Here is a 72,089-nt window from a genome sequence, read left to right as displayed (position 1 = left end):
CAAAGTGCATTACCTCGGGTTCCAAACAGGGGTGCACTGGGTCCCCCAGGAGGACGCTAACCTTAACTCCCAAAGGGCGCCAAAAAATAAAACACACACACACAAAGGCGCAGAGGTTTGAAGGAACGGGGGGGGGGAGGCGAACAGCTTCGAGGAGGAATATAAAATAAAATGAAAAAAAAACGAACCACCCGAATGCACAAAGGCTCGAGGATGCGAAAAAAAGAGGGCGGTAAAGAAAAACCTAAGGCGCTCAGGTTTCGGGGGGGGGGGGGAATTAAAAAATAGAAAATAAACGAAATCGCAGTTTTGAGGGCACAAAAAAATGGTACACAGGTGTGAAGACACAAAAGACCAAAGGCGTGAAAAAAAAGCAGGTTCGAGGGCGCAAAAAAAAAAAAAACAGAGGGTGCACGGGTTTGAGGGCGCAAGAATAACAAGGGAACATTTTCATATTTTAATTGAGGGTACAAATTTACTGCAAAAAATGAAAATGTAGGGGAGACTAGGGATACTTCATCCCTAGAGATACATGATCCCACAGCCAAAAATTGACCAAAATCATTAAGTAGAGATTTGAAACCTAACAATTATATTACAGTTATATTTGTACATAAAAACTGGCAACACTTTTTCTTTTTTTTCAGTCATTTTGTTTTAGCTCAAGAAATGATTGTCTGAATGTGCCAAGGGTTTCTTTTTTTTTTAGGAAAGCATCCTGAAGTTTACATTATCCGTTATATACAACTTAAAACAAAAACCGAAGTGCAATGTTAAAGTATAGACTATTTTTAATAATTGAGACATTTTTAGCAAATTGCCACTGATTGTTAATATTAGAACAAATATGTTTGTAAAAATTGCATATTAGGGATACTTAATTCCTTCGTTTACAGGGATACATGATCCCAGGGATCAAGTATCAATATGGCAATATATACACAATGAAAACAATATAATTGTTGTTTACTTAGTTGATCTTTAAACATCCAAAACTATGTAAAAAAATTTATCATTGTATGAGTGATAGATTTAAACAATCACTGCAGTAACTATGCTAAAGAATTAAAATATCAGTTCGTACTTGTAAAATACATAACTACTCAAAAATCTAAACATAAGCTAACTTCTACTGATAAATTATGTTCTGATCTGCCGAATGAGCTTGAACAAGTTGAAATAGATTTCAAATCTTTGTTTGAATGAAAAAAATGATTTTACTATCATTAGATTTACAACACAAAACCCATCATATAGACCCATTAGCGGATAGAATGCAAAGTTGGATTTCTAAAGTTTGAAATAAAGTTTGAAATAAGTTTTCTAAAGCGAAAAGGTAATATGCTTAATCAATCTATTTTTCCCGAAAAATTGACAAAATGTGTTAACTGCTCACATCCAGTTGGGTTGAGCGAAACTTTAAGAACTAGAACAAATGAATTGCTTGCATTTGACTTTTCAGGTTTTGAAAATATATGCTAGGTTTTCTTTTCTATTTTATAAGTACACTGATAAATTGATAAAACTCTTAATTTTATTATAGCAAGACAAGAAGCAAATAATTTGATTTTTGTGCTTGTAATCCTATTTTTTTTTATTTGTTGTAATTTTAGCTTCATTACGCTACTTAAAAAAAATGTTAGTTTTATTTATAAAATATTATGTTCATAACTGAAGAATAAGTAAACTGGAGAATAAGTAACTGATCAAAAGTATCATAAGTTCATTTAAGTTGTGTACTTTTTTTTTACAAATGTCCTAGTGGATTTTAAATCAATGTTATTTTGTGTTCACATTATTATAATTAAATAAAGAAAATTAGAAATAGTTTTTTAGAAACATTGTGTAGAAAACATTTATCCATAAATAAATTAGTGATCTAATGAAAAGTCTATGCATTTTCTCAGTGGGATCAAGTATCCCCCATGAAAGGATCATGTATCCCTTGTGATGTGGGAATACATGATCCCATTATGAAATTATTGAAAAAAAACTATTTTACAAAACTATCTGTTTAATTTCAACTAAAAAAATACCGTCAAATAGAGGAAAAAATTACCTTTGTTCACGTACTATAAAAAAAAAAACTGATAATTTGCAGCTGAGAAAAAAAAATTGAAAACTAAAGTGGGGATCAAGTATCCCCAGTCTCCTCTGAATTTCAGAACCAGTTCTATTATAAAGCTTTCTTTATTCTCTTTGTGTACTGTAATTTTCAGGATAAATTTCCGATTTGTGATTTTAAAAAATGCAATTTATCTTAATAATTTCACTTTTCCCTCACCCCACTACTTACTGAATAAATCATTTTCGAACTTATTTTTGTCATTCTTAATTCCTTTTGTTTTTTCCTTATTTTTTATTCATTTATTTTTTGTTCATTTAAGAGAAAGAAGGCTAAAAAGAAGTGCCCAAACCAAACAAAATCGGAAACTACTTAAGATTGATAACCATGAAATTTAATACTCACGCTTTAGAAAAAAAATGACAACTTATAGCTAGTGTGGTAAAGTGAGGCCATTGTTTAGTTCAAGCAATAATTTCAAATTAAGTCTCTCTTTGATGAAAGAAAATTGATGCATTCTCGCGGAAAAGTTTCAAACGAGATGACCTTTCATATTTCATCATTTTAAGTAGTTTTCCAACATAATTGACGGTAATCAAAAACTTATGGTGAAAAATATAAGTGAATTGTGTTTGGCATGGTATTCAGAGGACATCTATCTAGCTATAGGGTTCGAATAAAAATATATGAGTACTTCATAACGCACACTTAAAAATATGAAATAAAAACTGCCCAGCATTTTTTTAACCCTGATCAATACTCATAAACACGTTACCCTCCTTTGCGTTTCGCACACGCAGTCGGGTAAAAATACAAAATTGAGGTAATGACTGATTTTTTAACCGACTTCAAAAAGGAGGCGGTTATCAGTTCATACCGTATGTATGTTTTTTTTTTTTTTGTTTGTCCACTCATAGCGTCTCACCTAGTGAACCGATTTTGATGATTCTTTTTTTAATGGATAGGGGATGGCTCAACTTAGGTCCCATTACTTTGTTTGACCATATTTGTTCTTTAGAAAAAAAGTTATGGGCAAAAAACAGTACATTTTATGCAATTTCCCTATTAAATGATTAAAATGATATTGTAGCGAAGTTCGCACTTTTCATCCGTGGATAACGGTGGCTCAGTGGTAGAATTCTCGCCTCCCACACGATCGACCCGGGTTCAAATCCCGACTAGGACAAAGTGAATTTTACTAAAATTTCGTTTCTACTGTTTCCCGTATTTTCTCGAATGTTCTATTAATTTCTGTATCTTTCCAAGTCTGGAAAGTTCCAGCACTTTCTCAAGTTGTATATAAGGAGATGTAACGTTCATTCGTGGTTCTGAATAAAGATCTCGAGTTGAGACTAACGAGTATTCGTTTCATTTGGCTTTCGCTATCTTCATCTACGCGACAATATGAAATTCATTGTTATAAAAGTTTGGTGCCATATAACATTAATAGTAATTGTAATGATAATTTTGAATAAAGGCTTTTCTAAAGCAATACAGTGATATAGAGCCGAACTTCTTACTAGGTAACTTCTTACTTTTACTGAAATATCTACATTTACACTAAAAAGAATGAAATAAAAAAATTTTGAAAAAAAAATAGAACCAACTTCAAAATTGCTCTAAAAAGTGAAAAATAATTTTATTCTTTAAACACCATCGATAATGCTTTTAAACATAATTTTTGAAATTGGTGCAAAAACGATAGATCAAATCATTCACAGTCATAACTCAACTACAACTATAAATTTAACCAGGCCCAGTTTCTTCACTATCACATAATTTATGCATTGATGACAACATATTTGAATAACGATATAAATGTTTCGTTCGTAACTTTGGATGCTTTTCTGAAAAAAATATGAACGAAGCATGGTTACACTGGATTTTACGTTTAGTTTTTGCGTCAACTTCAAAAATTATGTTTAAAAGCATTATCGATGGTGTTTAAAGAATAAAATTATTTTTCACTTTTTAGAGCAATTTTGAAGTCGGTTCTATTTTTTTTTCCAAAATTTTTTATTTGTCAGCCTCATTCCTTTTACGGAAGTGTAGTTGGTGTCACCTCAAAAAAAAAATCAGATTCTATTATTTTAGAACTTTGAAAATTGACGTTCAGTACATAAAAGAACATATCCGTACATGTGTCCTAAACAAGGAAAAAAACTCCACTTCAGCCATTGGGCAGCTGTAGTTTGGTCATGTGATTGTGACTCGTACAATGCACATGGATTCAATGTTAACTATAGCATGAAGATATGGTTACTTTGTGGGTGGAAACAGATGATGTAGGCCACAGTAAAAATGAGGAGTTTTCTAGGGAATGGGAATCCCTGTTGGATAAAGCAACCAGCTTTTCGACGAATGTCCAAGTGGTTGGTTTGCTTCCCTGGTATGGAGTGTATAAGAGCTGGCTAAATCAACGTGCGAGGTGTATGAACTTGCAACTGAAGTCAATTTGCGAAAAGCGCAGTATCAGGTTCATTGATGTATGGAGTCATTGTAAACGGGATTGGATTGCTAGGGATGGCCTGCATCTGAGCTCTACAGGGGTCAAAATGGTTAGTGGATTAATTTTAGGGGCTTCGGAGTTAAAAAACTAAGTTGGAATGGGGGGTATAGTTCAAGCATCAGGTATCGAGAGAATGAAATTTTTTTGGGTATTGCTAGAAATGGAAATAAAGTGACGAACAAGAGTAGTAATGTTAACAATTGTAATTTAGGAAATTTCAGGGTGTTAAATAAAAGCAACTTAGGCATGCTTAAAGTTTTCTATACCAATGCTCGCAGTATTAGGAACAAGATGGATGAATTGAAAAGCATAGTTATGGATGAGAAGTTGGGTGTTATTGGAATTACAGAGACATGGGCTACCGATTCTGATGCAGAGTTATTACATATTGCTGGGTATAATTTGTTCAGACAGGATAGAGTAGGTAAAAGAGGTGGTGGGGTTTTATTTTATGTTAGAGACAATTTTATTTGCAATGAATTGGTCATAAATGATAAGCCTACTGATATTGATATGGTTTGGCTGGAGTTGATGAGCAGTAAGGGCAAAAAGCTACGCTTTGGAAACATTTATAGACCACCTAATTCAAACCAGGGACAAGATGAACAGATGTACCGTATTATTAGTGACATGTCCAGTATGGGATCCGTTATCATAATGGGGGATTTCAATTTTCCGGGTATTGATTGGAATAATTTTTATCCTGGTAATGGCAAAGAAGAGGAATTTTTAAAAGTAATTGGTGACTGTTTCTTAGATCAAGTTGTAACTCAGGGAACTCGAGAGGAGGCGATTTTGGATCTAGTTTTTTGTGACATAGGTAGTTTTGTTCAGGGGTTGTGTATAGGGGAGCATATTGGAGATAGTGATCATAACAGCATTAGGTTCCGGGTTAAATTTGAAGTGTGCAAAGATGATAATTTTAGGTTTGTGCCCAATTTCAGAAACACTGATTTTGTTGCACTTAGGCAGAGCTTGAAAGAGGTTTTTTCGTCAGGATTGGAAAATAGCGACGTAGATCAGCAGTGGACGGAATTTAAAGATAAACTTGCTAAAACGGTTGGGGACTATGTTCCATTTAGGAGAAAAGGTGTTAGTACCAAAATTTGGCCCATGTGGGTCTCCAGGGAGACTAAAGAAGCTCTTAATTATAAGCAAGCCACTTTTTGCCAGTTTAAAGAAACTGGTCAGAGTGCGGAGAGGCTCCAGTATGGTAAAGCAAGGCGAAATTTTAAGTATTTGGTACGGATTCAGAAAAGGGAATTGGAGCAAAGGCTGGCAGATGACATTGATGGGAACCCTAAGAGGTTTTTTGCATACGCTAATTCTGGGAAAGCTCGAAACAGTCAAATTGGGCCTTTGGTTGATGAGTATGGAAATTTAATCCAAAACGATAGGGATATTGCAAATGTTCTAAATAACTTTTTTTTCAGTGTGTTTAATGATAACTGTATCTCAACAGTTGACACTAACAAGACACAAGCTATTATACAGCTTGAGGATTTTTTATTTTCCAGGGAGGAGGTTTTATTTCATTTGAAAAAGATTAAAGCAACTAAAGCTCCGGGTCCGGATAATATTTATCCAAAAATTTTAGTTGAATTTGCAGAGGAATTAGTGGATGTTATTTTGAATATTTTCAATGCTTCTTATAACTCGGGGACGGTGCCAGAGGACTGGAAGCTGGCTAACATAACGCCACTCTTCAAGAAGGGGTCTAAAGGTATTGCTGGGAATTATAGACCTGTAAGTTTGACTTCGGTGATTTGTAAGATTTTCGAAACTTTGATCAAAATTAAGATCATGAAGTTCTTAGAGACTAATAGTCTGTTGACTAGTTTGCAGTATGGTTTCAGGAAAGGTAAATCCTGTACTACTAATTTATTGCATTTCTACGAAAAGGTTACCTCAGCTTTAGGTAACAAAACATGTGTGGATGTTGTTTATATTGATTTTCAAAAAGCTTTTGACAAGGTACCGCATGTTGCTCTTCTCAGCAAGTTAGCTGACATAGGAATAGGAGGAAAAACTTTACTTTGGGTTAGAAATTGGCTTACTGGTAGGAAGCGAAGAGTAGTTGTGAGAGGAAATCATTCTAATTGGAGTGATGTTTCAAGTGGAGTTCCTCAGGGATCAGTTTTAGGGCCTCTTTTGTTTATTATATTTATGAATGACATCAATGAAAATATTTCTGGAAGCATGAATTGTTTTGCGGACGATGTAAAAGTTATGGGGATTGTCGAAAATGAAGAACAAGTAAAACAGCTGCAAGAGGATTTAGATCATATTACTAAGTGGGCAGATAAATGGGGTATGGCAGTTAATGTAGGGAAATGTCAAGTGCTACACTTAGGTCATGGAAATAAACGTATGAGATATCGTTTACAGGGTTCAGTCATAAATCAGGCAGAAAATGTTATGGATCTGGGTATCTTTATTAATCAGGACTTCAAGTTTAGTCAACAGTGCAGTATTGCTAGTAACAAAGGCAACAAAATGCTTGGGTTTATCAATGGATCTATTTCAAACAAATCTAAGAAAGTTCTTCTGCCTTTATATAGGAGTTTAGTAAGACCTATTTTAGTAGGTCGTGGGCACTTGGAATAGCTTACCGGAAGAGGCGGTAATGAGCAAGGGAATGGATAGCTTTAAGAGGGCCATTGATCTTCATTGGGGACTAATTAATTGACTAGGACCAGCCTAGCTGGGCCCAGAGCCTGTTGCTGGTCGTCACATTTGTATTTGCATTTGTATTTTCAACAGTAACGGAAAAATAATTCCACACAGTGTTTCTTTTTTACCTTACTCAATTGAAACCCCAACAAGGTTAAGTAATATAGCTAAAAAGTTAATTATAAATCAAAGTCTATAGGATAATCGTGGTGGTGATCGAACTAGTAGAAAATCTGTGTGGGGGGGGGGGGAATTATGTTCGAGAGTTTTTGAAAAAGCTGGAATGATGAGGAAGTCATTATAATCGCAAAAAGCCGAAAGGAATTTATTTGTATTCTGATTTTAATATTACAAAACTTTTCAAGTTATATAACAACTCCTGTTAAATGGATATAACATTGCAAGTAAGAAAGTCTATGATTTGTAGAATATTTTGCGAGTTTAACATCGGTTTTAAGTCACCAGCTAGTGATATTTACAACTATTGCAACAGATTGGATTTGAAATTGAGACTACCAGGCTGCATATCATTTTGTATTTTTTTTGGGGGGGGGGGGTTGCAAAATAAATTCAGAAAACAAATTGTCCAGGCAAAAGGGAACATACTAGTTCATGCAAAAAGACACATATCCATCACCTAAATCAATCAAAAAAAGAACATATCCAATATTTAACGTTAAATAATTAAATAATTAGCATATTTCCTTCAAAACATGTAAAATGTTAACACATGTACAATGGCGACAAAACTTGGCGGCCAAAAGACTGGCGATATATCGCCAAGTGTCCGCCGAATTGTAACACCACTTGAGTTTACATCGAAATTAAGGGCAAAAAAACCCCCTTAGAAACACCCGATTGCAACCAAAAGGTGAGGTGCACAACTAGACTCCACTAGGAGTCTACGTACCAAATTTCAACTTTCTAGGACATACCATTCTTGAGTTATGCGACATACATACGCACATACGTACATACAGACGTCACGAGAAAACTCGTTCTAACTAACTCGGGAATCGCCAAAATGGATATTTCGCGTGTGTATACGTTAACGATTAACGTATACACACGCGATATAGGCCATGTTTATTGACGTTAGGTTAAGGGAGGGAGCTCAGAGACTGTTTCCGATCGATTATTTTTTTAAAATAGATTGAAATCAATTCCATCTCCCCCTGCAAGTTTTCGAAATTGAATTTCCAAAAACGAAACTTTAGACAAACTTTGAAGATTTTATGATGGATAGGAGGGTCTTGAGCATTTTTCCAGGAAAATTGTTCAAAATTATGGTCCAAATAATTTAAGCAATCTTTTACATTCAGGGGCTGTTCCGCTTAAATTTTTTGTAAGTGTCGTTTAAAAAACCCAGTGCTTGTAATATTAAAGAAAGGCGGCATGGGGGCCCTTGCACGAATATTTTCTTATACTCAAATCTTAAAACGGAATTTGTAAGGCCATATAATATTAGAGCCAGTGATTTTTCGAAATTAGAGCTCCAAAAACGAAATTCTGCGCGATTTACGATGTTGCTTGCTGAGTATTTGTGGGCTTCTCCCTAAAACTTACAAATATTTGATGCAAAAGAATAACATCTTTGTTTTTAACATATATGAAAACTGGTATTAAGTTGGTACAAGTAAAACCAAAAAACTCTTGAAAAGAATCATTGGATGAGTCCAGATCGAAATTAAATTTTGGATGTAGTTTATTTCGATAAATACATTTTCCATTTATAATCAGCAAATTATTTATTCGTGTTCTTAGTTTGATCAATATGAAAAACCAATTCAGTTTTAATTGTTTTTTGTCTAGCGGAATAACATTTTACTAGATAAATATTTGGATTTTTAATATTTCCATTTTTCGAAAAGTTTTTGGCGCATTAATGTTTCACATATATTAGAAACAGATTCAGTGCTTATGTGTTAGTTTGTATTATGCATAGCCCTCTGATTTTTCGGTTCATTAATACGTAAAAAATTCAAATATGACGCGTTCACGCATATTATTAAATGATGTTATAATTAACTTGATTTTTTTTGTGCGTAAAGGGGGTAAGGGGCGCCAGGAAACTTTCGCCCCTGGAGCTGTCAACTCTTCGGACGGCCCTGCAGGGGTGCACAGTAGGGTGTCCCCCCCCCCCCTCAAAAAAAGGTCGATGTTTCAAGTCGCACACCCTTTTATATTTTTCCTTCTATGACAAAATAATTTAGGAGTTTACTTTTAAAACGGATTCTATCCACTTTTGGAAAAACATGTTTTTTTTTTTTTTTCGTTTTCAGAATCTTAAACATAAGCCCTATCGACCCATGAATTTCTTTCTTCTCGAAGCGGTTTATATCTATTGTTAAAAAATGTGTTAAACATTGGTTTTACCACCGGAACGATGTACAGTCGACTCCCGCTACAACGCGATTCAGCTTACGCGAAATGGCTATAACGCGAATTTTTCACGAGTAACGAATTTTAGAGCTGATGCGAATTAATTGTTCACAACACGAATTTTTTCAGAAGAAAGTATCGACTTCGTTATTTACAATTAAATATTGATTTCGTGAATGTTATTACATCCCTTTAGCATCACTGACAAAAAGTTCCCACATCAAACTAGTCTACGGATAGCATCGTTAATGCATGAAATAACAGCTCAGCATCTTTCATTTGTTTTTGTTTCTTTCTAAACATTAAAGTTGATAAAATATAATGGCACCTTTGTGCGCTGTTTCATCTAAAGTATGAAGATGGGGAAAAAAAGAAAGTTTGACAAAAAAAAAAGGTTAAGATTCTCGATATGCTTCAACATCTACAAAATGTCGACGGTAGCAACGCAATGAGTGTGATTGACTCTTCTATACGACATACAATGGGGTGGTTTCCGTCACTCAAAAGTAGTGAAGCACCGTTTATACGTTTTTGAAGGGACTATATGAAAAAAGCTTACAAACGAAAAAACGTATAATAGGTACAGGTTAATGTGCATTAGAGTTTTTAGGGACCAATTTTAAAAACGTATAATTGATAAAAACGTATAAAAGAGAAACGTATAAACGGTGCTTCAGTACTACTTTTAGTCATTGAAGTGGATAGAATGAGCAAAAAAAAAAAAATATTAATAACAAGGAGCCAGAAAATACTTTCATTTCCCCAACAGTTTTTTGTTTTAATTAATTTTTTTAAATGTCCGACTTTTCAAACAAGGATCGTGGTCTTGATGAAGTGCATCACAAATGATGCACTTTGACGCATCTTTCTACCACGTTTCCACGTTATGATAATCAAGAAGCAAATTAAATATTGCGCTCTACGCTTGCTATTAACCATATCGTTGCCAATACACGAGATTAAAGATGCGAATTAAATATTTTGCACTGTGAATGGCAACACTGAATGGCATTTCATCACTTGTGATGTCATCGGCAGAAGCTGTAAACAGTGAAAGCGTTCCGATTTAAGTATTTTTTTTTTAATATTAAACTTAAATAAATAAATTATTTAAAAAATGGTCAGATCCTATGTTTTTAAGCATGCTTTTTCAGAGAAAGATACTTTTAAAATTTTGGAAACGATCCCATTAAAAGGCAAAACAAAAAGATATCCGTAAAAGTTCACAACTTAGTTTCAATATTAAAGCGTGCAGAGTCTAAGCAAAGTAAGTACTACTATAAAAATGGAAGCAGATCTTGCACTGTGGTTTAAAGAGATCAGGAAGAGGGGCAGTTGCCCCATAAATGGAAACGTTATAAAAGACAAGGCGAAGCAACCGTATTTTAAACTATACTAGATAAGAATAACACTCTGATCATGGAGCATAAATCATCATCTTCTATTTTTAACTAGCAGTATTTTATTATTACTACATACTGTGCGTACCGTGTTGTTTTATTTTATGTCTTTCCCTCTCATCGATCATTTATTTTGTGCATCTCAAAGTATTTTATGTTGAACAAAACAGCTTTTTTTTTTGCGCAATCACGATTGCTTATTGTTCTCATTTGACTGTTTTTGGCAACTTTCGATTTTTCCCACCGTCACCCTCCGCACCATCACCATCGACGGGCTCCTCACGATGCTGCTCCTATAGCGAAAGCCGTCTCCAGGTTACATCAATGTCCTACACACACGCGCATACATACACAACTACACACACACATACACCTACACACAAACACATACACACACAAAAACATACACACACATACACACACACATACAAACACATACACGCGCATACATACCCAACTACACACGCACACAAACACATGCACACATACAGACATCCACACATATACACACAAAATCTTACACACACATACACACAACTACTCACACATTCATGCCTGCACACAGACACAAACATATATGCCTACACACACATGCACATACCCCCCCCCCACACACACACATTCATACACACAACTACCCACACACTTATGCCAGCACACAGACACAAATACACATGCCTACACACACATACACATAACTCCTACACACAAACACATACCCCCACACACAAACACACACGCCTACATACACACACTCGTGATTGCGAAAAACAGAATTTGAATTCAAGACGTCAAAATTCAATTTTTTTTTTTTTTTTTTGATTTTAATACAGCAACAGTTCAATTCTTAGTGTAAGAAACTGTAATGTATAGTTGATGCATGCATTAAAGCAGTTTCGGGGGTGTTTACAAATGTCTAAAAGGATTTAGTATGTTTCTAAATGAATTATATACATTTTTCGACAACGCGAAATTTCGACTAACGCGAGGAGTCTTGGAACGCACCCCTCGCGTAAGTCGGTACTCGACTGTATATCCATCCCTTTATTTCTCGCCAGGTCTTTTACAGCAAAGTGGAACTTATTCCTTATTTGCCGGTTCCCACACATTCACTTTCATATCAAAAGGGCACAGAACCAAATTTGAATTTGCCTCTTCCTAATTCAAAAGTAGTTCACAACTAAAATAGCGGAGCGAAGCACTGGGTGAGCATTTCCAATCAAGCGTGATACCTGTCCGCATTAAGAGATCGCAGCACCTTGCGCAAGTCTGTTATCAGTTAGGCAAGTGAGCCCTCAAATTGTCATCACTAAATTAATATTACTATAAAATTGTGGTTAAATAATGATTAAATTGTGATTAGTTGCGATAAAAATGTTGATTATATAATTGTGATAAAAATTGTGATCTATTAATATTAATACCTACAACGTTGTTATTTGAATCGGCTTGTGTGGTTTCATTGTTCATACTTAATTGGATCGAAGGTCCTTTTTTTTCAAATGTTTAATGAATAGAAACAACGAAAGTAGGAAGGAAGGAATAAAGTAGAGTAAAAAAAAAAGAAAAGAAAACATTAAAACATGTTGAATATTTTGTTTCAATCTAATAAAGTTTATTTCTTTAGAAAATGCGTGTTATTTTGCAAAAATGATGATATCCACTGTTTTACACCAATTATTCAAAATAAAATTGCAATTTAGGTCTGGTAAAATTGGAGAAAAATTCCTCGACTGATGCCAAGAGTCACTTGTTAGAAATTCGAAATTCTAACAGTTAGCGTTTGTGCGTGAAACTTTTTTTTTTTTTTTACATTTTTTTTTTTTTTTTGGCAAAACGAAAACTAGATATAATTCGTTTTGAAAGTAAACTGAGAAATTGTGAAAAAAAGTTTCATACAATTTGAACAACGGCAACCCGTGCCGATTTGCTCGAATTGAAAGTGTAATGAAAAAAAATTCCTATATCCCAAAGACCTTAGCAAAAATGTGACATCTCACTACACTTCCTTAGCAAAAATGTGACATTTCACTACACTTCCTTAGCAAAAATGTGACATTTCACTACACTTCCTTAGCAAAAATGTGACATCTCACTGTACTGCGCAGTCGGTAGGATTCGAACCTACGCGGGAAGATCCCAATGGATTTCTAGTCCATCGCCTTAACCACTCGGCCACGACTGCTTGTCGCTGAAGGTTTAAACTAATAATAAAAATTTAAGTTAAGTTTTAATTTCGTTAAAAACAAGTTTTGGATTTTTGATTTTTACATATTTGTCTGCCTGGTGTCTCTTTTTAGAAATGCTTTCCGTTATTTTTTCACTCTTATTATCCATAAATTTCTATTACAAGTGCATTTTAAAGTTACCTCATTTTATTAGCCAAATTACATCCTCTTGATTCCTCTTTCCAATGAGTCATTGAATTACATGATTTCGTCAGGTGAAAATTTTATCAGTTTGACTACGTGAGGAATTTAGGAAACTGATACATAAATACCGTAAATACTATTGACAGAGAAGGTTGCCGAAATATAATGTGTCGACTAAGAATTTTAAGAATGACTTTCGACGAGGACAAAATTTTGTAAATCTCTCAGCTACAGAAAAAGAAAATATGTCCCATACGGGATTGAATAACGGTTTTTAACAACTTTTGCAGAGTTTGTCTAAAAATATTCACATAATATCCATTAGGTGCATTTTGCATTAGAATATGTAGAATTACTGAACTTGTGTTGGAATTTTAGTGGCGTCATCTAGCGGCAAGTATTGCAGCTATTTCTGTTTTTATTCCTGAACGTTCATTGGTGGTAAAACAAATTAAGGAAAATTTGATTCATTTAGATCAGGGGTCTCCAAGCTATGGCCCACGGGCCAAACGTTGCTTGCGAGCATTATATAATCTCGCCAATCTAAAAGCTAATTGCAATTCATCGTAACGCTTAAAGTCATTACCTTCTGTATCTAATACGAAAGTTTTAATTAGCTATATATTTGATGATGAGATTAATATTTTCAAAGCAAATAAGAATGATCATAATAACCGAACACGGTTTCCAAATAATGAGCTGAAACTGCGCAGATCTGCGATCTAAAAATCCCATTAAAATGCCTCAACATATTTCTCCGAAATTTATTTATTTATTTTTTTTTTTTTTAATTCAGAACAATTTGTAAATAAAATATTGCCAGCCATTTAAAGTAAGAGCTCCAAATTGTCCCTAGGTACAACATCCTAGTGTACCTTGGGATACATCCTGTTGCACCATGGGAAGCTCTCCATGATTCAAGAAACAGCCATATATTTGAATCAATTTTGCATCAAAAAACCAAAAAAAAAAAAAAAAAATTAATGGCAATAAATTAAATTATGAATAATAAATCATAAATAATGAAATAATGAATTATTATCTAACATTAAATGTGTTTAAAAGACTACATCAGTTTAGAACGTTTTTCCATGTTCCTAAGCATGTCTTAATTATTAAAAACCATGCACATGTTGCACCTTGGGACGCGTCCTAAGGTACAATAGGTTTGGTTGTCCCGAGGTACAATCACCACGTGGTTTAAGAAAACCCAAAATAGTGGTCAATCTAGGTGAACTCTATCATTATTTTCTCATAACCAAAACATTTCAAGTACTTCTCTCTTCTAGCAAAGTAAAAGTAAGTTGATTAGTTTTACAAATACACAGGTAGAAAATGAAATAAAAATGAAGAAAATATTCACTTTGGAGTCATGAAATTTTCTTTCTCTCACAAAACCATCAGTTTTACTCTTTTGACGCTGATTGTAACTATGGCACCATTCAGTGGTGAAGGTTATAAAGATTACAAAAAAACATGGCTGCTAAAAATAGGTTCTTAGAAATTAGCAGTATCCCAAGGTACAAGCACCCCAAAGTACAACACTCTCCTAGTCCAGTCAATGAACACATTGTAGCGTGCATGGAATATGCGATAATACTTCAGAATATTGTTAGGGGTAGTTAGTAAGTAAACATGCTAAAAGTCCCCGACCCTGGGGGGGGGGGTGAGCTAAAGGTGGGAGGGAGGGGGGAAGAAATTTTTGGGTTTTCCGAGAAAATGTCGGAAACGGTGGAAAAAATGCGTTTAAAATAAAAGTTCAAGCTAAATAAAGATACTATGAAACTGTTTCTACACATATTTGTCAAATTTCCAATAATTTTCTAGGCATATGCTATGAAAAACCGAAGATTTTCGGAAAAATTCTCTTTTTGTCAAACATTTACTCCTAGTGCCAGCCAGGACCAGTATTCATGAAAAGTTTCAATGAAAAAGTTGTAGAGCTTTAAATTTCCTTCAATTTGATATGCTAGTTTGCTATATTTTATTCAACCAATCAAAAGCTACAGAATTTCAAACACGCACTTTCATGGCAATGGGAAAATTGGAACACTTGCCATTCACAAATTTCAAACCGACTCGAAAGGATCGCGCACTTCCTCTTTCTTCAAAGAATTCGACAATCCTGATGGACAATAAAGAAGTATTTCTGGATTACTACAACACAAATGATGTTAAAGGTGTGAAGAGAGGGGGATCGTGAAATTGCGACTTTGTGACAAGGGGGAAGGAAAGAGTAAGAAGTGTGACATCAAGCATTTTTTAATACGAATATGTTTATGAAAAGTAGTTTGTAAAACGAACTTTGTGACAAAGGGAAGGGGGGAAGGTAGAGGGTTAAAAATGTTGGAAAAAAGTGTGACATTATTTATGGACACACAGCCCTTTACCAAGGAATCGGACGAAGATTTGCAAAATTACGTATATTCAGTATGAATTGGTGGACTGAAAACGTGCAGAAAATCAACACTATACATACTGTTTAAGGAAATTGATAACGACATTGATTTAATTAAACTTGAATTTGTTGTTATTGAGGATACCTAGTCTACAAAACTGTTAGGCAAAAAGAGACGATTGTATAAACCATATGGACATCAACGTCAGTTAGAAAATTGAAACGACGGTCAAACAAGAAGGTTTCTGTCCAACTTTCATAATAACAGTCAGCTGACCAATCTGCTAATGATGAAGATGCTTGAAAACAAGACAAATACGCTCCGAGCTTTAGGTGATGTTGTCGATGATATTGCGAAGACGGCTATCATCAGATGGCAAAATTCTTCGGTAGCTATCGTTTGAGAGGAAGTCCTCCTGGTTGTCCTCTTGATAGCCAAATCCTCAACTGATCACAACATTCTGCCAGAAATCTAAAATCATACAACATGTATCTAAGGTATATATCAACAGTTCTTCTTCCCCAGAGTCCATTGAGGCTGCTGGGGATATCTATCTCTCATGATATGGTGCTCTAGCCACAGAAAAGTCCCTCAATGAGTTCCGTTACAGATCATTTATCAAAGTAGCTGAAATCATCAAGACTGATCTCTAACTCTGCCGTACTACCAAGATAACCTGTAGCTCGGAACTTAATGGTGAAGTACCGGATCGGGGGTTTGGGAAAGGAGGAATGATTAACTCGTGCTGGGGGGGGGGAGGGAACTCTCGGAATCGGATGTTGCTTCTGACGGAATCTGGAAGATGATTTTGACAGATTGCTTTTCTACAAGTGACCAGGAGGTCACTTGTAGAAAATCATCGTTAGACTATTCTGTCGCAAGCTTGCATTGCAAGGGCAGTTGCAACAACGGAATTAAAATATTTATCCAGGACGATGGGGACGACGATGACATCAATACATTATCAATTTCTAAGAACAACTTTTAACTGCTGGAGACATGTCCCTTCAGCCTCAGAATAGAATCAAGATGTCACCCTAAAGATGATATTTTCATTTTCTAGTTACTGTCAGTCCATATTCCGTATAAACACTTTCAAAATATGATTAATAATAATGTAATAAAAACTATAATTACGAAAAGGTGCTGCCGGTCAGCTACATTTACTTTATTTCTATTATTACAATTTCTTTATCTTGCTATAGCGTCACATATTCATTTCAATAAGAGTAACGAAATTGAGTACATGCTAGAACTTTACAGTTTTTGATTGCTTGCCAGCTGGGTGTCGCTGTGATTGGACATAGGCTTCGTATTTATTTGGTATCAGGTTTGAATCTGTAGTTCAAGTGTTCAGCTGGTGGATTTTCAAGACACAGAAAACCGTCAGGATCCTTGTTACATGATTGCTGCACAAGATCCCTTGAGCGCCTGCTTGGCACAGACACTCGGAGACAAAAAGAACGAGATAATAATTATTTTATTTTTTAGAAAAGTATTGGTTTTCAAGAACACCATACCTAAAAAACCACTGGAAATGGTTATACTTTACAATACTTTTCATATATGTATGAAAAAAAATTCGCAATGAATTTAGTTAACTTTCACTTTTATTAGGAACACGTTTTGCCTGCCTTTTTCCGAGATATAATCAAAAACCACAAAATTTGGCTTCCCCTTCCCACCTTTAACTCCCCTCCACCCTCCCCCTGGGGTCCGGGACTTTCAGTATGTTTACTTATTAATTACTTCTAACAAATTTCTTACTGAGTAAGTGCTGGCTTTCTGCACTTCCTCAGTTTACTTTCGTTAAATAACGCCTTGAGTGTGGAGCTAATTCATATACTGCATATATATACGTAGTTCTGCAAATTTTCGTCCGATTTCTTGGTAAGGGGCTGTTCATAAATGATTTTACACTTTTTTTCAACATTTTGATCCTTTCCCCATTTGTCACAAAGTAATTTTTATAAACATATTCGTATTAAAAAATGCTTGATGTCACACTTCTTACTCTTTCCCTCCCCCTTATCACAAAGTCAGAAGTTTACGACCCGCCCCCAACCCTTAAACATCATTTGAGTTGTCGTAATCCACAAATACTTCTTTATTGTTCATCTGGATTGTCGAATTCATTGAAGAAAGAGGATGTGCGCGATCCTTTCGAGTCAGTTTGAAATTTGTGAATGGCAAGTGTTCCATTTTTTGCCATGAAAGTGCGTGTTTGAAATTCTGTAACTTTTCATTGATTCAATAAAATATAACATAGTAGCATATCAAATTGAAGGAAATTTAAAGCTCTACAACTTTGTCCCTGACAATTTTCATGAATACTGATCCTGGGAAGCACTAGGAGCAAATGTTTGACAAAAAGAGAGAATTTTTCCGAAAATCATCGATTTTTCAACGTATCCCCGAATCATCAACGTATACCCGGAAAATTATTGGAAATTTGACACATATGTGTAGAAACAGTTTCATAGTAAATTTATTTAGCTTGAATTTTTATTTTAAACACATTTTTTCCACCGTTTCCGACATTTTCTAGAAAACCTCAAAATTTTCTTCCCCCCCTCCCTCCCACATTTAGCTCACCCCTCAGGGTCGGGGACTTTTAGTATGTTTACTTACTAACTACCCCTAACAATATTCTGAAGTCAAAAATTATCGCATATTCCATGTACCCTGTACCCCTGTTTTGAGCACTCATTGGCTGACCCTATAAAACGTTTTATACTGTCTGGAGAAGTTTCTACCAGTATTGTGAGACAAACTTGAACCAAAATGGAACTGCATAATTTTCTCGGGTTGCTTTTTTTTTCTTCCCCAATAATGCGTTACAAGATCTAAAACCGAATAATAATGTCCTAACCACATTCGAGAAGATTTCGATTAGCATACTTTCATATCAATAACATTATAATTCAATTCAAATGCCGTAGTCGTAAAAAACTGTGGTTAACAACGAATGACAACGCCATTTGGATTGAATTATAATGTTATTAATGTGAATGTGACAGAGGATTTCAATAGAACTAAATAAATAGGAATACCTAAAACATCAAACGACTTGTTTTACTTAATAAGATGATGATATTAAACAGCACCTACCTTGTTTCTTACCTTTTAGTGTTTTTTACCGTAGTCGGTTTTCAGTTTTCAAACTTGTTTTTATATTTTAGTATTTTCCGTTCTAACCTGTGATGGACAATAAAATAATAGCTAGAGTAATACGCCCTAAACAAGCAAGCATTTTAGTTTGACATAAAATAATGGTCACAATTTACTGCTGTTATATCAAACTGATAGAAAATTTCAAATATAAAGGATTGACGTTACTTAGTAAGACTGTAAAAGTAATCAATACCAAACTTGTTTCTTACCACTTGTTCCCTTCGTCGGTTTATTAATAAATTCATTTAAAATCCCCGCTAAAAATATCGGTTCAAATCGAGATTTACAAGGTAAAATCGAATCAACCTATAGTTGAAGTCGATTAAAATGTAGCCTATGTTACTCGGGCCATAATAATGAATCGATTGACACCTTATTCATAAAAATTGGATGAATAGTTTAGGCGTTACGTAAATACGAGACAGCTAAAATAAAAAAATTGTCTCTTGTTGAAAGAAAAAAAATTGCCATTCCGTATAAGTAGCAGCCAAGAGCACATGAATTTCAAATTTGCTCAATCTTTTTCTGCGAGGAAATTTTAAAATCAGGCCTCATCGAAATTTTAAAGTTATAACAAATTCTCTTAAATTGTATTACATATGTATGCAAATAACATGATAGAAAAAAAATCCAAAGAAATTTAGCGACCAATAATCTAAAGTAAACCATCACAGTTCGAGGTAACTGACTGAATACCTCAAAATGGAAAAAAAAAAAAAATGAGCTTTTGAGGTATTCGAAAAGAAACGCGTTTTGGATTCCATACTAACAATAAGGAAATGTTGGAATTTGACGTTTTTTGCGTGCTTTATTTTCGGCGGAAACAAACAAGCGAATACAATAAAGCTGAAGTACAATAGATGACAAAAAAAAACCAAAAAAAAAAAAAATTGCTAACACTGCGCTTTACCTTCCCCACGGCAGAATAGATGTTATTCCTATTTTACCGCTAGGATTTGATAGATTACGTATAATTTAAGAGGGAAATTTTAAGAATATGAATATTTATACTTCTCATAAAGTCTTAAATTTATGTTGGGTGTTACCCCCCCCCCCCCCGTCAGTGACGATACTTCTACAAGCTAATAAAACCATTCAGGTATCAGTTATACTGTATACCCTCAGGGACAAACCAAACTCGGTGCAGTGACACCTTGAAGTGCCGTAGGAGGAAGCGAGGGGTACCGCGAGGTGTCCATGGTATCAACATTATGTGTATGTAACAGAGACAGAGTGTATGTAACAGAGTGCCGTGAGAAAATTCTAGTTGTTTAAGGGGACGGTGGACTTTGATACCTTTTTCTTAGTTTTCACAGTAGTTTCTTAGTTTAGAGACTTAAGGTTTTGTGAGCATATGTATTTAAGCATAAACATATAGAGTATCACACAAAAAAAGAAAAAAAAAGAAAAATCAACTCTTACTTATTTTAAAATTTAAATATTTTCTAAAAAATTTTAAATGCTTCATGCGACTTAAATTTTTACATTTTTTCTAAATTTTCTCATTTTATTACATAATAAATCATTGCAAAAAAAATTGGTATTAATTAGTAAATTCCTTAAAAATAAAATTTGCGAATTTTTTAAAAATACTTCGATAAAATTTCCCCGAAATTTCTCTTGCTAGTCATTTTTAGTCGATGTTTTAAAGCCTTCCTGAAGTTAGATTCTATAATGCATACCAAGTTTTATTATTTGGTAAAACATGAGGCTAAATATTGAATTTCTTGTACTTTGAGCGAAAATTGTGTCGCATGGAGCATTTTTTAGGTATGAAATTTGAGAAAATTTCGTTTCGAGTAAAATACAATTTAAGTATAATTTGGTACTTATCTTAAAAATTTAATTTGCGAAACCTCTTTTTCAGTGTTTTTATTCGTTGTTGAAGCGTGTTTCACTACAAGAACAAGATTTATAATAATATTTTAATTCAAATAATAGGAGAGATTATTAAAATTTAACTTTTCCTGCTTTGTTTGCTTCTGAACAGCCGAGTTTGATAGGAGTAATAAGGCAATTAATAATGAATGAAAACCATTAAACTTAAAACATTTATTACATTTGTTATAGTACAAGTATGTGCAGCACGAAAAATAACATAGAAAATTTGTACATACATACTTATGTAAAATATGAGACTACAAAATTGCATGAAAATAATGAATCCTACAAAATAACATCAAATTTCGATGTTTTATAAATAACATCACCAATAAAATCTATATGTATACGTATATGTATAAATAGAAAGGGATAGAGCTATAATCGTAATAAAGAGGTATAAGTAATGTAAAAATACACTGTACGCCACAAAGTCTTGCGTTTTATACTTTTATCTGAGTTTTGAAAAATAAAATTATCACAATTTCTAAGAATTAAACGAAATGTGATATGCGTAGAATGGTTTTGTAAATTATCGTAGTTTATGAAGGGGCCTATTATCATAGGTTACGAGGGTTTTGCTATTTCTTGTTGAATTTCCATAATCACGATTATATAACCAGGTCAATAACTTCAAGTTCCATTGAGTTGCTGGTCATTTCTGTTTTTGACTGTTTATTGTATGGGGAAATATACAAATTTACGCGATACACTTATATGTTTTGATAAAGAGATTACTATTAAAAGAACTGAGTGAATTATTGTCTTAAGTATTTTGCGAAATATATTCAGCGTAATCTTTTGTCTAAGAAAATATCGCAACTATTTATTTTACACAGTGAACGTACTTAATCAAATTGCAAATTTTGCAAAACTTTCTGATTTAGTATTTTTCAGCTTTCTCTATTAAAATTATAGCCGTATAAGTGGCGTGCAGTGCATATAAATATCATGAATACATTTAATTACCAACCACGAAAAGGGCAGTTTATATGAATAAATGACAAAACATTTAATGACAACAAACGACATGAGTTTTGATAAAGAATTTGAAATCAATGGCATTTTCGCATGACTTGTTACATCCCGACTATTTTTTTAATAAAGAGCATAATGCTTACTATCAACTCTAAGTTTTAGTTATTGTATTATAAAGAGAGAAAATAGTTTTCTATCTGATTTATAAAAAGTGCGATACTAAAGTCTTGTGCTGATTTGAGATCGAGAGCAGCAGTAACAAAAACTGCTTCACTCAGGTTGTACGGTTGTGTTCTGCTTTTAATATTTCATCTTTGCATAGGGCACAGACGCAAAACCCGAGCGACGGAATTTCCGTTGCTATTGCTTAAATTCTGAAGCAAGCATTACACTTTCTTCTTTTTTTAACTCTAAATCATTTATTTTTCCCAGCTTCCATTTATAAATAAAATCTCATTGACGGTTCCAATACCAGAGTAATTACTAGAGTTGGATTAGAGTTAAAGTCAATCGATCAATGAAAAAAATTCTTATTTTCACTGTATATATTGAAGCTCGTAGCTTTAGGTACGAAAAAAATATCAGTTTATTTATTCTCTTTTGAGCTCGAAACAATAAGGTTTTAAATTATTTATTTCCTTAATTTTATTTTCAATCTTTGCTTAACACTATACAAACATGATATATTTCCGACACTTGAAAATGTACCATAATGGTTTTATTCCCGTATAATGAGCAGCAATATAACAACGATCATAATAAAATTTTACAAACTTCAATGAAATCAGTTACTTTCGATTATTATTAAGTTTAATAAAATGCTTAACATCAATTGATGCTTGAATATCTCAATACTGCATTAGTCGATGTAAAAGTAGTTCAATTTCTTTTTTCAAATCGGGGATAAAATATTATGTACATTGGCGTAATATATTGTAGAACAATTCATTGAGCAATTTTAAACATGCTTAAAGATTCTTAAAAAATATTCAGTAATGGGTGATCGAGTTTTATAATATAATACTTTCACATGTAAAATATACTCAAAATCTAGTCATTAGTAAAAATTTATAAATGGCTGCAAATCTTATAAAGTCATAAATTCATATCACTCTTTGAGTAAGATAAAACATTTCAAGTTTCATAACATGCCTTGAAGACAGTATCTAGATGCATTACTAATCCTCTCTATTGCTTTAAAATCATTTTCAGAAGACTGACCTTTTGAAGGTTGTCTGTATACTTTACAGTCAAGAAATAGTTAATTTTAGCTTATGAATATTTTATTTTAGCTTACTTCATTTTGAACACATTTTGGTTAAAATATTTCAATGAGCTTAAAACACTTTATAGCAATAGAATAAAATGTCGTAGAAATTCAAAGTTCAGTAATATGAACAATGTATCACAATTTATAATTTATACTTAGTCGCACAAGAGGTTATGGCAGAAATAGACGATACATATCATGTAGAGGTTTCCAAACGTCAAAATTACAGGCCACTTTTTAAAAGTTTTTTAAAAATATTGTGATTCTAAAAGTAATAGATCATTCAATTTTCGTTATACCTTTTAAATGAGTCTCTGCTGAAGCTCAAACACAAAATCTTACCAATATGAAATATTTTTTTCAAATCACCGCGGACAATGGCAGACATTAATAAAGATCCCAAAATTATTTTTTTAAATAAAATAAATACATGAAAAGTAAACTAAAGGTCAAATAGCTATAATATTTCAAATTTAAAAGAAATTCTCATACCCTCTTTTTAAATTAATCTTTTCAACGATTGCATAACAAAAGTAATTAACCTCGCATTTGCGCTAAAAGTAGTTACTATATTTCAAAAGTCCCTTTTATTAACTTTACTAATGAAAGACTCACCACTAATATCTGGATAGTGGTCTGTATACTTTCTTTCTTTCTTTTGGTACTTAATTGCACAGGTGCATTTTGAAGAGGGCTACAATCTGTGAGCAAATCAAATTACGTTTTTACATCATTTAACTTAAAATTTAAAACATTCTTTATCGCTTTTGGCTATGTTGCTACAAAATTTCATCGACACTTTCGGGCTTTGACGACGAAATGAATTCTGGGTAATGAATGACGTCACTGTGGCTCTTCTGCTTTGGGTACGTTCGGAAACAAGGAACGGTCACCACGGTGTCACCGCAAGCGTACGAAAACGGTTGCAGTGGTAGCACAAGGTAATTTTTCTTGTGACTCGGGTGGAAGAGCAGACTTTCCGAAAGCTGCTGATTAACGCGAGGTCTTTTTTTGTTTAGTAGACGACACTGCCATTTTTGAAACTGAACTTGACGGCAAAAGTGCATTTTTATATTTCTATGCTTTAGTGACAAAAATGAACATTTACTCTGCTCCCAAGATTTTTGTGAAAGATTGAATTTTGTAAATAACATATTTGATTGATTTCAACATGCGTCAACTGTAGTGATGCATTGTTAAAATATCAAATGCAGTTGAACTCTTTACGGATTGGCCAAAACATATCGTGTGATCTCACTAACCAGGTCGAAACTGGTTATGCCAATTGCAACAGGATCCACCGTCCGAGAGGGATCGCAAGCATTTCTGAATACTGGTAGGTGACGTCGAAGAACAGCTGTTAGCCGTTCCCGAACGCTTTAGGTGGTACCGGTTCGACCGTTCCCTGTTTCCGAACGTACCCCGAGACAGTCATTTGAAAACCTCGATTAAAAATGGATGTCAAAAAAACTACTTTTAATATCAATGCTCAGTTTTAATACTGAATGAATGTAAAACAATCACCATAACCATCAAGTATTCAATGTACAGAAAACTTAACTGAAAAACATTAGGCACAAAGAAATGGTATGTTACTCAATTTTATCAAAAAAAAAGTATATTCAAATTGCATAATAATTTAGGTTTTTTAGTAAATCGTTCAGATCTCTAAAACACTGAAAATTGAGCTGAACATAAATTTATAAAAAGAAGAGCGTTTAAATGTAAGGAATATTGCACTTCAGATAAAATGAAGACAATTGTAAATTGGTGTCATAAATATGTCTAATTATTAAATTTCCATAGAAATACAGGTATAAGAAATAACATAATGTACTAAAATACCAAAATGCAGATTGAATGCTTATTAAAAATGTACATTTTCTATAATTTCAACAAACAAACTTATAATCGAATAATAGACGCCACTCGATTTTTTTTTCATTTATTTATTTTTTTTAAAATTATTTCTTAATCACTTATGTTTAGTAATTTTTACAATCGGACATATCGCATTTTCTTTCTTTATTTTTTTCACACAACTTCAGCATAAAATTTGAATCTTTTAAAGTTTGAGTATTATTTACTTCCTGATATAAATGAATATATTTATTTAAGTATATTTCTTTCTCGAACCTATAATGTAATCTGAATAGCGCAAATACAATGCGTCAGAATAGTAAAATATCTTTGCTGAGCATCTGGGTGTGAAGTATTGGCACATGCATTAAAGGGAGTCCCTTGAAACTTCTTGCAATGGTGGGGACAAAACAGTACTAACACTGTGTGTGCGTTTCCCGCAACATCATTCACTTATGCAATCCGTTTAATTAAATAATTGTAAATCTGTCTAGAAACATATTTTAATCCAACTCATTTAAAAATAATTTCAAAATAGGATGAAAAAAAATAATGAGCATATTTCAAGGTCTCCTATGGTGGATGTAGTACTTAATGAGCCTTTTTCGGTATCATTATAGCATGCGCTCTACCGCTAGTTAGATAGTTACTTTGTAGATGACGCCACTAAAATCAAATGTTACTTTTCCATAGTTTAAGTGCCACCATCTATAAAATAGCTAATTAACTAAAGCAGTAGCTTGCCTGCTATTCTAATACCTTTTTTCTTTTGAGCACTGGTAATTTCTAAAATGCTGAAGAGTGATGAATAGCACAGAGATAATAAAACATCTTAAAACCATCTTTGAGAAAAAATATGAAATGTCACTCTAGTTCATTTTCCTTGTTATTGGTGGTTTTCATTACTTTGAGCTGCTATGAAAGAAGCAAAGAATTGGAAGCTGAAAAAAATTCTTTCAAAACAAAATCATTGGCGTACTTGGCACGAAAACTTGAAGATCAGTCTTTAAAACGTGAATTTGGTATCAAATGTAAGTATGGAGAAAATTATTCATATATATAGCTCAGCTTAAGCTATTAAATTTCTAACAATATACACCACATTCTACGGAAATATTAAAATGAAATATTAAAGAACGAAGAAATAAAATACGAAGTTTTACTACTATATATAAAGACTGCTTCCTATCGAATGTTGAACAGATACAGCAGTTATGCACATGCTCACATTAATATTATGTACATAAATTTAGCAGACATATACATTTACAAAGTAAGCTAAATTACAGTTAAGTCACTAAACCTAAAACAATACATATGTTTCAAATAAGTTACGTATTAAGAAGTGGAAATTTAAAATTATTTCATTTACAAAACATGTAATATAAAAATTGAAGCATTTCCTATGTATGCTTGAATTATTTGACTAGAGACCATAAACAAAAGTAAGATTTATATAAAACATCTATGCATTCACCTCATTGTGTGATGCAAAATTGTGTATAATAAACTTCAGAACAGCATAAAAATGGCATATATTGCTTTTATAATGAATGTGGGTATTTATGACTATTTTTAAAAGGAGTAGTTTTTAAATAATCTTAGCATTCGGTAATATTCCTTCGATAGATAAAGTTTCATCCCTAAAACGTACAGTATCACGTTTTTTATAACGTGCAAACAGTATCTATACCTCAGAGGTAGACTGTCGTGTTAAGAAAACCTTCAATATTTGGAAATTTTTATTCAAATAATTTTACATGATTTTAATTTTTTCAGATGAAACTATAAAAGCTGTATACAAAAAGTGTACAAATGTAATGCACACAGCACTGTAGTTCTCGACGCTAGCGAAAGTATAAAGTTGCTCTGGTAAATTGACCGCCAAAATTTAAATAGTTTACGTCTTTTTTTTTTTTTTTTTTTTTGAGTACTAGTGAAGGGTAATTGGCTCTGAATTAAGTTGGATTACTTTCGTAGTTATTTAGCATTGGTATTCCAACTCAAGTTCACGGCAATTACCCTTTCTTATTGCCCGAAAAAAAGGCAAACATTGTCAGTGTCGGAGTTCAACTTACCAAAATATCACTATAAGATTATTTGAAAACAAGGTTTCAATAGGAATTGTTTGAACCGTGATCCTCAAAAATGTAGTAATGTTGCTGAATCTACCTCTGAAGTATACATACGTGTTTGCTGCTTTGAGGTATAGAATATGCTTTTCCGTAACAGTTTTCCATGATTTAAAGCTCACGTTTTATATAAGATATTCTACAAAAAACATATCAATTTTTGTTTCACACGACATTGACCTGCCTTTTTCCAAATACCGAATTTTAAACCAAGAATCCTTCCCAAACATAGCCATATGTCTCAGAACGTTAAAAACTCGGATTAATAATTTTTGCTCTGAATGAAAAACAATTCATAACTTTGAATAAAATATGACAACGTATATAAAGTACAAATTGAGAATGGAAAAAGGTTAAAAAACCAGCAAACAGCTGTTTCGGCACTCTACAATACAAGTGCATTAAAAAAACTGTGGTTTTGTCTTGACGTAACCTTGACGTCATCGTTTCCGGTACTGCTCTCATATCTTTTACAACTCGTCTCTCATTCCATTGTTCGCCTCGACTGTGTTTTAGTTGGGTGAACCTGTCTTCGTTTTTAATGCACTGATGATGGCACTTGTATTGTAGAGTGCCGAAACAGCTGTTTGCTGGTTTTTTAACCTTTTTCCATTCTCAATTTGTACTTTATATACGTTGTCATATTTTATTCACAATGCAGTACAAAGTTTTCGACTACTTTTTATGAATTCATAACAAGTTCTAAAATGCTGATGAACTCTTGCACATTTCCATTACAGCAGTTATAAATGCAATTCAATTTTATTTAAAACGCATAAAATCTGGTTAAATCTTCAAAAACTTTTCTCATTATATTTGGTCCCGTTTTAGAACAAATGCAATTCCGAAAATAAGTAAAACCTATATTTTAGCTGTTATCAAATGGGCGGTTGGATAACAAATGAAAACTTAGTCTGTTTTAATGATAAAATTCATGGACGGGGCATCAAATTCATCATTTTTGGATAAAAGATTGTAGTATGAAAGTATGAAATATTGCATGAATGGTCATTATATCTAATTTATGATACTTTAAATTGTTATTAAAAAACTCAGAAAACGTTTATCAAAAAAAGCACAAGTTATCCGAATGTTCACGCGAATATGTTAAAATTTGTGGAGTATTAGTATCAACTTTCATATGTTTTCCATATCATCATACTGCTGCAATATATATAAAACAAAATTTTCAATTTAACATTTATTTAAATATGAATGAAATATACAATATGCTGTCAATACTATCAGTGGTCTACAAATGCTTTTCTCGAATGGTTAAAGATGCTTTTAAATTATCATTGTATCATTAAAGTGGTAAAAAACGATGAATTAACTCATTGCAATTGCAATTTTGAATACATTAACAGTAAACAGCACTAACAATTGAGTGCGTAAAATTATGTTTTGAAGAATTTTATTCTCCACTAATTAAAATTTACCAAGATAGGAACGCTCGTTTGGATTTGCTCATGGTAACGTCTGATTTATGGACCTTGTGAAGCGCTAAGAAAGTGTGTTTCTAAAAAGTTTAACCCTCCATACAGTTAACATCTATGATGCATCTTATAGATCTTCATTATACTCAAAGTTCAAAATTTTATGTAGATGATGTAATGCGATATCCTTAAAATGGCGAACATTAAAATCATATGGCTGGAGAATAGATTTTAATCATATAAACTTGTATCCTCGTAAAATATTTTGTTATGATGTACAATCTTGTCTTTTATTCGTTGTAAAATTACAGCCTACTTTCTTTAGCAAAATTCAGTATAAATAACTGTTCTCGAAACCATCATTATGGTAAAAAAGCAACTCATTATATTTTGCGTGTAAACCTACAACACTATAACAATATGCAAGTGAATTACATTACACAACGAACCATAGCTGCGAATTAACTAACATAAATCAATCAGTCTCACAGAAGAAATGGTGGTTAAACTTCTTGTCCTGACTGTTGTACTTGTTCCCTTTTGGCAGCAATTAGTAATCCTGCCGACTGGAACACGGGATCCAAGGTAGCACGAACCAATCCACCCCATACCTAGAATATATTTCAAACGAAATTAACATTTCGGGGAAAGAGGGGCACATGTGAACATGATATGTTTTACTAGGATAACAACAAGCAAAAAATCTTGAAAAGTTCTCAAGTAATAGCAGTACCATTCTGACTTATTAGACAGTCTTTTAGAGCAATGAGCCATTTGATGTTTCTGTGGTAGCAATTGTGGTGTTTTATCTGGTGTTGCATGTAATTTTATCACAGTATTTTTCTCGTGAAAACATATTCAAAACTAACTACGAAGTTAAACTTAAATATTGCAAACCATTGTATGAACATTCAAGTAAATTTATGACAATGTTTGAATTTTTTTATTAAATTTAGAGTTCACCCTTTTTGCAAGTTACTTCTAAGGTAGATCATAAGGCACTTGTGAACCCAGCATCTAGGAGCCCATGTGATCAGTTTCCATATCCCCTTCGTAATATTAATAGTATTGTAGCATATTATAAGTTTTGAAAAATATGTAAATACTTATAATTATTTTTTTCAGTAATAAGTTTGTAAATGTATTGCTACTAAGTATTATTATCAGTAAACTATTATAAGTTGTAGGCAATGAGAATTCAGATAAATTAGCCAAAGAAGCCAGAATTTTAAATTTTGACAATGACACCGTTACTCTCGAAGATGCTAAGGCAATAGCCAAATCTTTATTGACAGAAAAATTAATTCCATCGAAACACTAGCTTTGTAATATGAATGCGGATAGAATCACCACAAAAACCATTCAGGATAAGACCCAAACACCACAGAGGCATGAAGATCGACAGGTAAGGTACCGAATTCGTGACAACTGCCCGGATACGCAGCGGACACCGAGACACGTCTTTGGCTGTCCAGCTGTAAGTGCTAATCTAAGAAGAATGGGAGCTTTGCCTTCATCGATAGAACTTAATGCCAAAAACAGAAATGATTCGAACAGGCTATCATCATGGTATTTTGTAGTAAGTAAGTTTTTGAAGTAAGTTACCATGCTTTGCCATCAATCTTTGAGTTGAACCGCACCATTGCTGCGGTCACTCATCTGGTGTGCTAATTCTACATTAGCTACCAGTTTGTTTGGCTCTCTTGGCTCCCTTAAGAAGTTTTTCGCCTCTAGCTCATGTGATTCCTATTCCGGGCTGATGAGTGCTAAAAAGCACGAAACTGCAGTCCTCGGATGGAATAATTGAGCTGGTGGTGTATTTTAAGTATTTTTGCCTTAGCCCTGGCTTAGGGCGGTAACTTACTACAAAACATAATAACCATAGGCTGCGCACGGGCGATTCTCGAAAAAATGTCCCGTGCGTAACGCTAAGTTTTTTATTTTATTCAAGTAACTATTAATTAAATATAGGATTAACTGCTATGATTTAATAGTATATTGAAGTATGTCTTATTCCCCAACAGCAATATTTTTGAAGACTTTGGTTAGCTGGAAAAAATAAAAAACTGAGCGTTACGCACAGGACATTTTTTCGAGAATCGCTTAGAAACAAATAAATAAACGTTAAATAACAAAAAAAAAAACTAAAAAGGAAAATTTTTAAAGGATTCACTATCGGATATCCTAAGAGCAGTTAAAGAATTTTATGTGTCCACATTTGAACGAAATGGAAGAAATGCAAATGTCGAAAAAACTGATTTTTCTTTACTTAAAATGCTTATAACTTGTTTCCTCTTTTATGAATCGTCTCCGTTCTTTTTCACCAAAAGTAGAAAATTTTTTTTAAATGTATTTTTTCCGCTCTTTCGCATGAAACAAAAATCGAAACGAAACGATATTTATTTCGAGTGGAAAGATGCATTTTTGTGTCAAAAAATTAAATATAGAATAAAAAAAGAACTATTCATCGAGTTTATTTTCAAAACGGTCTATAAACTTTCCATCAGTAACTGAGACAAACTGAAAATTTCAGCGAAATCGATCAGGTAGTATCCGAGTTTACATCGGAACTTGGAATTTGTGTTTTATTTGCATAAAAATAGCTTAGAATATGTATTATATGTAAACGTTACCTAAATAAGGTCAGCCGAAGTGTAGGTTTCAATAATTTTCTAAAACCAGAAAAGTATCCAATACATTTCAGAAGCGCATTTAAAGGGTTGAAAGCTCATATTGCTCTTCCTCCGCACATATACAGTAGACTCCCGATTATCTGCGAGCGGTTTATCCGCGGGGCGGATTATCCGCGAATCAATCAACAATCACGAACATGTATTTTCGCAGTAAAAAGCTGTGAAACCAGTGGCTGTTTTTTTTTTTTTTTTTTTGAAAAATTGTAAATTTACACTCAGTTGTTTTTGCTTGATTGATTGATTTGATTTAATTTTATTATTATTATTATTTTTGTGCGTTCTTCATCGTACATACACTTGTTTGTTATTGATGTTAAGTTCGGTTGTGCAAAAATACAAAACATTTGTACTGTACTCTATACATATTTTCACTGTTTGCAGAAAGTGTTGTGCATCAATACAGTTAAGAAGTTGAGATAGGACAATTTTTACCTGATTTGTCCCATATTTTAGTCTCTTTGCGGTTATCCGCGATTTTTATTATCCGCGGCCCTTGTGCCACCCAATTCCGCGGATAATCGGGAGTTTACTGTACCATAATTCTTTGATTTGTATACTCATAGTCTAGTAAAGTCCCTATCTTGAACAAAAAACTCTGGATCTGCTCTCTCTCCACATTATTATTATTCAATTTAATTTATTTATTTATTTTTTTGAGCAATCACGATTGCTTATTGTTCTCACTTGACTGTTTTGATGTCCTTTGATTTTATTTTCCCACCGCCATCTTCTGCAGCATCACCGTCGACCGGGTCCTCACGATGCTGCTCCTACAGCGAAAGCCGTCTCCAGGTTGCATCCATGTCCTACACACACGCGCATATATACACAACTACACACACACGCACACACACACACACAAACACATGCACACACATACACCTACACACATACACACAACTACCCACACATTCATGCCGGCACACAGACATCAAACACATATGCCTACACACACATACACATACCCCCCCACACACACACATTCATATACACAACTACCCACACACTTATGCCAGCACACAGACACAAACACACATGCCTACACACACATACACATACGCCCTACACACAAACACACATACCCCCCACACACAAACACACACGCCTACATACACACACTCGTGATTGCGAAAAACAGAATTTGAATTCAAGATGTCAAAATTCAAATTAATTTATCTTTTTTATTTTATTTTTTTTTTTTTTTTTTTATTTTATTTTGAGAGAGAGAGAGAGAGAAAACTGAGAGGCTCGCGGCAAACTCAACTTTGTTAGTGTTTTGACCTCGCGACGCCTCTGTCTTAACCCTTGCATCTCAAGTTGATTTTTCTTTTAAATTCGATTTTTTAACTCGTTCTAAGTGAAATTTTCACATGAATGTAAAAATATATAACTCATGAATTGGTGAGCATAGTAAAATTATAAAATCAGCTTTTTCACATAATTTTGTTATTATTTCCGTCTTTGAGATGATAGTATCAATGCATTTTCTTATCAATTGGCTTCCTCGATCTCTTTGTTGGTTTATCGATAAGTACAATACAATTGGTGACGTAACTGACAATCTGCTGTGGAAAGCATTCTCCGGTGTTTTGTTTCTGCTACTTCATACAGTGGTGGTCAGAATTATAAAGACAAGCAGAAAATTGCACAGGAAAAAAAATAGTTTCTGAAAATATTCATTGAAATTTATACACAAAATGCCTTTTTATGCTAAAAATCATTGTGGAATGCAGAACATATGAAAATAAAGTATAAATGTTTTGCCGTGATGAATAAAAGAATGTCATTGTTAAAACAGGACAAAATAAAAAGGACAACGAGCATTTTGCTCTGAAACACTTTAGTAATTAATAATATACCCCTTTTTTCAATCACTTTTATCAGTCTTGATGTTATAGACGTTTAAGAACGTTCTTGGAATTTTTTATCCTGGCTTTTTCGATGGCGAAAATGAGTTCTTGGGGCAAAGGGTATACATACTAAAGTTAAATTATACCAAAACAAACAGCAAAAACCATGTCCAATTACATTTTGAAACATCAAATTTCAATGGCCAGGGAAGCAATTGACCCCCAAAATGACCGGACAGTTTTCATATTATTTTGGAGTAATTAAACTTACCCTTCTAATAATATGGAGGAGCACGTCTACTATTCTCATAGCAGGTGTGATGATCCAGACGCTAGCGATGCTAAGTAAGGAAAAGACCAGGCCCCAAAAAAGACCACAAGGCATCGCACACACAGCAGCCAGAACCTTGTACACCCACAGTTTTGTGCCAGCGAAGAGAACATAAGCAAACCTCCATACTTGGTCGAAACTTTGGTTCGCTCGAGGTTCAGCTAGAACCTCTTCGAAAGCTATCTACAAAAAGGAAAGGAAATTTTGAAATGAGCAAGAACGAACTTATAGCTGATTAAAGTGAAAAACAACGTAAATAAAGCACCAATATTGGAGAAGATACAGCATATAGCTATTTCAAGGCTACAATGGAGCCTCTTCATCAGTGCAGAAAGTTCACCAACACAACCAAAAGTTGCGAGAGAACTTTTGGTTCTGTTGGTGAGCTTTCTGCACTGATGAAGAGGCTCCATTGTAGCCTTGAAATAGCTATATGCTGTATCTTCTCCAATATTTGTGCTTTATTTACGTTGTTTTTCACTTTAATCATATTGTAGCAAAAAGCTTTTATGATAATTTTTCATAGAACTTATAGCTGTTTAAACCAAATGAAGGGCAACTGGGAGGAACGATCAAAGTCCATTATTCTAAAAAAAACTCTGGTTAATCTATGGGAACAGGTAGATTATTACAGACAGTATTCAAGAGAAATATTATTCAAGCAAGAATCATCATAGTGAGTGAGTTTTAACAGGGAATAATGAAGCTACCTTGGAAACGATTCGAGATTTCAAGCTAAAAACGTAATGAGGGAAATTTGAGCATGGTGGACTATGATCATTCTTCCCCGTGGCCCTTCAAATTTTATCTAGAATTAGAAGTCAAAGGAATACTAACTCGTTGTTAGTGATAAACTAATATAACTTACTAGTCAGCAAGTTTTAAAAGAGTTTTAACTCTTAAGTGATGATAAGGATTTTTTTTTTTTTTTTTGTAATATAGTCATGTGCATTCCATAAAAAATTCAAAAATGAAAGTAGGATATTTTCCAATGATTTATATAAATACAATGTACTTTTTACACATATGCATGTAAAGTCATAAACGTAACCACTGTAGTGCGGCTCTGGTTAATTAAACTCTGACCTTGATAATGTTAACCCACATTTGGGGAGTTCAGTGAAAAAGAAGCGTGTTATTGGCACGGATTTGAGTGGAAATGTTTCAGCATAATTACTAAGAAAGTAACCCAACTTAACTTAGTGCCAATTACCCTATCGTATTACTCGAAACAGAAGTAAACATTGTCAAAATTGAGCTCAACTCACCAGAGCCGCCCAATACAAAACGCTTGAATGCAAAGTCTTGCATATGTTAGAGAAGAAGAGAGAGATCAAAATTGTAGACTAGTTACATATCAACCAATTTGAATTTTACTTTATTTTCCTCTTGCAGTGCACGAATGTATTATGTCATTAAAAACTCTTTTATTTCTATGTCATTTTCATATAGAGGTTAAGAATGATATTGCAATTTTACGACAAAAGTTGAAAACATGCCACGTAAATTCAGAAGTAATATATCAAACTGAAGATAAACATTTCGTTGCTCTAGTTCAAAACTAGGACATCCTCAAAAGGTGTGTTTTTGAAATCTTTACATGTTGTTGTTTTTGCTAATGTCACTTAAATGGCCGAGGGTCCTTTCAATCAGCAAAGCTGGAATTAAGGCTAAAAGGTTAGCATGGTCGGATTTATGGAAGGAGGGGCACAGAGGGACAATGCCCCCCTCCCAGTTTTGGGAGAACTTTAAACAGTAACAACACACCTTCCAAAACCTTATAACAAAATCATGATTTTTCTTCTATGTTTTTTTTTTTTTTTTTGAATAATTCAGACGTGAAAATGAAGAGAGTAATAATGATGATCCTTTTCTGATGGGGGAAAAAAACGTTCATTAAATACAAATAGCAAAGTTGTCACGGAGCGCTAAAAATATGTCTAAAATAACTATTTTGAAGTGAAAATCATTAGGGAAAGTACAAGTATATAAATGAAAATATAGGTTAAACGAGCAATACTTAAAATAATCGGCGATTATTAAAATAAAGTAGAGGATCACCCGTCAAGGTACGACGGGTGAAAAATTATTCTTCATTTGAGTGAAGCAGCTGCCTGTTTGGGGACATTTTGAGACAATTTTAAATCAGTTTTATTTGAGCACCTAAATCCAATGCAAGAAGCAATCTCCCACCTACACGGAAGAGAATAGAGTTTGATGTAACAATGAACGACTTTAAGAATATTATTTTAAGCATAACCTTTGGTTCAATGGAAAATCATTAATGAATTAAGCTCAAGAAGTTTCTGAAACAATTTTTCAAAACTGGGCCTTATGTCCTAGCTGTCAAATTATCGGGATCTTTTATGCGTCGGACCCTATATCTGATGGACCTCATGTCCGCCAGATCTTCTGTCTCTCGGATATTCTGTCCACCGGACCTTCTTGACGTGGATCTTCTGTCCGTGGACCTTATGTGACATCAGAGCGTTACTCTATCAGTGATTTTTACTAATATATATATATGAGTATATAATGTATGATATATGAGGATTAGAAGCTAGAACAAAAGAAAGAAAAACTCTTCCCCCTTTCTGTACCCGCAAGAGACTGGTCAGAGTGTTTATTTCCAATTTGCGAGATTTCAGAAACGAAGTATTTTGGGTCGTTATAGACAAAGGATTTTGATGGGTCTTCCCTCCTTCGTTTTCACGTGTTCAAAGGAAATTTGTTGATTTGAAATGAATGCTATTGCAAAAAAAGTAATCGGTTAAACGATTTTTGTACAGCAAAATACCGTTAAATAATACAATGCACACTATACTCAACGAATTTATCTAACATTTAAACAAAAAATTGTAAAAATAGTTCAACAATTGCAGAAATTAATGTCCCCATCCCGAAATCCCTGTCCCAATCCCGCGGGATCCTGCATGATATTTAGCGGGATTGATTCTGTGGGGTTGAGAGCAAAATCCCGCTAAGGTTTTCAATCCCGCAAGAATTTTCCATGAAATCGTTTTTCAAATTTTGTAGTTAATAAAACGAATATTTTCACAAGCATCATCGGAAATGTGAAACATCTTCTTCGTACTATATCTGCAAGAAGGGCAGGAAAAACTTTGCGTCTCATATGATGGACGGTGTAACATTTAAGAACACAATAAAAATAGAGTTTATTATTCCGAGAATGAATCAGTACTCTGATTCGAGGTTTCAGTTTTCATACATTCAGCAATTGAAAAAATTTAAAAATTATAAACGTTTTCGAAAACCATCACTAAAATTTGAAACACAGAAAATTGCGCTTCAAAAAAATAAATGATAAAATGTATTATAGATTGAAAACACACTGGCGTAGCCTCATGCAATGTTGAAACGCTTCGGTAAGTTTAAGAGATGCACTCCTTAAATTTTCAAGCCTTTAACTTACTAAAAGTGCACAATAGTTTTTTCCGAAGAAGAAAGCAATGAACAATTTAATATTATTTACAATCTCAAGCCTGTAAAGAGTACCTAGTGATGGCTTTGTCACCGTGAAATCAATATTAGAAATGGGGATGGTACCTTAAAAATTATGTTTGATGAATTAGCAAAGCAATCTGCAATATTCGGCAAGACTCATACTGAGCCGAGAAAAACTTGAATGAAAGACAGGATGATTCGTGTGACTGCACTACTTTTAGGTGCTCAAGTTTTTGAGTGTCTCTTTCGGTAAAATAAGCGAATATATCCAAAAACTTTTACTGAAACTGCGACTTGGTGAAACCAATCAACTGCACTGATACAATAACAAACATTAATGAAGCAGTAAAGGTATTCTCAATGCAAGTTAAATTGGATATAGCTACACACAAAACAAATAGAGATCGTTTTGTCCAAAGCTTGCAGTCTTTGATCAAATCATAAGAAAAGAAAAACCTCTTTTACAAGGCAATGAAGTTTATGGGGATATTTAGCTAAATGTCCGCAGTTGTTTCATTTCAGCAAAACCAACTGCAACAGAGCCACCGCCCGTTCTTTCATCAACGCATATTTTCTTGCTCAAAAATCCTTTCCCATCGCCATATGTACTACGTTTTGTTACGACGCATTGCACTTTTTAGGGGCACATTTTTGCATATCAAACGATAGTTTCTAGTAGTTGGGAAGTGACTTTGCAATACTCTACAATTGGTGTACGGAATTGGAGAAAACTACTAATTCAAATACAAAAGCTTTCTTTCCCAAAAAGCAAAATGTTTTCGATTTGACATCAAATCGAACTTTTAGTAGAATCAAGTCCTTACAATCCCGAAATCCCGCGAGATTGAAAACCCCAGCACGAACAGAAAGTAAACCTACTATGGAAATAAACAATGGACAGAATATTTAGGAAAAGAATAGGGATCTCAATCCCTAGAAGTAAAGTTCAAAACTAAATTTCAGATTTTCCAGAATCATACATTGTAGAGAAAACGTCTAAGTAAAAGAAAAGGGGAAGGAGGTGAAGAATTAATACGCCTCCCTTTTACGGAAATATGCAGATGGATTTTTTACTTTTTTACCCATTTTATCTTGTCACACTTCATCACAGTAATTGGTTTTGCATACATTTGGACTTCATGAAACTTTTTTCTAAGTAACAAAACTTTGTCAAAAACGAAATTCCGAAAAATATTTTTTCGGGAGTTCAAGCAATATATTTCAAAGAAGAGTTTCCAGGTTAGTTTTATTAATTTTTATGCCCATTTGAATTTCATGTATAGTTTCACCTAAAGTTCATACTGCAATAGAAACTTTTGCAATAGTAATATCTGCGGTAGCTCAATGCCACCTGCGGCGGGTGGCAATTGATGACATTAATGTTTTTACCCCTGGACGTTCAGTATCCAAAAGTAACACTATTGACTTGACAGACATTACCAATACGGAGGAGAAGGGTTATCGACACAAACACAGACAGTCCTTACAGGTTTTAATAGTATAAACTAGGAGGATCTCCCCCCTGGCTTCGCTCGGCTAACCTCCGTTCGCCATCTGCGGTGGCTCAATGCCGCTTACGATGGGTGAAAGTTGATGAGTTTAATTTTTTTTACCCATGGATGTCATGCATCCAAAGGTACCATTATTGACCTGGTAGACATTACCAGTCCAGAGGAGACTGATAATAGGGGTAACAGGGTAACAGACACACACACACACAGACGTGCACAGGTTTGATTAGGGACTCTGTTCCCTGCTCGCCGACCCCATTCAACTTTTGTTACACAATGCCGCTGACGGCAGGTGACAATTGATGATTTTACCCCTAGATGTCCGGCCCCCTTAAAGTTTAGAAGGGTGAGAAAGGGCAGAATGGCTTCTCCTGGATGCCTTGCATCCAACGGTACCAGTATTGACTTGCTAGATATAGCCAGTCTAGAGGAGATAGGGTTACGGGTACACAAACACACACATGCGAACAGAAATTAATAACACAGAAGATAGTCTGAATTCTATCTAATGTATAATAATTCCATACAATTGAAAAGTATGGGAACTGAGTTCTTGTGAGCACCCAAGGAAACTAAGTCCTGAATGAGTCATAATTTTATTAGCATGAACTGAATTGTACTAAAAAAGTTTAAACTTACATTAATGTGGTCGTTGATATGGATTGCATCTCTGTCCAATAGATTCATGCTCATGGTAAAACTATCAATGCAAGTAAGTGGACGAAGTCTTCGTTTTTCTCCATCAGTTTCTTGCTCGTTGATATCTTTGCTGGATCCCTTTTGAATGACGGATTCAATTTCAATTCTTTCTTTTTCCGGGGTATTCCCTTTGCCTCCATCACCTCCTCCCATGGTTTCTAAGAGTGGCTGACTAGATTCTGCAACGTTGGTTTGAGATCCTTTGATAGATGTCTTATCTCGACCGGTATCCATAGTTTGATAAATATTCAATTTGGAAAGAGATGATAAACCTGAAAGCAGGTGAATAAATAAGAACAATATCGTAAATTTGGAATGATAAAATCTGATTTGTTTTTATCTGATAACTCTCCTGAGAAATAATTGTATTCAATGTTTAAGAAAGTTACTGGGTGATAGTGTGTCGGTTCATAAAACTTGACGTCTGTTTCAAAATAAATGCCCTCCAGAATTATATTAAGCAATTGATGCATTTTTGTTTGCCGGGTGTGACTTTTCATTCAAGAGATAAATTGCTTGTTATGTTTTCTCGCGTTTTATGGGAAGTCATTACAATATTTTATTTGTGTTTAAAAGTTTGGGTACTTTTATATACAAATACAAAATTATGATAACAAATCCATTAACATAGTTTGGTTCACAGCAGTTCCAAACAGTGCAGTTGTAATATAGCATTTCAATTAATCAAAATAAAAAATAAAAAAGTGTTTGCTTTCAGTCAAAGTGATTTATTTCCTCACACAAAAATGCGTGATTCTTTAAAACGAATCCATATTTAAATAATGATCGTGTCAAATTATTTTCCAGAACAAAATTTATTTTATTAAACAAATATATATTAAAATATAAAACCGATAACTATATAATAATTTTTATTAAGGAAAAAACCACCTGAAGCTACAGGTATACATTTATAAATATCTCTTAGAATTGCCAAAAACATTTAACTTTGTAGAGAAAAGATATATAAGAGAGACAAAACGACAGTAAGTAAGATAGAAAGCGTTGTAAATGATGACAAGCACTGATATATATTGAGTATGAAATCTCCATTTTTAATATCGTTTTCTGTTGAAAATAAATTATTTGGTCATTTGAGCCCTTAGTTGAAAATCTAAAGACTTTTGTCCGGAACAGACCCTGCCATTTTATCATTTTAGCAACTTTCCTATAATTAACTTTGGCTGAGAAATGCTTAGAAATTGGTTCAACCTTTAACCATAAAATGAGTTCAATATTTCACTAATATAGTGGTATTTTTAAAACAACAATCAAATTATTATTGAAGCTTTTAGAATCGGTATCAAAAGCGAATCATCTTATGACCATTACATTCATCATTCTATATTTTTTAAAGAAAATATGAGAAGATGTTAAACAGTCTATTCTAAAATTACAAATACAATCGAACTTGCTTTTAACGAGGGAGAAGGGACCACGATATTTGCTCGTTATAACCGAATGCTCGTAAAAAACGAGTTCGTGGAAAATTTTTTAAAACTTTTATATATTTGCTTTCCTTGTTTTCAATTTCTCTGTAATGCCAAAGAAGTTGGTTGATTTCTTTGAACTCTCCAATTGTCTCTTTCTTGCGTTAATATGCTTTTTGAGGAATATTCATTGGCCAAAACAACGTCAGTTTCGCCATTGACTTCAAAAAACAGCTGCAGTTTTTTTGCATCTCAAAAGACAGTGTATGTTGATGGCAGTTCATATTCGAATTCTTCACAATTTTCGCTATCGTCGCCGCTTTCATTGATTTTTTCATTTGAATTAGCTTGAATTTAAGGTACAATATAATCGGAAATAAGTATCTCGGATGTGATAACATCGATGTCAACAAATATGTAATTTTTCAATGCGTCTCTAACTACAAATTAAAATAAAATTCCATCATCACTTGTTTTAAGACTCATTATTTTGATAGAAATCAATAGAAATTTTATGAATCTCAAAAATATTGCTCACTTTAAGCGGGGTTTGCTCGTTAAAAGCGAAATTTACTCCCATAGACTTAACATTATACAAACAAATATTTTTGATTTCCTCGTTAAAACCGGGTTCTTGTTAAATCAGGGCTCGTTATAAGCGAGTTAGACTGTATTACATAACCGAAAAATTGTTCTGTGAAGAGTAATTACTAATTTTAAGGTTTGTGAGCACTGCTTATATGCAAATACACATGCATTTACGAGCAGCAAAAGCCATTATTGATATGGGTTTTCTTCTAAATGAAAAAACAATATTGTTTCACTTTTGTGCTCTCCATTTTTCAATGTTTTGCACTTAGGTAATCGCTCATGTAAGATATGTTTACATTTTAATTTCTGGGTGCGTTTGATTTTTTTCTTTCCTACGATATTCCGGCGGAGTCGTGAAACAGCGTAGTAAGTACTTAAGTATTGCATTTCAAGATATCGAAAACAAAGGATCAATTGTTAACTGCGGCTCAGCTTAAAGTGAGACAGTTACAAAGAGAAAACTCAGCTCCTGCAGCTGTGAACAACATTCTATTAAAGAGCTGTTCAATTAGAATTCCGCTTATGTCCCTGATGAAGCTTTGAAGTTTCAGAGGCTATTTGTGTGTGTGGGGGGGGCTATTTTTTCTTCATTCAAAAGCAGGAAAAAAACTAAGAAAAAAAACTTTTATAAATTTGTGAATTTTGTTGATTATGATTTGTGTCTGTGTGTGTGCATACAGTACGTACACAGGGTGTTCCAAAACGACCACATAAACTCTGCACAGCTAGATTCTTTGTTGGGAGTATTCAAAACTGCCCGCAGAAGCGTTCCTGTACGATTCATAGTTTACGAGAAAAATACAAAAAACAAAATATGACGTCACTGCTGGTGCGAGAAAAACACTTATTGAACATATGAACAGCAGTATACGTATTCAAAACTGCCCACAGAAGCGTTCCTGTACGATTCATAGTTTACGAGAAAAATACAAAAAACAAAATATGACGTCACTGCTGGTGCGAGAAAAACACTCATTGAACATATGAACAGCAGTATACGTATTCAAAACTGCCCACAGAAGCGTTCCTGTACGATTCATAGTTTACGAGAAAAATACAAAAAACAAAATATGACGTCACTGCTGGTGCGAGAAAAAACACTTATTGAACATATGAACAGCAGTATACGTATTCAAAACTGCCCACAGAAGCGTTCCTGTACGATTCATAGTTTACGAGAAAAATACAAAAAACAAAGAATGACGTCACTGCTGGTGCGAGAAAAAACACTTAATGAACATATGAACAGCAGTATACGTATTCAAAACTGCCCACAGAAGCGTTCCTGTACGATTCATAGTTTACGAGAAAAATACAAAAAACAAAATATGACGTCACTGCTGGTGCGAGAAAAACACTTATTGAACATATGAACAGCAGTATACGTATTCAAAACTGCCCACAGAAGCGTTCCTGTACGATTCATAGTTTACGAGAAAAATACAAAAAACAAAATATGACGTCACTGCTGGTGCGAGAAAAACACTCATTGAACATATGAACAGCAGTATACGTATTCAAAACTGCCCACAGAAGCGTTCCTGTACGATTCATAGTTTACGAGAAAAATACAAAAAACAAAATATGACGTCACTGCTGGTGCGAGAAAAACACTTATTGAACATATGAACAGCAGTATACGTATTCAAAACTGCCCACAGAAGCGTTCCTGTACGATTCATAGTTTACGAGAAAAATACAAAAAACAAAATATGACGTCACTGCTGGTGCGAGAAAAACACTTATTGAACATATGAACAGCAGTATACGTATTCAAAACTGCCCACAGAAGCGTTCCTGTACGATTCATAGTTTACGAGAAAAATACAAAAAACAAAGAATGACGTCACTGCTGGTGCGAGAAAAAACACTTAATGAACATATGAACAGCAGTATACGTATTCAAAACTGCCCACAGAAGCGTTCCTGTACGATTCATAGTTTACGAGAAAAATACAAAAAACAAAATATGACGTCACTGCTGGTGCGAGAAAAACACTTATTGAACATATGAACAGCAGTATACGAATTCAAAACTGCCCACAGAAGCGTTCCTGTACGATTCATAGTTTACGAGAAAAATACAAAAAACAAAGAATGACGTCACTGCTGGTGCGAGAAAAAACACTTATTGAACATATGAACAGCAGTATACGTATTCAAAACTGCCCACAGAAGCGTTCCTGTACGATTCATAGTTTACGAGAAAAATACAAAAAACAAAGAATGACGTCACTGCTGGTGCGAGAAAAAACACTTATTGAACATATGAACAGCAGTATACGTATTCAAAACTGCCCACAGAAGCGTTCCTGTACGATTCATAGTTTACGAGAAAAATACAAAAAACAAAATATGACGTCACTGCTGGTGCGAGAAAAACACTTATTGAACATATGAACAGCAGTATACGTATTCAAAACTGCCCACAGAAGCGTTCCTGTACGATTCATAGTTTACGAGAAAAATACAAAAAACAAAGAATGACGTCACTGCTGGTGCGAGAAAAAACACTTATTGAACATATGAACAGCAGTATACGTATTCAAAACTGCCCACAGAAGCGTTCCTGTACGATTCATAGTTTACGAGAAAAATACAAAAAACAAAGCATGACGTCACTGCTGGTGCGAGAAAAAACACTTATTGAACATATGAACAGCAGTATACGTACATTACGTATAACAACAAATGCGTGTAATGACGTTTTAAACACTATAGTCTGGGAAGATATGCAAATACTGTTGTTGATATGTCCAATAAAGCGTTTTTTCCTTACAACGGCAGTGACGTCATACTTTGTTCTTCGTATTTTTACTTCCTTTTACAAAAAAGGAAGTATTGTATTCGCGAAAAAATTTTCACTCAAAAATCGGCCTTAATTTCCATTTTGCTCACCCCCGAATGAATGTTGAGTTTATTTTTCAACCCGATCACACGTGGATATACGCCTAGGAACGTACAGACACCCGAAATATCCATTTTGACGCTCCCCGAGTTAATTACAACGAGTTTTCTCGTGACGTCTGTATGCACGTATGTATGTGCATATGTGTGTATGTGTGTCGCATAACTCAAGAACGGAAGGTCCTAAAACGTTGAAATTTGGTACTTAGACTCTTGGTGGGGTCTAGCTGTGCACCTCCCTTTCTGGTTGCATTCGGGTGCCCCTAAGAGGGTTCTCTGCCCCTTTTTGGGGGGAAATCATTGTTAATTTCGATGTAAACTCAAGTGGTGTTATAAATTGGCGGACAATTGGCGATATATCGCCAGTCTTTTGGTCGCCAAGTTTTTTTCGACAACTTGGCGACAAATTTGGCGGATTTTTTTTTTTAATTTTAAATTTGGTTTCAATTAGGCCACTGTTGGTGATAATTAGAGAATAAACAATTGAATCACATTAAAATTGCCAATAATGGCTAAATGACATTAAATTTGAGTAAAAGGAAGTCATGTGATGCACACATCAGCTCATTTTCGTTAACTATGGATCGTGCAGGAACGCTTCTTACGGCAGTTTTTCGGTACTCCCAAAGATAAATCTAGCTGTGCAGAAATTATGCGGTCGTTTTGGGACATCCTGTACATGTGTGTTTGCGTACATATGTATACATTGGGGTGAATTTTTAAATTTCCCAGAATCGAAATGGCATTCGAATCGAGTCATGATTACTTTAATGAGAATGAATTTTTTTTATTATTATTTTAGAAAAGCTTTACTCGAACGGTGTTCCGGTATCAAATTACCCCTGATATATATATATATATATATATATATATATATATATATATATATATATATATATATATATATATATATATATATATATATATATATATATATATATATATATATATATATGGGTCATTCTTCAAAAAGTAACTTTTCTGTCACATGACTTTTACAGTAAAAACTTTAGGGAACAATTAATTTAACAATGATTTTTAATTTCATCAAAAATATATCTATTTAAACCTGCCAACAATTTTTCAATAATAATTTTTATTTTAGTATATTTTTGATTCACAACATGTGAATTCTCACCTCCGTGGCATGTCACACACTTTGTGTGACTCTTTGTGTTGCTTAATAACTTATTTAATTAAAAGTTTGTTTAATTAAAAGTAAATACTTATTTATCATTCCTTTCACAAGTGTCTCAAATACTAATTGTTAAAGTATATTTAATTTTTTAATATTGTGTTTTAGTTCGTTTTTGAAGGACAAGGAGTTATGTCACACGATAAATTCTCACCTCCGTTACCTAAACACAAAATGCCATTCCTCATTAACACGTGGCAGTAATGACATCAAATTTTATTTCGCATGATACAAGCCCCCTTGTTTATTTTCAGCCATAGTTAAAGTTGTGAAATTTTTCTCGAAAACAAGAAGATTTTGCTTTAAAAACTTAGTGTGGTTATTCTAACTTCTCACCACCGTAAACTTGAATTTCAGGGATGTAAATAAACGTAAAACAAGAAGTGAACATGTTTTCATATGCTTACCATGTGCAGATTGTAGCAACGAAGAAAAAATAATTTTCCATGAAAAATGTATCTATTAGGCCTATATTAATGGAAAGATCCTCACCTTCGTGAATCTCACCTCCGTGACAGACCTTATCAATGTCATTATTTCTGAGGTGAAAATAACTGATGGAGGGGAAATACATCAATAATAGGCATTCCACCAAAATTATAAATTGCCTCAAATTTACTAAATAGTATTTTTTAACATACATTTGAAACTATTAATTAAGCCATGCTTTAATTAAGAGAGCTTAATATTATATTCCCACTAATCATTAAAATAGCTGATTGTTTGCACAACTAACAAAATTACTGCTTTAATATTAAATTGACCTCAATTTTTAAATATTTAATGATTTTTCTTTTTTTTTTATTTCCATGAACAAGACATTTTTTTATTTTTTTTTTATTTATCAGTAAAATAATTGGAACTTAGCTGGACCATTGTTCATGGTTACTTCTAGTAGGTAACTCTTTCACGTAAGAATGAAAAAAAAAAGAAAACAAAAGGTTTCGAAATCGAAAAATATTTGCGTTCAAAAGTTACGTTTTCTGGAGAATGACCCATATATACATTTATAATATAGATTGACCCTATACATTAAACTACATATAAATTTATACATATACGTAGGGATAATCAAGTGGACCAAAGGTTACCCACGAATGAAACTCAAAGCATAAAAAACAAATATACCGGAATAAACTTTTACATCAAAAAATTTTCTCTAACTTGCCTAAATTTGCTCTTTAATTCTTTTACTCTAAAATAGAAAAAAGTTTTGAGCTAAAAATAAATGTTCTTGGACTTTTAAACCGTGAAGGGAACGATTCTGTATTGAATATATGTCATTATAACGTATATAGGGGGAAGGAGGGAGTCATGTAAAGTGAATAGTTAAGATAACTTTCGCTTTTAAAAATGAAAATATTAGATAATTTGGTTAAAGTCATTTAAGTTTAATAACTGTTTTGAAAATCGCAGTACATAAAGAGAGCAACATATTTCCTAATATAACTTAAATATGTTTTTTTTTTTTAATTTTGACGTAAAAAATTATAACTTCAAATAAAAAAAGGAAAATTATCACTTAGTTCTCCCCATACATGGAATAAAGTAATAATAAAAATATTTTTCCAATGAACTATTTTCTAGTTGGTTATTAAAAGTATTTTTCTACAAATGAATAAATAAATGAAACAATAATTGAGTAAATGAATTAATTAACTTATAAATTAGTAAATAAATGGGTGAATAAAATTAGAGAATGAACAAAAAATAAGCGATTGAATGAATAAATAATGAATAAATAAGTGAATGTACAGTGGCTCCCAAAAGTGTTCGTACACCTTGAAATTTTGTAATAAAACTAAAATAACGCGAAAATGAATTCGAATATGAAGTCCAATTTTTTTTTCACATCATTCCTATGCCATTCTTAATAAAACTCAGTAGTGTTGCCAAAATATTGCGTGATTTTTTTTTTAATTTGTCAAAAAAACGAAGAGACAGAGAAACACAAAAGTCATCATAAACTGCAATATTTTCGAATAAATTCCTGATTAAAATTATCACATGTCTTTTATTATTATTATTTTTGCATTGTGTTGACACTGTAAAGTCATTTCGCTTTAATTTTTTGTTTATTTATTCCCTAATATTCTGCTATTATTTTAAAATGGCTGGTATTCGTAAAAAACAACAAACACCGTTTGAAATTTGATTTTTTTCCTCACAGTAGCGGTAAATTGGTTTAAAATGTCTCTAAATTAGTTAATTTATTTCATTCTATAGTAAAGTGCTTGATAAAATGCTTTAAAGAAAAGAATCGGATCGAAAACAAGGTAAAAAAAGGTCAACTGGCAAAGTTAACAAAAAGTGATCGGAGATTTACAGTTAAAAAAATTATAAAAAATTCACATTTGAGTGCTGTAAAAGTTTCTCTAGAGTTTAATGAAACATTTTACGTTTAATTTTCAACTAAAATCGTTCGCAAAGTTCTCTGAATAGCTGGATTAGATGGGACCTTTTTCTGCAGAAATTTTCATGTTCGTGGGAAAAAACAGAAAGCTTACGCTTTCCGTCGCAAAATCAATGATAAAAAAGCTCAAAACGCTTTGGAATAACGACTTACTTAGAGATGAAAATAAATTTAACATTTTTGATTAAATTGTTGTATAAATTATGTATAGAAGAAAAAAAAGAGGAATTTAATCTTAAGAACTTCGTTGGGATCAGTTAATCAAGACGGTGAAGGTGTTCTTGTGTTAGGGTGCATATCAGCATTAGGGCTTGTTAGTTTGGAATTTTTTGAGGAACATGAATCATGCTGTTCATTTAAATGTTTAAAAAAACAATTTTAAACTATTAGCCCAAAATTTGGTTTTCTGAAACAACTTTTTTTTTTCTTTTTTTTTAATCAAGATAACGATAAGAAACACAAAGTATTCTTCAACGTTTGCTTCTGGTGCCTCAAAAATTGTCCTTAAGCTTAGAAATATCTCCTCAATCGCTAGATTTAAACTTAATGTAACACACTTAGAGAAATCTGGAGGCTAGATTACGAAAATATAGCATTGGAATGAAAAGCGAACTAGAAACAGTAAGACTCGAAATACGGTTGGACACCTACTCAGAAATTTCGTTAAAAAATAAAGAAAAAGCAATGAAATTTATTCCCAGACGTTTAAAAGCTGTTCTTAATACTGCATGATACTCTAATAAATAATAACTTAGTAAAAAGTTAGATTATTTACTAATTTTTTTGATATTTTTTCAAAGAGTACAAAGACTTTTGTGAGATCAAGTTTCTGGCACTTTTTGATTATTTATTTCTTAAAAAGCAAGTTTTATTATGTTATTAAAAAGTTTGATATAGTTTTGTAGACAATAGATTATAGATCTTATAATTAAATACCCATTCCATAATATTAATCTTTACCAATGAATAGGGGCGTATTTCATTGAAAATCGCAAGTGTACGAACACTTTTGGGAGCCACTGTATAATGAATAAATGTGTTAATTAATTAATTAATATGCAAATAATTCAATAAATAGGTTTTAAAAAAATAAACTATTCACATTGATCCATTCGGGTTCCCCTCACGCACATGACGAATTGATAACGACTAAATATTTAAAATCAAAACATGTCGAAGAATAAATGAGTAAATATTGCTCTGAACATCAGTAGATCTCAATCAATAGTTAAATTGCAAACAAGAAATGTATAATTTTTTAATTAAAAAAATATATTTTCGATACACCACAAAATATTGCAATATCAGAATTAAATTTTAAAAATGGCTAGAGGTAGTTATTTTCTGGTTGGAATCAATTATATAAATTAATAATTTTCACTTTGCCCCACACAGCCTTACATTATATATATATAAGACATTAATTAACTTTAACATTAAATACGAAAACACAAATAATTATTTTGTTTACTAATCATTAAGTGCCTAAATTATTATTTCCTGTTGACATGCCAATATTTATACGCACACAATGTTAAAGGAAAATGAATTTAAAACATATAAGGTGGATTTCGAAGAAATAACGCTCCTGTAGAAAAATATAATGATGAAATTCCACTTGACATCAGAATCACTGTACACGCAGTACAGGGTAAATGTAAACGTTTATTTTTGTGCTAAACTTATTAAACTAATATTATTTTTAGTATATTTTTCAAGAGTTAGATTAAAAATTAAAAGACATTTTTTTTATTTCAAAATTATTACAAGTAAAAATAGTGCGTTAAAACAGTTTTTACTTTTGAAAATTAATTTTAGTTTTTTTTTTTTTTTTTTTTTTTTGCTTCGGCGTATGTTTGTTACAAATGAGAATTTTACTGTGCTCCTTTGTTGTTTCCTCTAATTTTAACACTTTTACTTGAAACACTTTTAAACTTTAACACTTTTAGTTTATTTTTTTAGTTGACTATGTTATGAGAATAGAATATTTTTCGTTAATATTTGGCATTGTTCACTTAAACTTACTTATAACTCATCACTTCCTGACATATGAGACGAAAAGGGAAAAAATGATTGAATTTCAAATATTCACAATATAGCTGTTAAACTTTTCTTCTTTACATTCAAATACATATTTTCCTATCACGATATTGAATTTTTCTTTGAGAAAAAATATAGTTATTTATTCTAGAGCAACATACATTACAACAATCTCATTCGAAAAGCAATAAAGAAATAAAAGAGCGATAAAAATCACATATCTTCTTCCGCAAGATGTTGAAATTACAGAAACAAATCCTATTTGCTTTACTAAAAAAATTTTGAAAAAAAAAATGGAACCGACTTCAAAATTGCTCTAAAAAGTAAAAAATAATTTTATTCTTTAAACACCATCGATAATGCTTTTAAACATAATTTTTGAAGTTCGCGCAAAAACAAAACATAAAATCCAGTGTAACCATGCTTCGTTCATATTTTTTTTCAGAAAAGCATCCAAAGTTACGAACGAAACATTTATATCGTTATTCAAATATGCTGTCATCAATGCATAATATATGTGATAGTGAAGAAACTGGGCCTGGTTAAATTTATAGTTGTATTTGAGTTATGCGGTGAATGATTTTATCTATCGTTTTTGCGCCAACTTCAAAAATTATGTTTAAAAGCATTATCGATGGTGTTTAAAGAATAAAATTATTTTTCACTTTTTAGAGCAATTTTGAAGTCGGTTCTATTTTTTTTCAAATTTTTTTTATTTCTTTCTTTTTAGTGTAAATGTAGGTATTTCAGAAATAGTAAGAAGTTACCATCACGAAACTTACACATTTTTTTCTTAAAAATGCTCCATACTAAAAAAAAAACTATTGACACGCGTTAAACTTTAAGCGATTGGCACTAAAAACTTATCTTTGTTCCTCTCTGGAAATCATGCGTAGTTAATTTAATTATAACCATTTAAGTATTGCGTTTTTCCTAACTAATTTACATTCCACAGCATCTAAGTTGCTCATGATGCAATCCTGTATTTTCTTACTTCTCCCCGATCATCTGTTATCGGCATAGATGATAACGATAAAAATACTACAGAGTAGTTGAGTCAAACCTAATGGTAGCATTGTGAAGGCTAAGCAGATCCTAACCATTGCATCACCTCGCTTCCAGGTTAGGTTTACTCCTACTATGGAGCAATAGCACTGAAGAAAGGAAGATTTTGATAATTCACATAGGGTTACTATAAATCAGCAGGGTTACTAAAATAAAATTATTTACGCCAAAAATGAGATGACAGCGCCAGATTCCCCATTATCGAAATATCCCTTGAAGAAATTTGATGCCTGCTTCAGAGAAACCTTCATTCAAAATTATCATTACAATTACTATTAATGTTATATGGCTCCAAACTTTTATAACAATGAGTTTCATATTGTCGCGTGGATGAAGATAGCGAAGACAATGTGAAAGCCAAATGAAGCGAATACTCGTTAGTCTCAACTCGAGATCTTTATTCAGAACAACGAACGAACGTTACATTTCCTTATGTACAACTTGAGAAAGTGCTGGAACTTTCCAGACTTGGAAAGATACAGAAATTAACAGAACATTCGAGAAAATACGGGAAACAGTAGAAACGAAATTTTAGTAAAATTCACTTTGTCCTAGTCGGGATTTGAACCCGGGTCGCTCGTGCGGGAGGCGAGAATTCTACCACTGAGCCACCATTATCCACGGATGAAAACTGCGAACTTCGCTACAATATCATTTTAATCATTTAATAGGGAAATTTACTGTTTTTTGCCCATAACTTTTTTTCTAAAGAACAAATATGGTCAAACAAAGTAATGGGACCTAAGTTGAGCCATCCCCTATCCATTAAAAAAAGAATCATCAAAATCGGTTCACTAGGTGAGACGCTATGAGTGGACAAACAAAAAAAAAAAACATACATACGGTATGAACTGATAACCGCCTCCTTTTTGAAGTCGGTTAAAAAGGTACGGACGCGACTGAAAAACGTCATCGGTAAAATTTGATTTAAGAGCCATGTTTTGTTTTGGCTGAAAGGAAAGGAAGAAAAGGAGAGGAAAAAAACGAAATCTAAAACTTTGGAAAATATGTAAACAAAGGTTTTCTTATTTTATTTGTATTCTGAAAAATAATTTCAGAAAGACAGCTGAAGAGAGAAGTTGCCGGCTGGAACAAATAAAATGAAATTAGAGAAACAAATCCTATTTGCTTTACTAACAAGGTATGGACGCGACCAAAAAACGTCATCGGTAAAATTTGAATCAAGAGCCCAGTTTTGTTTTGGCTTGAGAGGGACAAAACCAAATCCAAAACTTTGAAAAATATGTAAACAAAGGCTTTCTTATTTTATTTGAATTCTGAAAAATAGGTCAGAAGGGCAACTGAAGAGAGAAGTTGGAGGCTGGAACAAATAAAATGAAATTACAGAAACAAATCCTATTTGCTTTACTAACAAGGTACGGATGCACTGAAAAACGTCATCGGTAAAATTTGAATCAAGAGCCATGTTTTGTTTTGGTTTGAGAGGGGGAAAAAACGAAATCCAAAACTTTGGAAAATATGTAAACAATAGCTTTCTTATTTTATTTGTATTCGGAAAAATAGGTCAGAAATACATCTGAAGAGAGAAATTGCCGGCTGGAACAAATAAAATGAAATTACAGAAACAAATCCTATTTGCTTTACTAACAAGATACGGACGCAACTGAAAAACGTCATCGGTAAAATTTGAATCAAGAGTCATGTTTTGTTTTGGTTTGAGAGGGGAAAAAAAACGAAATCCAAAACTTTGGAAAATATGTAAACAATAGCTTTCTTACTTTATTTGTATTCTGAAAAATAGGTCAGAAGGACATCTGAAGAGAGAAATTGCCGGCTGGAACAAATAAAATGAAATTACAGAAACAAATCCTATTTGCTTTACTAACAAGGTAGGGACGCACTGAAAAACGTCATCGGTAAAATTTGAATCGAGAGCCATACTTTGTTTTGGCTTGAGAGGAAAAAAAATCGAAATCTAAAACTTTGGAAAATATGTAAACAAAAGCTTTCTTATTTTATTTGAATTCGGAAAAATAGGTCAGAAGGGCAACTGAAGAGAGAAGTTGGAACAAATAAAACATTGTTTTAATCGAGACAGGAAAAACCGCCCATTCCAACGACACTGACTGTTGTCAATTAGCATTTAAGTATGTTTTAGATGCGATCGATAGGTGAAATGCATGGAAAGTAAGAGCGATTCACGCCAAACTGAAAGCTCTTGTTGAGAGAAGTGATAGAAGGTAACTTCTGGCGCGTCACTCTAGAGTAATCGAAGTATGGCGTCATGGCCAATCCATTAATTGTAGGGTAGGGGCCATAGCAACGCGTCCTAGCAACTCCTTTCAAACCCGGACGATACGCAAGCCGCCTATGGTGTGACTAATGGCTGAAAATGTGATTCTTACGAAAAAAGAATAGAGAAAATATTTTGCTTATTTTTTCAACGAAACAAAATTTATTTTTCAGTCTAAATTTTCTATCTAATATGGTAAAAGTTTCGGGGATGCAGTTTTAATGTAAAATAAGACAGATAAGTAAGTATTGAAATAATTTTAAAATAAAAAATAAATGAAGATTATAATCTAGAGTACAAGCTAATAGTGTGAGGTACCTTTTGTTTTTACCATCGTCAAATTATAATTATGAATGAAAACATAGGACTGAGCTTAAAATAAAATTCAGCATTCTTGGATTAGGAACATTTGAGTTTAAGTAATAAAAACTATACTTTTGACTAGGTATTACCTTTCCAAAAATAGGAAATAGGTTTCCGAATGTGTAGGTGTGCATGGGGGGGGGAAAGCGAATTGTTACTGAAAAAACATGTAACTGCATATAATACAGAAAAAATTATAATTTCTTACGTTAAAATTTCGACGTATTACAACAATGACTGTAAGTGATTACTGATCACTGTAAAAAAAAATAATAAAATAATAATAAATTAAAATAAAACTGAAATTATTAAAGAAACAAATGCCATATAACTAGACAACTGCAGCTCAGACAATTGTTTCCGATCGCAACATCGAACATCTACTCATTTTCCGACATTCATCGATAGATATCGGAACCCCCTTCTCTCTTCCCGAATAGAAAACTATTTTATTTATTTATTTATTTATTTATTTATTTATTGACTAAAATGCGCATATAGTCAAAAATAAAATGTGCATTTCACCTACGCTCCAATCGTATTCTTAGAAGCCCTTTGAGTTAAGGAAATTTCAATCCCTAGAGGTAAAAAAGAATCCGTTCCTTTAGCTAAAATGCTCATACAATTTTTTTTAACTTGAGCTCCAAGCATATTCCGTGTAGAAATGCAATAACTATCCCTTAAAGCTCTTATTACAATTGAAACAAAATCAAAATCTTCCTCTTCCGAAGAAAAATAATTTAAATAAAGTACGCAATACAATTGGACCAAAGTTTAAAAAAAACCGTCCTCAAAGAAAAAGAATAAAATTAACCTAACACTGAACAAACAGAAAAAAAAATTAAAAAAGTAAATAATGTTCTCTACCGAGAAAGAGTTTAATTAAAATATGCATTATAATAGGAAAAAAAGAATATCCTTGGGAGGGGGTGGGGCAACAGAACTCTTGATTTTATGCCGTATTGCTAATCTTAATTCAGTAATGTATTACATGTAAAATCCTACTATGACCAACTCCGTCCCAAGAGATTGGATTTCAACTAGGAACATCACCGAGAATGTGACACCCACCCCATGCTGTCAGAATATATATTATGCATATATATTCTGACAGCACTATTGTAAATATATATGTATAATATAATATGTATATTACAATATATTATGAATATGTGCATTATACATAACAATTTCGTTTTCTGTTCCGTAATGTTCATTTTAATTTTCCTAACATTTTGCTTATTTTTCCCTCAATAAAAATCAACCGTTAGTTTGATTATATACATTTCTCTTTCTCGCTAGTTTTTAACTGCATACTGCACGGTACAAAGGAAGCCGCGGAAATGATCGAAATCCAAACTGCCTCATCAGCAGCAGTTCTTTAATTGCAAAGGTCGTAAATGAGAAGGGGCAAAATGAAAATTTCACTCAGTTTCTTAGCTATAAACGTCGTAAAACAGATGTAAAAAAAATGAAGGATTCCTCTCTCTGTCCATGAGCTATTTCTGCCTTCGTTTCGAATCAGAATTCTTACTTGCACTCCTATGAAACGAACGTCGTCGTATCTTTACGGCTTCCTCCTTTTTTCCCAGTTAATGTGCCTCTCAAGAGATTGGATTTCAACTAGGAACATCACCGAGAATGTGACGTGCACCCACCCCACTTATTAAAAAATAGCAGAAAAAAAAGCATTTTTACATTTACTCACTGAGTCATTGAAACAATTAAGGCTGATGGTATCCGGCCGTGAAAGTGCAATTGATGTTTTCGGTATGTTTGTCAACTCGAATTATTGCGAGAGGACAGTAATTTAGGGGGGGGGGGACTGTGTAAAATGTAATAAACTTCATGAATCATCTCTAGTGATATTTTGGGAACGTTGCGAATGAACATGTCTAAGAGTAACAAATGTAATTTATTATGTGTGTACTGCTTGTTTATTGGCAGAAAGCTTACTTTGTTGTCATTTTCTCTAACAGCACGTGGGACTCTTGTTGAAAGACATAGTTGACGTTTTTCGGAAATACCTCGAATTCTTCTTTTTATTTTTAGCACATAGCAGAGACTATTTTCGAGGAGGTAAAAATTTGCCAGGTAGCTAAAATGTGTGCCCATGTTGTGTAGTGCGGAGTTTTAGTTTAAGCTTTATGCTTTGTTTTATTATTATTATTTACTTATTTATTTATATTTTTAAATACTTGATTAAAATTGAAGCCATTACAAAAAGGTAGAAACATTTATGTTTTATTTACTTCACATTCATTTTAAGGACCCAGACTGAACGCCATTCCAATGCCGTAGGTGGTTCTTACGGTTAAAAAAAAGGAACTATTATAGGGAAAGGAGTTTTAATCACGAACTGCATACTAAAACTCAAAAATTTAACGATTATTTAAAAATTGCCTTTATTAAATTTGCAAAAGAAAAATTTTCTGTTTAAAAATGGAAAATTTTGACCTTTGCTTGCATGGTTTCATATTTTTTTCATAAAATAACCTTAGAAATTAGTTGAAAAAAAAAATTCTTCAAATATAAAACTAAGTAGAATATTTGTTAAAGCATTGTGGATCACTAAACTCGACTAGCAATATACCAGTGGTTCGTTTGAAAAACGCTCATCTAGTAATTGGAGCCACTGTCTATCACTAAAGCAATTCGGGCAAAATGCACGTATGATTCATAGAAAAAGCTCACCACTTCTCCTGAGCTGACAAAACAAAGGTTTCATGCTCCCGTTTATATGACAATCCAAATTCATCAGACTAGATGGTGTAGGGAGTTGTCGGAGAAAAACGTAGCTAGAATCTTTGAAGAGTTTTCCCATCGAAAATTTTCGCACCTTTTGGAAGTTTTTTTTATTTCACGAATAGAAACTTCTTCAGTAAAATGCTTCCCTATCAACTCGAGACAACATATTCATACTAAAAAAGTAACTAAAACTAATAAACATTTTTTCCAACTCTATAATGTGCTCGACAGTGTAACGGAAGACAAATGTGAAGAACTTTCATTTTATTTGGTAGTGAAAAAAGATTGTCGAATGTCTGTTCATCCGTCATCACCTTTTGCATTAAAAAACTTCTGCTAACCTCAAAACACGTGTCGTTTTTTCTTTCATACTTGTTAATTTTTTAATTTATTTTTAATTAATGTAGGCCCATGTACAATTATTTCATATGTAAGTTAATGATTTGCAATTAATCTGTAGAAATTAAGAACGGGCCAAATGCTATGAATATAAGGGCAAACGCTGCATAGGGATAGTAACCAATATTCACCTATGTAGTAATTCTTTCTAAATTGATAAATAGGTCTACGTAGGTTGTAAGTTTTTATTCGAATTGAGCCATTTTGTAATGACTATCAAAAGCCATTAATTATTTTTATTGTCTTCTAGTACTAAGATGTCACTGAAATATACAAAGTAAACGCAAAAACATTATTTTTGGAACGATATTCCCCCCAAAAAGGATCATTTTCTAAACGCATCGTTTTTCATCTTACCACTAATCCACTAATCCTCTTAGCAGTAGATTTACCGAGTGCATATGCACTCGGTAAATCATCTGCCAACATCATCCATCCTTTGATGGTTTTCGCGGCATCTTCACGGGAAGTGCACCCACTTTCAACTCCTAAATTGCATGTTTCGTTTGTTTGTGTTTTTTTTTTTTTTTTTTTGAAATTGCGGCAGAATTTGGAAAGAAATTTTAATGCTCTGAATTATTAAATTAAAGGAAATCAGGTGTAGTTTTTTGTTTTTGTGTGTATAAAGTTCTTTCATGATGAATTTTAAAATCGTCCGTTTCACTGCCACTCTGATTTCAGCATTTTCATATTTTCCTTACTACATGTTTAGCTAACATCAACTTTTTCAACAAGGAAAATAAATAGCTATGTCACGAGAAGTCCCTTCCTCAAAATTTTTCACGAGTTTTTACTTCATAAATTAATATAAACGAGTATCTTTGTGCAGAGAAAATAAATGAGAAAATCATCATTAAAGCACAAAATTTGCAAAAATATTGCTTACACGTGTTTCGGTGTCATAAAAAACCTCTTCTCAATGCAGGAATAGCTCTGAGCTTCCGATGAAGCAGCAGCCACTGTAAATGCTTTTATCATTTACACACTTCATTGCATATTACAAAAATAAGTTTTAAATATGCATCATTATCAGTTTTAAATATCTCACCTATGATAATCAGTTTTAATCCGACTATACGATTAAGATATAAATCCGCTTTTTTCAATTACTACCTAAAAAATCTTAAACTCTTCCCCGGTGACAAACTTACACTCAGGCAGGGGCGCCCGATGGGAGGTCACACTGACCTCCCAAATTTTGTCTGACGCTTTGGCAAAATCATCATGATTCGACGCAATTTGGAGTTCTATATTCGGCAAAATTATCACCATTCGGCAAAATTTGAGTTCGGAAAAATTTGAGAATTTCGGCTCTCCCAAAATTTTAAATTCGGAGCACCCTTGCACTCTGGCATTATAATTATTTCTAAAACCATACGCGTAAATAAATTGTATAATTAATATTAAGAAAACCAAAAAAATCAGTTTAATTAATATAAAAACATTTTATTATATTGTTATAAAAAACTGTGGCGTGATAACTTGACTTTAAATAATTTTAGCCACTTCAGATATCCTGAATTGAAAATTTCAGCAAGGAGTGGCTTGTTATAAAAATCTTTTTGATGAAAAAATCATTTCAAAGCAAAGGTGTTTCTACAATTTGGCAGAATGCAATTTGAAATTATTTATTTTGTACTGAACAACAAGGACTTATTTTTGGCGAACACAAATTTCCATTTCATTTTTCACTAAAAACCATGGATACTTTTCTAAAACTACTTTTGAGATGTACAATACATCGAGAGCGGTTATTTATCTTAGATTAGATTATCAGGTTTTTATAGTTCATAGACAGCAACGAGAAACAATATTTCAGCTACTCTTCGTACTTAAAAGCGCTAACGACGCGTTTCAGTTCTAACTTAGTTGTTCTTTATCTATTCTTTTATCTTTTTAAGCCATTTTCTCAAGCACTTCTTCTGTTTCCTCATGCTAACGTTTTTATGCTATATTTTCAACATACTCCATATACAGTTGCTCTACTCATGAAATCTACAGTGGTAGTTTTTGGCTTTCCTTGAAATTATTTATTATTTCCTTCCAGAAAAAATTTCATAAAATTTTGTATTTTGGGATTGATACGATAAATCAATATATATGATATAGATTTATCGTTTTCTGATTTACCTGCAATTAAAATACCATCAATTTGTAAAAATCAGAATTAGCAGATCTAATCTGCATACTGGACACACGTTTTACGCACGAGAAAACGCATAAAATGAACTACAAAAAAATTATTTTCTGGAAAACAAAAAGAGATACCATGCTGCTTCCTTTTTCATGATGTTTTACACATAGCCAGGTACCATAATATATAAAAGGTTTTTTCCCTAGTGATGTTGTTTTGAGTTAATTGCGATCAAAAAAGCACAATTTTTGAAAATTTAAAAAATATCAGGGTATTTTTCTCCTAAAAAAATTAAACCTCAAACAAATTTTGTGCCATTTACTATCTTCATATTATAAACTTTCAGTATATGTTGCATTTTTTTCGGGGGGTGGCTTTTTGGGGGAAATAACGCAGGTTCAACTTGCGCGAAAACGGATAAAATCCATACTTTGCGACCCCTTATCTGAAGAAAGCAACAACCCCCAACCAAAATAACTATGAAGTCATCACTGGATAACAGTACAACCAATAAATATAAACATAACCGTGAGGTAGTGTTTCTGTAAAGAGCTATAGCGCATTGAAATGCGACTTTTAGAATTTTTCTAAAAAAGCGCTACAAAACCTCAAACTTTGGGAATTTTTAACGAGCGGAAAAAAATTTTTGGAAGGCCAGAAATTTCAGAATGTTCAATTCTCATGACCTACTTTGACATATAAAAAAAATTAGGAAAATGAAAAATGGTCACTGCCAAAATTTTCGTTTTTTGTCTGAATTTCAAAATAATGGTTCTTAATGTGTTTTGCATTTTCTGGAGGAAGAAAAAAGCTTTAGCCAGAGGGAACACTTCAAAAAAGTACGCAACTGAATAGTCATAATGGCAATCAGATCTAATTTCGTCTTCGTACTTCCTTCGACATTCAGCACACAGGAAGGGGAGGGGGTTCAATTAATGCTCGGAATCATTTGATATAGCGCATCCAACACTAGCGCAGCCAGAAATACCTTCTGGAGGGGATTTTTTGATCAAAATTACCTTTTGGAGGGTTTTTTTAATCAAAAATACCTTCTGAATTGGAGTTTTGATCAAAAATACCTTCTGGAGGTTTTCTTTTTTAACATTATATACCTTCTGGAGAGATTTTTTTGATCAAAAATACCTTCTGAAGTAAAGTCAAAACAAACAACGTAAGTAGAAGCACAAATTTGTAAATTACAGCAGACACGTGTTTCGGCGTTGCAGGGAACGCCTTTTTCAATGCAAAAAATAATGAGCTTATGGATGAAAAGACATCCGACAAAAGCCAAGAGCAGATAAGCATGCAGCTTAAAAGATAAAAACAGCAGATTAGCCAAACACCAATGACAAAGTTATAAACCGATCAGGAACCAATAGGAATGCAAGCAAAGGCCAAGGAGCTTTCTCTTAGGTACGAACCCAGAAAGAAAGAATTCAATTGGACAAGGATTAAGCCGAAGCTTAAACAAAAAGAAAAGAAATTGTCAGTAACCGTGAACCGCAAGAAAGGAAAAGCAGAATGGAAAACCATGAAATAAAATAAACAGAAACAAAAAATATTCGAAAAAAGGAAAAATAAAGATAAATAGAAGAAAATGGGGGGGGGGGGGGTGTCAATCAAGACAAAAAGGTAAAAATAAACAAAGGAAGATAGATAAAAATGAGTGGGAAAAAAGGGGATTATTAAAGATATGGGAGCCAAATGTTAGAAAAATATGGAACTGAACTAAGATCGTTAACTAAGTTAGAACTGTTCCTCAAAATATGAAAGGATTCCCAAAAGTCAAGATCTGATGAATTGGGGCATTTTTGGATAATCTGATAAGAGTTAAAATCATAAGAGTGATTCGAATCCCAACAATGTTGTGCTTCTACTTACGTTGTTTGTTTTGACTTCACTTTTCAGCACAAAGGTATTTATTTATCTTACCTTCTGAAGGTTTTTTTAATCAAAAATACCTTCTGAATTGGAGTTTTGATCAAAAATACCTTCTGGAGGTTTTTCTTTTTTAACATTATCTACCTTCTGGAGGGATTTTTTTGATCAAAAATACCTTCTGAAGGTTTTTTTTTTTTTTTTTTTGGATAAAAGCAGTCCATTCATATGCATAAACTACTGTATAAAGTTTGCCTTTATGTTAAAACCGATGCCTCTGGGGTTTGTTTTCACTCCAACCCCCCCCCCCCTCCCTGCGCCACTGGCATCCAATAAGGTCATTTATTTGAAATTGCTATAGTTCATCAGAAAGGGTAGTTTTTACAGTTACGCAGTTTAAGGCGCAAATGTGAAATGAATTTGGTCGTTTTTGCTGCACAGTTGCACAGAGCTCAAGAAAAAATAGCAGTGTGTCAAGACAACCAAACTTCAAATTAAAAATGCATTCAAAATGTCTGCAACTATGGCTTTTAAATACTGGTGGGTAAAAAATTACGAAACACGTATGAAAAATTTAGCTTTCATTGGTCCACATTTACGTAGTTCCGCTAGTTATAGCAGCTTTTGAACCAAAATATTAGACTTCCAAACTATAGCCCGCGAGCATCTAAAATCTGGCCCGAGCAGCGGCGTAGATGCATAAATCAACATAAATCATAGTTACAAAGTATTATACTTTCTTTTTGGGTGTATGTGGGTGTGTGTTTTCTTTCAAAACAAGTTCGGGATAGTTGGTCCCTATTAAAATAAACTATATAGATTATAGGTACAAGAAAAATGTATTGGAGAATGCTCCAAAATCAGTAACGGACTTAACAAAAGGTTATATAAAATATTTTAGGCGGGTAATAAATTGATTTTTTACATGAGTAATAAATTATGATGATAAATTAAGAAAATTTTAATGTCATATATTTACACTTGGTAGCTACTGAAATAAACCAATTTGGGATCAATTTTTTAAGTAATCCGAACTGTTTAATATTTTAACCTAGCTATTAATGAATGTGAATTCTGATGCTAAGAACGAAATTGTTTTACTTCCAGTGTTGGTTAATCCGAAATCCGGAAATGGAGGATGAGAACTGAAGCCTTGATGTAAAATTTGAAATTCTAGGAATGTAATAACAATGCTTGTTTAAAATATACTGATTAGATGTGTCGATTAGTTCTAATGTGAAAATGTACCTGTTATTTTGAGCTAACTTGCTGTAAGAACTGCAAAACCGTGGTGTTTTTAAGTTTAAAATGTAAACTATTAAATACGCTTTTGTGTGTATGGGTTCCTCTTTAAGTGATGCCTTTCATATTTGGCCTATTTACCCTCTCTTAGGTACGTTACTAAGTTTCTATAGTTAAATAATTTCTTTTCCCTGTTTTCATTGAATCCAGTTAATTCTAAAGTAAGAAATAACAACATCAGAAATCACAAATTGCAGATTACTGCAGACACGTGTTTCGGCGTTACAAGATGTCTTTTCATCCATAAGCTCATTACTTTTTTGTATTGATGAAGGCGTTCCTTGTAACGCCGAAACACGCACCGCAATTTGTGCTTTCTAACGTTGTTATTTCTAACTTTATTTTTCAGCACAAAGGTATCTATTTATCTCAGTTAATTCTACTTTATTCCCCCTGTTAATTAATGAAAAACAATATAATACTCGAATTTCAGGTAAACAATATAAAGTTATAAAACCAAATAAAACGATTATTAAAAAACAATTCTTTTACTTGGCACCGCGGCTGTTTAATGAACTAACGGAAGATGTTAGGCATGAGAAGAACTTTAAAAAATATAAACAAGGGGTCAATGAATATATACAAAATAATGACATTCTATCAATAATTAACTTTTAGCTGATAAAATATACTGACTTGACAACCGGGGGGGGGGTGATTTTGTATTGTATTTTTTATACTATTGAGTGTTTCAATGCGAGTTATTGTGTTTTTTTTCTGGAGTCAAACAGTCCAATAATTGTTCTGTGTAAAATTTTTACTACTTGTGTAAAATTAATTTGTAAATATTACTGTTAATACATACTTGTGTTTGTACTCCATACTAAACCAATTAAAAAAACACTGCGGACAGTGCCTTTGGCGCTCTTTAGTGTTGAATTTACTACTAACTCATGTTGAACTATAGTCAAGATTTTCTTAATGTTTTATTATGACGTTTGTAAGTTAGGTTTTATAATTTGTAAGTTTTTTAACTTTACTTTATTTTATTTTGCTTACTGTTATGTATGTGTATTTTGTTTTGTTAACAAATCTATCTATGTTGCATAGTAGGGGCTCTCTATAAATGGTGTCACTTTTTTTTTCAACATTTTTTACCCCTTCCTTACCCTTCCCTTTCCCTTGTAACATGCCACTCTATTTTTCGTAAACATATTCTTATTTTTAAAAAAAATGCGTGATATCACACTTTTTATTACTCCCTTCCCCCTTCCCCTTCATACAAACTCACAATTTCCTGAAACCCCTTCCCCCATAAAGCATGACATCATTTGTGGATGACTAAATCTAAAATCAATTTTCAGCCGTTTCATCATAACATAGTTCTTTGTATCGATTAAATTTCATCATTTTGTTTTTTCTTTTAAGGGGTCTAAGGACCCTTAACCTTCAAAATTTTCGACTTTCTGGAAAAAATATATGTTATGCATATTTTAATTCTGAACAAATTGATACCTTATTTATTACCATACGCCAAAAACTTTTCAAGTTATTGTAAAAATGCGTAAACTTTCCCCATAGAGATTTATGTTAACAGCAGCTGTTTAAGCCTCTTCTTCTCAGGTGCCGGTTTCTTTGGTTTCCTCGTTTTGCGCGCATAATATCTCAGAAAGTTTCTTATATATTTCCGTAAAACTTTTCATACTTGGTTTGTCTGGTTTATATTTATGACCTGAACCTAAATTTGTTTAATTTTTTTTAAATTATTTATTTATTTTTTGAAATTTTACAAGTCATAATCAAAAATGTCCAAAATTTTTTACAAAAATATATATATTTTTTAATATTACCTTTCATTTTTAGTTAAAATTTAGGTTCAGATCATAAATATATACCAGACAAACATGTATAAAAAGTTTTACGGAAATATATAAGAAACTTTCTGAGATATCATGCGCGCAAAACGAGAAAACCGAAGAAACCGGTACCTGAGAAAAAGAGGCTTAAAGAGCTGCTTTTAACATAAATCTCTATGGGGAAAGTTTACGCATTTTTACGATAACTTGAAAAGTTTTTTGCGCAAGGTAAAAAATAAGGTATCAAATTGTTCAGAATCAAATTATGCATAACATATATTTTTTCCAGAAAGTCGAAAATTTTGAAGGTTAAGGGTCCTTAGGCCCCTCCAAACAAATGAATTTACTAACCACTGGCTACTAACTAATTCTCTTAACCTTCTTCCCATGATGACACCAGTGAAAATGTTTGCAACTTCCATGCTTTTTTAAGGGGTTACAGTACCTCAAAAGTAATGAAACGATCAAAAAAAATTTTATTGCTTATTTCAAAACTAAAAACTATTCCGTACACAGGGAAAAGTTTCATTGCTTTAGTTCAAATATTTAAAAAGTTATGAGTGGTTTTAGGATATGCTCACTATGTGTTCTTATGCAAAAGAAAAACGTTAAACTACTTTTTCTCGATGATGGTATTTTTGTGTTTTCTTGTCATTAGAATCCCTAAGGATATTTTTCTATTAAAGATACAGCTTTAAAGTAATACTTTTTGCAATTGGGATAACATATTTGACAAAACCGTGCATTGGATAAGCATTTTATAAATTACTCAAATGTTTAGAGCACCTTTAAAAACCAATTTAAAAAAATCTTTGATTTTTTCCATAATTAATCACAGAAAAGTTTCTAATAAACTCATAAGCAAATGAATGCACAGATTTTTATAGATGATTATAGTGATCGTTTAGCAAAAAAAAATTTTTTTAATTAGTGCAAAAATAAAAAAGCCTCAGAGATTTCAAAAAATTGAAATTTTCTTCATTTTTTTTGAATTTTTAAAAAAGTAGGCAATATTTTTAAAGTTTGAAAATAAATTATTGATTAAGAAATAAGTATGCATGTTATGGTTTCAAAAAAATATAAAATTTACTTAAATTTTAAAAAAATGTTTGAAAGGTACTGTAACCATTTAAAACATACAAGGAATACTGATAAAGTAAAACCAACTTGCAATACATAAAGTGAATAACGAAGAATTAAACTCCAAAAATCGTGTGTGCAGTGAGCATACAAGCATTTTTTTTTCTTTTTTAGTTTTTTACAGTTGGTTTTAATGTTTTACAGTTGTTTGACAGAAAAAAAATTGAAAAAAACTCCATCCCATGGATTAAAAAAAAAATTTCTGTGTCTCCTAGAAGAGTAATTTTTATTACAATGTCTATTCCTCTTCCCCTCCGCTCTATTCTCACTCTACACTTGGTTCAAAAGTAATGATTTCTAAATAATTTATTGTTTAATTGGTTCAGATGGTTTCATGTATTTTATTAATGCATAGAAAAGAAGCGACATTAAATTTGCAGCGAAAATGGCTCGGAAAATAAAAGCAACTAAATCTTTCATGTTCTAAATTAGTAAAAAGTCTTATGGTTATAGAATTGAAAATTTTTTAATTGTGTAAGAAAAATTGCATTCTTTAAAAATCTTTTTATTCTTTAAAAAGTTTTCCAAATAATGCTTGTTTATTATTTTGGTTCTTGTAATTAGCAGTTTTTTAGTAAATACGAACAAATATCTAGCTTTCTGGATTACATTTTCTTCAAGAATTAAAGATGGTCATTAATAAAACATTCGATAAAAACAAGTAACCATATTTTACTCATTTTAACTGCGTAGGTAGTAACATTGAATAATCTTTCAAATATATATCTTTTTTTTAAATATTTAATTAAATATAAGCAATTTGCATTAACAATTTCCATATAAAGCTCGTAAAAACATATATTTTAAATTTAATCAGCATGTTCATACTAATAAAACAAAAGTAAAATCATATCTACTATTTATTTGAAAAGACCCGAGAAAATCATTATTGGTTGTTTTCAATTAAATGTAACTTATTTTTTACTTACATATTGTTGCAAATGTGTAAACACGGATTATGTAATAAATCTATGTGTCTGAAATGTAAAATTTGAGTAAACAAATGTATTCATAATTTTAACTTTGATGCTACACAAAATTTTAGAATGGAAACAAAATTGAATGTTTAGGCTCACTCATAGTTTTATTTTAACATTTTTCTGCCTTTCCTTTCGAATTTTATACGAGAATATTATTTTTACTTTGTAACGTTACTGATTAACTATAAAAATTTATTCTTACTTGAAAACTAAGCTAGTCAAATGTAATTTTAATTTTAGAAACGTTATACGTTATTAAAACTTTTCAAAACTTAAAATTTACTTTTTTTTCCTTCGAAAATTACGTTAAATTTTTACTTGGAAACATCTTCCAAAAAGCTCCGCAAGCAGATCAGTTTTTCAAACAAAAAAAAAAAAAGTAAATAAACAGAAACTTTCCTTTAATTTTTCCCTCCATATTGTAGCGCTCCACAAATGGAAAAAAAACAGAGGAAAATATAATATGAGAAAACCCTCAAAATAATGCAAAATAACCAAAATCCTACCAAGGAACAAAATGGTTGAAAATTAGCAACAATGTTACATGCCGTTGCTTTGACATAACCATCAGCTGCTCCGTAAGCTCCAAGCGCTTCCTCTTGTAAATTTCCTTTGATCCAAGCAACCATCTTTAAAGGGGTTGAAGGTAAATATACAAATATGAGAGGTCTATTCTACATCAATTACATTTGGAAAAATAATTGTTGGAATTGATAAATAGATCGTTCTCTCCTTACGCGTTTTGATTAGAATTTGCTTAGGTATTTTGCATCCCGAAACTAAAACTCACTTTGTTTACAATCCTGCGCTCAACTGTCAACATCCCCACGCAATCTCCAAGTGAGATGATCTGCTCTTGGAAACAGATTGTAAGATATCCTATTATTTGAGATTTTTTAAATTTTAATAGCATAAACTGTTTGCGTAAGTACCCGATTTCCGATCTGAAGTAGAAAAAGAGAGAGTTTTATGTTTCGGTATAAAAAGAGAGAAAAAAAATACCTCAATAGAGAGAAAGATGCCGCAGTTGCTACTTGCAGTAAAGCCGACTGTCCAAATCTCTCGGGGTTGCCAGCGACAGAGAGGCGAGATTTCGTCTGTCCGTTAAAATCGAAGACACGACCGCCAAAAATGGCGCCAATTTCGATGCCTGTGTTTACAAAACGGGAGATGGGGTTTTTGTACCGGAGGATTTCCGGAGGGGAGGGGGACAAAAACGCGAAACCGTTCCAAATGACATGAAAAAAACGTTGAAGCCATTTAGAGCTTCCTATGTTCATGCTTTGCGAAAGTCTGAATCACTTTTTGAACTGCGGGAAGAAAAGTAATAAAATGTTTTTTTTTCTCTCTTATTTATTTCAATAACTAAATTAAAAAGTTTAGGCTACATCTTTTTTTTTCTTTTTTAATATTTTTTTTTCTTTTCTTTTTTGTCCCATTAAAACTTTGCCAATTGTTAGTTTTTCGTTCTTTTCTAAACTATTCTACTTTGAAAATTACGTTTTAGTGTTTTTGAGCAAACGCAAAATTAAATTACATTAGATATCAGTTCATTTCCATTGCTATGTAAATGTAAGAGCAATTTAGCTACACCAATGCACAGGGTTCGACAAATCCCGGGTGGCTAAAAAAATATCTTGTCGACTAGATCTATCTCTCAGAACAAGAATCTTTAGAAGTCCTGTCACACTGAATTTTCCTACAAACACTGAGAAGCAACTTGCTGGCGCCCAAATAGCTTTTCTGGCTCCTAAGGTTTTCCAGTTTTTGTCGGTCTCTGCTAATGGGTATCTTTTTAATTTTGGTGGTTCATTTACAGTTACGGCAGGCAAACGAATGATGCTATCAGGGGCTTAACTTCTAATGTAAAACTTCTTAAGCTTCTAAACTGATTGTGTATAGTGGGATTGTGCGATTATTTACCTACATGCACTTCATGGGGAAATAAATAGGGTGTTTTCTTTTACTTCACAGTCACTAGGCCAGTGGTTGGAAGTAGTAACGCTACTAAAGTAGCTACATTTTTTAGTAGTTTGTAGTGTAGCGCACTTTTTAAAAAAAGTCGTGTAATGAGTAGTTCGATACAAAAAAAAATAGTAGTTTGTAGCTATTTCTGGAAAGAACTTTTAAATAAACTTTTAAAAAAAAGAATCAAGGTTCAAACTAATTTGACTGGTGCAAATTTTACACAAGTACATTAGCGAATACAATGAGAAATAAGACTCATAAAAATACGAGTCGACCTCAAACATGTCATTTCGGCGCCATACGTTCTATCCGTTTGACGCCATTAGTTTGCCATTGTAATTTTCATACTTCGACAATATTTGTATTGAATCGAGCTTGACTTAAAAATAAAAGTATATGAATTAGCGATAACCGCCAATTTAGTGACTCCTTTGTTTTTTTCTGGCTGCCGCGAAAGTCCCGTGGATGAACGTTTTAGATTTCTAAGAGATTATTGTTCCAATACTAAAAAAAAGCACTTATTTTCGCGAAAATGAAGATATCGGTGATTTCTCGAGTTGAAAATTTCGTGAATTTTATATGAACAGACCGAAATTGAGAAATAAAAATATTTTGATGCTTAAATTTTCGTGATTACGACACGCACGAAAAAAATCGCGAAAATTAAAGTCTCGCGAAAATAAGTGCTTTTACAGTATTCACCAAATAAAGAAGCTACTGTAAATGTTATTGAAGAAGATGATATTGAATTGCCCTGGCCGGCTTACAATAAATTCGAGCATTGCAGTGCTATATAAGAATATGATAACGGACTTTTTTTTTTTGGAAAAAAAACAGATAATTCTTTGTAATATTCCACGTTCAGATGAGATAATTTATCAATCTAAACATTTTATCGTTCAATCCTCATACGGTGTGTGTGTATTAGGGTGTCCCAAAAAAATCGAAAGTTTTTTTCAAGTCGCACACCCTCTTATGTTTATCTATTTACGTCAAAACAATTGTAAAAAAAAGTTACATGTAATTTGAACAAAGGCAACCCGTGCCGACTTCCGTCTGAAAGTGTGAACTAGCACTTGTAACGCTAGGCGACATAAAAAATTAAAAAAAAATTTTTTTTTAGAAACTCGAAATTTCTGTTGATAAAACGTTACCTCTATTCCCCACATGCATCAAAAAACACTTATTTCAATTAAAAAATATTTAGGTATCCCACATTTGGCATAAAATTTATAATTTTCTTCAAAAAATTAATTTTTTCGATACATATTTTTTTTATTGTAAGTTAAATTTTACGAAACTATCAAGCTGAAAAATATAAATAATAAAGTAGGTGAATTAGCATTAAATACATTTTTTTGAACTCCTGCAATATACTGTTTCGCACATAGTACTCAAAGACATGGGTTTTTTCAAGGTTACGGTAAATACTTCTTTAATATATTATCTTTTTATTATTTATTTGCAAATGTTGATCTGAAAATGTGTTCTCTAATAATTTTTGAACTTGATACTTTATTTAAATTTATATGTATTTTTAAAAAAGACAAATGGAATAAAAATCAATTTTTTTAGATAATTATAAATTTTACGCCAATTGTAGGATACCTAAATGTATTATAATTTGAATAAATGTTTTTGCGTTGCACATGAGGTATTGGGGCACGTTTTATCAACAGAAATTTCGAGTTTCTAAAAAAGGTTTTGTTTTCGATTTCGTCTAGCATACAAGTGCTGGTTTACACTTTCAGTTGTTTCCGTTGTTCAAATTATAAGAAACTTTTTTTCACAATTGTTTTGACATAAGAGGAAAACTATAAGAGGGTATGTGGCTTGTAAAATCGACTATCATTTTTTGTGGGACACCCTAGCTAGAGTGTGTGTTTGTATTTACTTATTTTTTGTAAATTAGTGAAGTAGCGACTACATTTCAAAAGTTTGTAGTTGCTACGTTTAAAAAAATAGTTGTAGTTGTAGTTAACTACATTTGTAAGAAAGTAGTTGTAGTTAACTACATTTGTAATAAAGTAGTTGTAGTTAACTACATTTGTAAGAAAGTAGTTGCAGTTAACTACATTTGTAACAAAGAAGTTGTAGTTGCAGTTCGCTACAAAAAAAATGTTTTTTCCAACCACTGCACTGGGCTAAAAGAAAACACACTGGGGTAAAAGTAAACATTACTTCATTCTCTAACTAACAGTCATAAATAAAAAATAAAAAAATTGTATCAATTACTCTCAGAGAGTGTAGTCTTGGACACAATGCACAAAATTTTCAGCCTCAATTCATCCAAATGAAAGGGAAGAATCTAAAGTTAAAGCCAGGGGCTCCCCAATGGGGGTCATGGGAGGTCACTGTGGTCTCCCAAAAATGTCTTTATCCGGGAAAATGTGTCTGACGATTCCGCAAAATTTGGAGCACCATTCGACAAATTGAGGATTCGCCGAATGAAAATTCCCTCCCAAAAATTTAAATTCGGGAGTACCTTTGGTTAAAGCATTATAACACTCTGTTTCCTCTTAACCCGACTGATCTTACTTCATTTGCGTGTTTTTTGACGAATAATTTTTTTTTTTTTTTGCTAATATTAAGATTTTGATGTCTGAATAACAAGGTAAAAAATGTAATGTACAGTAGAAATTTATTAATTTGCACTAATAGGGAATCCTGATCGTCCGCATTGATAAAAGTATACGTATCAAACAAAATAGCATATACATTGAGTCAAGGTACATCAACAATTTACTGCACACAGTAAAAATTGTACATGTTTTGAATTCAAAAGAATGAATAACAGATAATTAAATATTGCGCTTGAAAAAAAAAATCAATTCGTGTTACGGTACATGCACAAATCATTATTTTTTAAATACAAGCAAAGTTGATGTCTCATATTATGATACATAGTGATACTTTATGCTACGAATCGATCACAATTAAAAGCCAAATTTTAAAATTACCGGAACAAATGGCAAATACGTGCGCAAAAATTTCTCATTTGTACAGGTGGTTTGAGCGCAAACGAAGGCACAGAATTATAGTTTCGATTATTGTGGTCATTTTGCAAAAAAAAAAAAAAAAAAAGAAAAGAAAAGAAAAGAAAATAAAACAAAGAAAACAAAAAGGAAAAAAAGCATGTATATAAAAAAATTATTTAAAAAAATTATTTTTTTTTAATTTCAAAACAAGTAGGCAACAACATTAATCTTTGTAAATAAATTAATGATTTCTAACCAAAAGTTAAAAAAATATAAAGATTTTTCTAAAATTTAATAATCTTATGAAAAGCCTTTGGCTTGACAAATATAAAAAACTAGAAAATCGCCCGTCAAGATATGACGGATGAAAATTGCTTCTACATTTGAACGAAGCCTGGTCGATGATATTTTGATAGTTGAAATTTTAACCCTTAATCCAGTGAATTAACCCTCAACTCCAGTAGATAGCGTTCATTGTTGACCACTTATTCATTTCTTCATTCTCCTGAAATGACACAGTCTTACCAGTAAAACTGTTAAGTTACCGGATCCAGTTCTGCCTTGTCACAATAAAGCCTTTCCCTGCTGCATGTTAAACATTACTAAAACATATTATCAAATTATCATGCCGTAGAGCGAGTTTCATTGTTGATGACGTCAGGAGCGTTTCTCGATTATTGACTATATATATATATATATATATATATATCAGTCAATAATAATAGGCATAAAATTCTTCCTCTCCCAATCAAGTTTTTCGTGAGCAATTTTTATGTAGGAATATTTTTGTGCTGTTTAAATTGCTAAAAGTATGCAGAAAATGTAACCCTATTCTGCAGTAAACTCTATTAAACTGTGTTTTGACTAGGCATCAGAATTGTATTTAAAATTGATTGTTAAAACATTCAATATTAAGAGCATTTCAAAACCCTCAATGTAACTTTCACACTGTCGTATAAAATTTGAATTTGTCCCGTGAAATTTCCATACATTCTTCTTCAATCTAATGATTTTAGAATACTTTGGGCAAAACTTGAACATCTGATTTATTCTGTTTTGAAACGCTAAGAATAAATATAATACTATTTTTTTTTTAATTTAGGAACTAACAATGGGTATGAGGTGGACGAGAAACAGAGAAAATCAGCAAGGGGTCCACGAAGTAATAAAGTTTGAAAATCTCTGAGCTAGAAGATCACTTTACTACGCAAACCTCTGGTTTCGGGAGTTGTCTATAACCACAAAATGCGACATTGTACACAGAAGAAGAAAAAGCTATGTTTGGAAAGCTAGTTTATCAAAATCGGCTCTTAATTAACCAGCTCGTAACGATAGGTTATGAAAATACTTTATTATTACTTTTTTTTTTCTAATTCTCCATAAAACGCATTTGTGGGTGAACATCTGAAGTTGAGGAGAATAAAAGTT

General features: G+C 32.7%; 1 protein-coding gene and 1 non-coding gene across 2 annotated transcripts; both read right to left on the bottom strand.

The window, feature by feature from the left end:
* Positions 1-13,132: 13,132 nt before the first annotated feature.
* Positions 13,133-13,214, bottom strand: Trnas-aga (transfer RNA serine (anticodon AGA)). The gene has a single exon. It is a non-coding gene; the product is annotated as a tRNA-Ser (tRNA).
* Positions 13,215-28,919: 15,705 nt separating this feature from the next.
* LOC129231757 (caveolin-3-like) lies at positions 28,920-66,760 on the bottom strand. Its single transcript, XM_054866121.1, has 4 exons — positions 66,718-66,760; positions 39,021-39,352; positions 33,346-33,588; positions 28,920-29,142 (listed from the first exon to the last, which is right to left on the bottom strand). The coding sequence occupies exons 2-4, from the start codon at positions 39,312-39,314 to the stop codon at positions 29,035-29,037; spliced, it is 645 nt and encodes a 214-aa protein (XP_054722096.1). The 5' UTR covers positions 39,315-39,352; positions 66,718-66,760; the 3' UTR covers positions 28,920-29,034.
* Between the last annotated feature and the right edge of the window lie 5,329 nt (positions 66,761-72,089).

The sequence above is a fragment of the Uloborus diversus genome, chromosome 10, assembly GCF_026930045.1.
Source record: "Uloborus diversus isolate 005 chromosome 10, Udiv.v.3.1, whole genome shotgun sequence".
Lineage (NCBI taxonomy): Eukaryota > Metazoa > Arthropoda > Arachnida > Araneae > Uloboridae > Uloborus > Uloborus diversus.
Note: the sequence above shows the minus strand (reverse complement) of the source record. Positions and strands in the feature narration are given on the sequence as shown.

Bases quoted from the DNA above. Each gene is read 5' to 3' on its own strand.
- LOC129231757 (XM_054866121.1), bottom strand. From the start codon at position 39,314: ATGGATACCGGTCGAGATAAGACATCTATCAAAGGATCTCAAACCAAC. The intron at 33,589-39,020 runs GTAAGTTTAAAC...TCCTTTTTGTAG, and splicing joins ATATCAACGACCACATTAAT to ATAGCTTTCGAAGAGGTTCT. The intron at 29,143-33,345 runs GTAAGTTTAATT...AATATATTCTAG, and splicing joins TCCTCCATATTATTAGAAGG to GTATGGGGTGGATTGGTTCG.